Consider the following 72,089-nt stretch of genomic DNA (forward strand, 5'->3'; position numbering starts at 1 on the left):
AGATGAGTACGGTGCGGTAGAACAAAACAGAGGAGCTGACGGGTTTTTTTTTTGTTTTGTAACAGAACCGGTCTTGATGAGTGAACCGCTGATGGTTTTTTTTTTTTGTGAAGGAACCGGGGAAGCCAAGGTGAACCGCTGTGAAGGAACCAGTCTTGATGAGCGAACCGGCTGGTAGTTCTTTGACTGGTTTATTTTGGAAGTGGGCTTTATTATAACATGGACTCAATACTATTTAGGCTGGACCGACACTGACTTGACTCAACATTACTTGAACTGGACTTAAATAAATAACTAGAGAAATAAAAAATAAAAACTGGACGACACAAGAAATGTGGACTAGTAGTCAAGCCAAAGTGATGCTGGCTCATTGGTGTCCCCACCACTTGCCTTCGGATCTAATCCTCCAAACAGAACCCTTTTTGATCCAAAAATTCGGAGTGGATCCTTCTCCCCGTGGTAATCGGTCTTTCCACATATTTTGCAAGTTGAACTGAAAGGGAGGGAGGAGGAGGAGGCTCTACACATGTCTCACCTTGTGGGGGCACTGTAGAAGAATCTCTAGCATGTCTATCTACAAGGGTTGGCTGTGAAACTCTCCCGGATCTCTTAGCAGCGGCTCGCTTGGGTCCCATTTTCACCAAATGCTTCCTTAGGTCTTGATCCAATGGCTTGGGGAAGCAATCGTCTACTGTTTGGAGATGATTGGAAGAGATTGGAGAGTGAAAAATAGGATTTTAGGAAGAGGACAAGATGAAACAGTGCCCTAGAATAGCTCACGGGTCCCCTTTTAAAAGTGGGGTCCCGTCGTTGGGTCGACCCCAGTTTTTGTTAGGGTCGACTCAACGTGGGGTCGACCCCATTCTGGCTCAGGTCGGCCCCAGTTCAGCCCAATTTTTTTTTTTTTAGGTCTTCCTTTCTTCCAATCCTTGCCAAATCTTTGTGGGACATTGATATGTGAGTAAGGAATCCATAAATAAATAATTTTACTCATGTTTCATGGAATTTTCAAAATAAGAGAGAAGTATCATAGGGCAACTTGTTCCTTCCATTTTCTTTCAATCAAACGGATCACATATGCCTAATTCCCTCCTAAGCATGCAAAATCTATCTTCACTTAAAGGTTTTGTGAATATGTCAGCTAATTGTTTCTCGGTACATACATGCTCAATACATATGTTCCCATTTTGTACATGATGATACCTTATTTCAATGTGTTTGGCTTTAAAGTGCTGAACTGAATTTTTGGTAAAGTTAATAGTACTAGTGTTATCACATTTTATAAGAATGTTGTCTAATTTAATTCCATAGTCCTCTAGTTGTTGCTTGGGCCATAGTACTTGAGCACAGCAACTCCCGGCAGCTATATACTCTGCCTCAGCCGTTGACAATGCTACAGAATTCTACTTTTTGCTAAACCATGATACTAAGTTATTTTCTAAGAACTGACATGTTCCACTAGTGCTCTTCCTATCTAATTTGCATTCAACAAAATCTGCATCAGAATATGCAAGCAAATCAATACAGGAGTCTCTAGAGTACCATAATCCTATTTTTGTGGTTCCTCTCAAATATCTAAGGATTCTTTTGACAGCACTTAAATGTGATTCCTTAGGATTTGATTGGTATCAATACATATTCCCACACTAAATACTATGTCTGGCCTACTGGCAATTAGGTAAAACAAATATCCAATTAATCCTCTATAGAGCTTCATATCTATACTTTTCCCTTTCTCATCTTTGTCTAGTTTACTAGTGGGGTTCATAGGAGTGCCTATCCCCTTGTGATTTTCATTCCCAAACTTCTTTAGTATTTTCTTTGTGTACTTAGTTTGATGAATAAAGATGCCTTCCTTAGTTTGCTTGATTTGTAATCCAAGAAAGAAATTTAGTTCTCCCATCATACTCATCTCGAATTCTCCTTGCATTAATTTAGCAAACTCTTTGCAAAGATTGTCATTAGTGGCACCAAAGATTATGTCATCTACATGTCACGGCTCCTCAAATCAGGGCTGGACCGGACGCGGATCAAGGTATAAACCAAATCAGGTCGCTGGACGGGTTCGAGGTCTGACGATGCTCTCTAGAGATTTGGGCAACTTGGAGACCAAATCTGGGCCCTAGGATCACCTAGGAAAACGTGTGCAAGATGTAGGAGGAATACCCAAGAGCATAGGGCCATGGGCACATGCTCCAAGGCGTGTATTGTTGAGAATACATGCTGGTTCATCATTAGGAGGAAAGCTGTTGCAATGAGACTGATTCAGCATTGTGGGCTTATCTCGAAGCATGGACTGAATCCGGAAAATTGGGATAAATGAAAATGTGTGCCACTGATGGAGGAACGTGGCATAAGTCTCCAGAAGGCAAGGGACACATTTTAACACATTTTTATAACTAAAAACGTGTATGGTTAGAAGATGTGGCTGTAACGCTGTTTCCACGCGCTTTCACTTTGAGGGGCATTTTGGAAACTCTACAAAAATCTGTTTAGAGTGAAAAAGATACCATCTAGAAGGGTTTTTCGTCCCAAATCCAACGAATCCAGTTTCATGGTAATCCGAGTTCGTTTGGGGCACGAACTTGACTATTTTATCTGATTGCGCAGAATCCTGCGGAAATCGGGGTTTTCCTATCTTATCTAGAATTCATCCTTATCTTGTGCATGGGAAGTTGAGTTCGTGAGAGACTTGTAACTGGAGGTTGCTCCTCTATAAGAGGACCCTCAAAGGGGAGGAATTGGTATCCGGTAGAGCTGGAGAGGCTAGGAGAGCTTATTGTAATCAGTTGAGTGGTTATTCAATAAAGTTCTCTCCCCTATATTTCTCCTTCTCCTTCGTGGTATTTTCTGGTGTTGTGTTTCGCTGCATTATTGTTGTTAGGCGTGACCTAAGGCATAGAGACTAGGTACCCACGCTAGGAAGGCTGATCGGTTATCTTCGATAGACCGAGCCGCACGTTGTTGGGATTCGCTTTGAAATCCCTTCGTACGTGACATACATATATCTGTACTACTAGCAAATTTTTGTCTTTTCTTTTGAGAAAAAGTATTTTATCTATATTTTCTTTACTGAAATCATTATTTAGTAGAAATTTGCTTAATCGGTCATACCAAGCCCTAGGTGCTTGTTTCAATCCATATAATGCCTTATGTAATCTAAATACATGATTTGGTGATTCATGATTCTCAAAACCAGGATGTTGCTCTATGTATACTTCTTCCTCTATATAACCATTTAAGAAGGCACTTCTTACATCCATTTGATACAATTTGAAATCCATGAAGCATGCAAAAGCTAGAAGTAATCTAATAGCTTCTAATCTGGCTACGGGAGCAAATGTTTCCTCAAAATCTATCCCTTCTTCTTGATTGTATCTCTTAGCTACAAGTCTAGCTTTATTTCTTATAACTACCCCATTTTCATCTAATTTATTTCTAAAGACCCATTTTGTTCCAATTACAGAATTATGCTTTGGTCTCTTAGTTAATGTCCATACATTGCTTCTTTTGAATTGATTTAATTCTTCTTGCATAGCATTTATCCAATTTATGTCTTTTTCAGCTTCTTCATAATTCTTAGGTTCTATTTGTGAAACAAAAACAAGATAGTCATTTATATTTCTAAGAGAGGTTCGAGTTCTTACCCCTTGAGATGGATCACCAATGATTAAGTCTTTAGGATGCCCATGTGCGTACCTCCATCTCTTTTGCAAGTCTTGAGATTATGATGGTACTTGATCATCTTCCTTTCCTTGATTTGGTACGTCATTAAGATTCAATTTTTCGAACTCAAAAATTCCTGCATCATCATCAGAATTATTTTCTCTCCGAGGAGACTCACTATCAGACTTATCAAAAATGATATGAATTGACTCTTCAACTACAAGAGTTCTTTTGTTGAATACTCTGTATGCCCTGCTAGATGTAGAGTATCCTAAAAAGATACCTTCATCTGACTTGGCATCAAATTTACTTAGATCCTCCTTGCCATTGTTTAAAATGAAACAGCTACATCCAAATATTCTAAGATATTTAGCAGTTGGCTTCCTATTCTTCCAAAGTTCATAAGGAGTTTTCTTGGTTATAAGTTGTATCAAAACACGATTTAAAATATGGCAAGCAGTACTTACAGCTTCAGCCCAAAAGTACTTTGGAAGATTTGACTCACACAACATCATGCATGCCATCTCTGTCATGATCCTATTTTTTCTTTCAACAATTCCATTTTGTTGAGGCGTTCTAGGTGCTGAAAATTGATGGGAGATACCATTTTCATTACAAAATTCTTCAAAGTGTTGATTTTCAAATTCAGTTCCATGATCACTTCGAATTGCAATTAAGGTGAGCTTCTTTTCAGTTATGATATTTTTATAATAATTCAAGAATGCTGAAAATGCTTCATTCTTATGTGCAAAAAATGAGACCCATGTATATCTTGAGAAATCATCTACTATGACTAGTCCATACTTTTTTCCTCCTAGACTTGCAGTTCTAGTAGGCCCAAATAGATCCATGTGTATGAGTTCAAAGGGCCTAGTGGTTGATACTATATTCTTTGATTTGAAGGATGATTTTGTTTGCTTCCCAATGAGCATGGTCCACAGATTTTGCCTTCTTCAAAGATTAATTTTGGCACATTTTTTATCAGATCCTTCTTGACTAGTTTTGATATTAAGTCCATACTAGCATGTCCTAGTCTACGATGCCAAAGCCAACTTATTTCATTTTTCCTTTCTTCATTAGTAATTAAGCATAATCCATTTTTCTTGCCTAAATCATGAAAATCTACCATATAAATATTTCCATGCCTATGTCCCATAAGTACAATGCTATTATCTTTTGAATTTGTAATTACGCTTTCTGAAGCTTCAAATGTGACTTTAAGACCTTTATCACAAAATTGACTTATGCTAAGCAAGTTATGTTTTAGACCATTAACTAATAAAATATTTTCTATAAATGTGGATGGAGTAATATAGATTTTACCCTTTCCAATGATAAGTTCTTTTCCATTGTCTCCATAGGTTACCACTCCACCCTCCTTAGATTCTAAGGTGACAAATTATTCTATGTCACCTGTCATGTGTCTTGAACAGCCGAGAAAACTATCTAGATACCATCGTTTATCCCTCTTATTAGCTGTAAGACACTTCTGCAATCAAAGTCAAGAATGTGCTTTAGGTACCCAAACCATGTTGTGTCCTTTAAGGTTAGTACTTGATGTTCCTTTTGGAGCCCAAATTTTCTTGGACTTTAGCTTACTCTTATCACTCAACTTGTTATAGCTAGGCTTTCTAAAATTACATTCATATGCTTTATGTCCTACTTTATTGCAGCAATGACAAGTTATATTTTCAGTTTTGGCTTTCACGAATATGTTCTTTAAGTATTTTTGCTTCCTATTTATTTTATATACCAAACCAGCCTTATCATATACAGCTTTTTGACTATCAAGAATCATATTTAATTTAGTTGAACTAAGTGTAAACTTGTCCACTAAGGATTTGTATTTTTCTGCATCTTCTTTTAGCTTGACATTTTCAGCAATTAGATTTTTGGTTTCATTTGTGAACCTCCTACTTAATGTTTTATAGTCATTAGATAGTTTCAGCTTATCGTTGATAAGAGATTGATTTTCATCTTTTAGAACTTTATTTTTATTGATTAGCTTCTTTTGTTCTTCCATTAGTTCTAAAAATGTATCATGTAACTGTTCTATTGAAAAATCATATTCAAGTTTAGAATCTACCTCATCGTCATTGGCCATGTAGCAGATTTAGGCCGTCTCTTGTTGATCTTCCTCTTCCAAACTTGACTCATCACTTTCACTCCATTCAGCCATGAGGTTCCTCTTTTTAAGTTTTCTTGTCATCCATTTCAATTCCGGGCAATCTATCTTGAAGTGCCCGGGCTTGTTACACTCATAGCATATTGACACTTCGTTTTCCTTTTCTTTTTTCTTTTTCCCTTTTTCCGGCTTGAGCTACCTCTTACGAAAGGTTTTCTTTTATGGAATTTCTTTTTACCTTTTATGAATTTTTTGAATTTTCTTGCAAGCATTGCCATTCCTTCTTCATCATATTCCTCCTCATCATTGGACTCCTCTGATTCAGTTTCCTGCTTTGTAGTTGTAGACTTCAAGGCATTGGTCTTCCTTTTCTTAACCTCCTATTCTGAGTTTTGTTTCATGGTCAGCTCATAGGTCATGAGTGATCCTAGAAATTCTTCCAATTGCAGTGTATTGAGATTCTTTGCTTCTTGAATTGCAGTTATCTTGGCCTTCCAAACTCTTGGTAGAGACCTGAGAATTTTTCGCACTAGTTCAGAGTTAGCATAAGATTTTTCTAAACTCTTTAGTCCATTTATGATTTCAGTGAATCGAGTGAACATTTCAGTTATGAACTCGGTGGATTCTATTTTAAATAATTCATACTTATGTACTAATATATTTATTTTTGACTCTTTGACTTGATTAGTTCCTTCATGTGTGACCTCTAGTTTATCCTAAATTTCTTTTGCGGAGATGCATGTGGATATTTTATTAAATTCACTTACATCTAGTGAGCAGTAAAGTACATTAATTGCTTTAGCATTTAATTGTGCAAGTCTTCTATCACTCTCATTCCAATCTATTTCAGGCTTAGTTATGATGTTCCACAAGTCATAATCTAGTGCTTGAATGAATATCCTCATCCTAGCTTTTCAATAAGTATAATTAGTGCCATTAAACAAGGGTGGTCTATTTGTGGATTGTCCCTCGCTAATAGAACATCCTACTTGGGTTGTCATGATCTTTGACTCTTGATCGTAAAATCAACAAATACTATGAGAGCACCTTGCTCTGATACCACTTGTTGCCCAAGGTGACAAGCCAAGAGGGGGGGGGGGGGTGAATTGGTTTTTCTTGATTTTCGATTCCTTAATTATGTTAATTGAAGAGTGAGTGATTTAGTTAATATAGATTAAGTGCAAGTAGTGAAGTTATAACAATACACAATACAAACAACAAGAAGTATAGTGGTTCGGTGCTCTCCTATGCACCTACGTCCACTCTCCAAGCGACCCCTTGGAAATTTACTATAATTCCGCGGATTACAGTTGGATTATTTTTCGAGCTCACAATCCAAAAATCTTTACACTTTGGTTTTTCCGGGATCACCAAAAACCTATGTTGGTTTTACGGGCTTAACAACAAACCTTCACCGTTGGTTTTACGGGTTCACCAACAAATCTACACCGTTGGTTCTACGGGCTCACCAACAAACCTTACAAAATTATTAAGAAGAAGAAGGTTGAAACTCCTAAATGAGCAGATATAACAATTATAAACTATAGAGAAGAGTTAGAATATAGTTATCGCTTTGATAAGGCTCTTCTCTTCTTTGTCGAGGAATGTTTCACTCTTAAAAGGTTGCTGGAGCTCTTAATGTCTCTTTTGATCTGCTCAACCACTTTCTTTTGACTCTTGAATGAAGCACCTCAATGAAGAATACTAGGGTTTTATCTTTCTTGAGTAAGCTTTGATTTCTATGCAAAGGATGACTTGTTCTGATGAATAGTGTTATTATAAATACTTTTTCACATGTTTAGGTTACTCCCCATTAGTTAGATTTGAAAAACTATTCGTTACTAGCCGTTGGGAGGTCAAAAAGTACTTCTGCAGAACTAGCCGTTATGCTTCTGCCCGTCCTGGGGTCGACCCAAACTTTTCTGAGGTCGACTCAAACCACTGTTCATCATACTTGGAGTCGACCCAACTTTCACTGGAGTCAACTCCTGCTACAGCGGGGTCGGCCCTCTCAGGGATTCCAGAGACACAGTGGGGTCGACTCAACTCTTTTTGGGATCAACTCAAGCTACAGTGGGGTCGACTCTAGTTCCATTGGGGTCGACCCTCTCAGGGATTCCAGAGACAGTTTTGAACGACATAGCCTTGGGGTCGACTCATGTTCAATTGGGGTCGCGACTTCATGGGGGTCGACTCAAGCATTCCTGGGGTCGGCTCCATCTGGGGTCGGCTCAAGGAAAGTTGGGGTTGGCTCTCTCAATAAATTTCAGAGACTTGTTTTCTTGAGGTTTGAAGCTGGGGTCGACTCAAGGTTCTTTGGGGTCATCTCCGCTCCTGGGGTCGACTCAAGTCTACTTGGAGTCGACTCCACTACTGTTCATCCATGCCATTTTTGCAGAGGTGTGCCTGATGGTTCCATGATGTGCCAGGATCGACTCTACCTATGTTTGGGTCGACTCATTCCACACTTTGCTGCATCTTAAGGTTAGACTCATCAATCAATGAAATATATTTCAAGCAATTTTGAATGTATGCCATGGTAGTGCTACATACTCTTAACAATAAAAATTACTATTTTGCCCTTAAGAGTACATTTCACTTAAAACTTTGCTGAATTAGAATTTAGAATTCTCTATCCCTTTTCTATTACAAATTTTATCTCATTATTAATCATTGAAAGATATCTTGATCTTATTCTTCTAATGTATCGAGAGTGTCAAGCTTAGTAGTGATGTATCACGTTAACTTTGTAGTACTAATTAGATATTTTCTCAATGGTTGTGTTAATCATCAAAATAACACTATCATCCTCAAGAGCATACTTCTAACAATCTTCCACTTGCACTAAATTCAATCAGACATGTATTTATGTCCCATTTTTTCGATGGACTTCTAACTCAGCTGCTTAGTAAATGGGTCTGCCATGTTATCAGTGGAGTCTACTCTCTGCACCTTTACATATTTCTTTTCGAGGTAGTTGCAAATTAGATGAAATCGTCGCTCTATGTGCTTGGACTTCTGGTGAGACCTCGGCTCCTTAGCCAGTGCTATGGCGTCGTTGTTGTCGCAGAAAAGGGTTATGGCATCTGATGACATGACTCCTAGCTCTTCGACAAACTTCTTGTACTAGAACGCTTCATTCGCAGCATCCGATGCAGTAATGTACTCTGCTTCCATGGAAGATTCAAAATCAATAGGTACTCCTATGGGCCTCTCTTGTAAATTAGAAAAAGATGAGCATGGTAAATTCTTTAATTCAAAGCTATATAGAGGAATGATTGGATCTTTACTTTATCTTACAGCAAGTAGACCTGATATAATGCATAGTGTTTGTATGTGTGCAAGATATCAAGGAAATCCTAAAGAATCACACTTAATTGCTGTTAAAAGGATATTAAGATACTTAAAAGGAACACAACACTTAGACTTATGGTATTCTAAGACATCTACAATTGACTTAATTGGATATTCAGATGCTGATTTTGCTGGTTGTGGAGTAGATAGAAAAAGTACAAGTAGAACTTGTCAATTTCTTGGAACAAACTTAATTTCTTGGTTTAGCAAGAAACAAAATTTCGTAGCATTATCTACAGCTGAGGCTGAATATATTGCTGCAGGAAGTTGCTGTGCTCAAATTCTGTGGATTAAGCAACAACTCGAGGACTATGGCATAAAACAAAATAAAATTTCTATAAGGTGTGACAACACTAGTGCCATAAATCTTACAAAAAATTCCATGCAACACTCAAGGTCTAAACATATAGAAATCAGACATCATTTCATAAGAGATCATGCTCAAAATGGGGATATAAAATTGGAATTTATAAATACTGATAAACAAATTGCAGATATATTCACTAAACCTCTTAATGAAGAAGTATTTTGTAAATTTAGAGGTGAATTATGCATTTGTGATCCATTTTGATGACTGATTATGAATGATAAATTGTGCATTTTGATTGACTATTAATAGTTGAATTTTAGTTGATTTGATCTGTGGTTAACTCTTATTCAAAAAGATTTTGTCTCTTGAACACTCTGAGGAGACAACTCATGTAAATGAGGAGCCAACTCATGTAGTAAGGGACGACTCTTAAGTTAAAAAAATCAACCCGTAACTTACAAGAGACGACTCTTAAGTTAAAAGAGTCGACTCCTAATCTATAGGAGATGACTCATGAGTTGAATAAGTCGACTAAAGTGAAAACTATTCGAAACGGATTCTAAAAGACTTTTTCTCTCTCTCTCTAAAACATTGAATCTGAAACGTTTCATACCCCTTAGAGCGCCGTTATTGTCTTCAAACTCTTCTTCAAACAAAAACCTTCAAAAATCCTAGAAAATCTTTCCGAGGTTCTGATTGATCTTCTAATGGTGAGGGTAAAGCAAGTGACATTCGGGCCTAAGAGGAAGAATGCCACTTCACACACAGAGAGAAGAATGAAGACTAGGGCAGAAAAGGAGATGAATCCACAAAGGCAAGCAATGTCACCGCCTCAACCTGTCACAGCCCCTCTGTCACCTTCGTCCTCGGTCTCGAAACAAGGACCTCTCTTCATAAGAAATGTATCCACAGGAAGGAGAGTGGATTTCGAGTTCTTGGAAAAGGAAAACTTCCCACTAGGGCAGAAGCTAAAGGATATGGGTTGGGAATACTTATGCTCCCTGAATGTGTTCAAGCTACCCAGACCTGGTACGAGAGTTCTACAACAATGCTAGATATGGAGGACAGATCTCGTCTAAGGTAAAAAATGTACCTATTCTGATTACTAAAGAGATTCTTAGAGATACCCTTCGGATTCCAAATGATGGAGAAAACAGAAATCACCTAGAGAATAGGAATGAAGGGATAAGTACCATTCTGAATAGAGAAATCACAGGAGATTGGACTGAGATCAGTGCCAATCAGCTGAATATAGAGATGCATCTACTGCATCACATGATCAACAAAATGTTCTTCCTGAAGACAAGAAAATTTGATCATGTTTCAGAACGGGATATACTAGTAATGCATCATATTTTACAATGACTCCCACTGAACCTACCCTGCCTGATGCTTAGATACATGGAAGCTCAAGGACAAAGAAAAGGAGCTTCACTTCCTTATGGTATGGTCTTAACTCAAGTCTTATGTTACTTCAATGTAAATCTAGAAAGGGAGACCAAGAAGAAACTACTGTCTTCTAATGTTTACAATGACAAATCATTGAAGAGGATGGAATTTGTCAAAACGGAGGGAAAATAGACTCATAAAGGGAAGAAAATTCAAGATGAAAGTGGTTAAGACACTCCTACACCACACAAAGGTAAAAGAATTCCTACACAAGCACCTCCAATAGAATCTCCAGTCAGTCAGCCTCCACCTATTCAAAGGCCATCAGATCCTCCACTCAGACTTGAGAAATGGCAGTTAAAAGCAATTGGGGACAACATCATTACAGCACTGCTTAATTCTGGAGTCAGTTTTAGCAAAGTCCATCATCTCACTAACATGACTCAAGAAGTGAAAGCTGAATTGCAAGGTTTAAGGCAACTTGCAGCTAATCAGCAAAGAAGAATGGTAGCAATTGAAGAGCAACTTAAGATTCAAAGAAATTCTGTTCAAGGCTCTATTCAAGAATTGAAAGAAGAACACACTCAGCTCAATTGCTCCATCACTGCACTGAACAGTAAAATTGACAAGGTGATGGAAGAGCCGAAGGAAGATCAGTCTGGACCTTCATCTTCAAAACCTTTAACCTAGACTGACCTTAGACTGAACCTAACCTGAGCTTAGACTGAAACCCATATTTTCAAAATATAATCTTGTACTAAGCTGAGTTTCATGTTCATTTGGTACACTTGTATGTTGACTGATACCAATTGATACACATTGTAATTTTCTGATTTATCAAATGTACTTCATTTACCCAATGCAATGAATGATTATCTCTCTTGAAGTATATGTCTTTATTGGTTTACATGCTGCTCTGATACATATTGCATCTGATACATATCAAAATTTTTAATTAAACCTTAATGTTGGTATCAGATATTCTTTTTAGCTTCCTTTCTTTTGTTGATGACAAAAAGAGGGAGAAATATAAAAATAATTCTAATCTAAGAAATGCAAAATATGAAAAGAATTCTAATCTAAAAAATGAGAAATATGAAAAGAATTCAGAATACCAATCTCAACATTAAAGATAATATATAGGGGGAGATTTAAATTATGATGGTATACTATGATACTGCACTATCAAAAAATTAAGAAAAGATGAAGAACAAGAACTCTGCATAATTCAAATGTTTGTAGTTGATAGGGGAAGACTTTTCTCGTTATTTTGTTGAATTTATGCATATATCTCTGAATGTCATATTTGCTCTGAACTTTATTATAAAATTCTGATAATTGCTGTGAAATTTATTGCAAAATTCTTTTTAACTCAATGGTTTTGTCATCATCAAAAAGGGAAAAGATTGTCAACCCTAAAGGATGAATTTTGATGATTACAAAACACTTGAGATGATGTTGTGTACTAATGATATTGGCTTAATTGTGAAGTTTTATAAGTCAAGAAAAATCAGAAGAATTGAAGCACTGCAAAATCTTAAGTTCTTCGCAAATATCTCATTGGACATGTTCTAAAAGGAAATGATCTTAATCTAGTCCATGGAGATCAGAGATGAAATCTAAAGTTTTCTGTTTGAAAGAATTGAGTCAACCCCTAGGCAAAAAAGGACAAGTTTAAGTTGATTCTGATATGTTTTATTCAAGGGACACAGTCAATGAGTCGACCCCCGCAAAACATGAGTCGACCCTTGTATAGTTCAAAGTAAACAGAAAGCTTTCACCGCCTGAGACAAAGTCTGAAGAGTCGACCCTTGTTCAAAATGAGTCGACCCCCAAAATTGAAGAGTCGACCCCTGCTCAGTCTCAGCGCCGGCCGAAAAACCAAAGCATGAGCCGACCCTTGTGTTTAAAGAGGCGACTCCTGATGAAGATGAGCTGACCCTTAAGGATAACGAGTTGACCCTTTGCAAATATCACAGCATAAGCCTTCTCGACATTTTCAAATGCCGATCCAGAATGAACATGAGTCGACCCCGAAGTTACATGAATCGACCCTTGTACTGCTGGGACCACAACGAGAAGCTTTGAATGACTTTTGTCTTCTTCTGTAACAGAAAAAGATTCTCATCAGAACGGGAAGAAAGAATTTCAAATCCCACTGAAGAATTTGTCTATAAATACGAGGGAACCTCGGAATGGAAACAACAAGAAAAGAAAAAGATTCTATAGAAAACAAAAAGATTTTCACTGAGAAAAAGAGAAGAAAAGCTTAACAGTTCATCATTCTCACTGGTATTGAATCTAAAACTTTCTCTTGTAAGAAAATCAGTCGAAGCTTCTCATTGCAACGTGAAGAGCTGCTGTTCGGATATTGGAACATCCTTCCACAGCCAACTTCTTCATCGGCTTCAGCTTTTATTTTCATTAATTCACTCTTTATATTCTGAAGCTTTAAGTTTACAGGTTACAGCATTCTTTTAGTTGAATTAATTGTTGCTGTAACAGTTTCATTGATTTGAAACTTGTAAAGGCTCTTCCAAACCTCGATCGGAAGTTATTGAATCAGAAACATTCAGCAAGGTTTAGAGTTTTTGGTTGGTTTATCTGAAAATCGATTGGGTTGTTTGTGAGCCCGGAAAAACAAACGGTGTAAAGTTTTTGGTTGGTTTATCTGAAAACCAACTGGGTTGTTTGTGATCCCGGAAAACAAAAGATTTTCGGTTGGTTGCCTGAGAAAACCGACTGGGTTTTGATTGTGAGCCCGAAAAACAATCAGGCTGTAATCTGCTGAGTTATAGTGAAATCTCAAGCTAGGCTTAAGGAGTGGACGTAGGTGCTGGGAGTCACCGAACCACTATAAACCTTAGTGTTTGTGATTGTGGTTCTTCTCTTCCTTTCCTCTGCATTTTTCTAACTGCTTTCCTAACTTTATTCACTATTGTATTTGTGCAATCTTATTTCCGCTGCTGAATCTATAAGATAACAGTAACCCATACTCTCTATACGTTTTATTTTTAATTATTTTCTAAAGAGACCCAATTCACCCTCCCCTCTTGGGCTGCACCTCTGGGCAACAAGTAGGTTTTGGGGTATGAAATGACCCTCAGGAAGCCGGAGCGTGGTGTTGTGAGGCGCGTGTTGCACCACAGGCTCCTCATGACTCATACTGGTTGTCTTTTCTTTCGTTAGATATTGATCTAGCTGGGGCAGCGAATCCTTCCTTTAGTGCCAATCTGTTGCCGCCGAATCTGAACTGAGGTCGGAATACAGCTTGATCGACTCTGAGGTCAGCTGAAGGCAAGTCGGCAGCCTGGTTAAGATGTCAGGCGTTGAGCTCCTTTGGGAATGGCCTGAAAAAAGTCTATTTGCCTGAAAGTTTCTGGCGGGGAACACTTCGATGTCTAAGTTGGAAACGGAAGGTAGCAGCAGGAAAGAGAGAGATTGCAACAAAGTGTAGGCTCTGTGAGTAATATAGCATGCATACCTGAGGTCTTTCTGATTGTCCCTTTATATAGGGGAGTCAGATTTGTCGACATCTAGGCTGACGTGGCATGCAATGATGCTAAATTTGAAAGTGAATCCTAGGTTCTTCGGTGTTAAGCATGCTGATTTTTTTTTTTTTTTTTTTTAAAAAAACCATGGCTGAACCTGATCGGGTTGCCTACGTACCCCTTCATAAGGGGGATCAAGCCATACGTAGTTCTTTTTAAGTTTTAAAATGCAGCGGAAAAATCGAATCAAACAATTTAATTCATGCATGCTTACAAGATCAAATCTAGAAATCAGCACCTTAAGAACACATAGGATTATGCCGGAATCGTTTAAACAATTATGCTAAAACTTTTATGCATGATTAACTATCAGATCTGAAATTTAAGAACTCTATTCCGATTAATCTCCGAATATCCATTGAATGGATTCTGGAGATATCTCCGTGAGGAGCCCCAAAAGAGGGTAAAACCTCGGGGAATCAGACCTAGATCTTGACACCATAATAAAAGATTAATGTAGGATTAATACCTTTTATGATGGAAGAAACTTGTGGATCTGATCCTCGACTTCGCAGCCACGCACACGAATGGCCTCTACGAGAAGTCCACGCGAAGTTCCTGAAGAGATCCAATCCTGCGGAAGTGCTAGCTTGCGCAGAATTTCTTGAAAGCTGAAATCTGCCCATCGGGATTCAATCAACTCTTGATCAATCGTCTTGAAGCAGATGGAGATGAGGTTTGTAAGAGAAGTAGAGGACTCAGATCTGATCTTGAATCTTCTAGATATTCACCCTGAAAACCCTATCTAAAATGGAGAAGAAGAGGAAGAGGAGGCGGGTGAGGAAGAAGGCTGCAATGGATGTGTTTTTGGTGCCCATGTTTGACCCCTTTTAATGGCCTCCGAATTTTCATTCAAAATTCGAAATTTATTTTCAGAAAACCTCTTTTAGTTGGCACATGCAAAGGAATAGGAACAACCCAAATCAGATCTCAACCAAATCTGATTTAAATTCAAATTTTAAACACATGTGCAAGAGGGAAGGAATTTGAAATCCATGCGGCAAGGTAAAACACTTCATAATTTCGAAATCATCTCTTGAAATTCGAATTTAATCCATTCAAAAACTCATACGCCACCTTGGCTGATGGTTTGAGTGATTAAAATCATTTAACACATTGCTTAATGTTTGAATTTAAATTCAAATAACAAACAATGTCGCCATGTGTCAAGCAATGGGTCCATGTGCCATGCAATAATTTTGGTTTATTTAAAATTCATGAAATCCAATTCCATGTCACCAATAATTGCCACATCATCTGAGCCTAATCCTCTTGGGTTGCACCTAATCAAATTTGGTCAAACCCAAATTAAAACAAAGCAATTTGGTTGAACCCAATCTAATCAGGTCAGACCCTGATTGAGCTCAAATTGAATCCAATTCAATTTTGGCTCATGCAAACTCAATCAAATTGAATTAATTACTTTGTGTTGGACCTAATCCAATTAGGTCAATCTCCAATTAAGAACAAATTAATTTAAAATTAATTTGATCAGCTTAAGTCCTTTTTGGTTCTAACCTAATCCAATCAGGTCAAAATCCTGATTGAGCCCAAACTTGAATCCAATTCAATTTGGCTCATCCTTAGCACAATTACTCAATCAAATTGAGTTTATTAGTAATTTAATTACTAATTAATCCTTCAATAATTACTTTAATTATTTTATAAGATAATTTGCCAATCAAATTGACCAAATTATCCCTGAATGATTCTTAATCATTCATCAGCTTTCTTGATCAATCAGGAATCTTCTATGCGTGTGACCTCATAGGTTCGAACCTAAGCCGGTAGTATAGGAACAATTTCCTACACTAATTGATGTGACCATCTAGCAATGGTACCCAACGTCCGGATAGGCCGAATATATGCGAAGCAAATATTCTGGAACCCTGAACTATGGTTACTGTATAATTCAATCCCTTTGACTCCTAATGCCAGGATGACTTAGAGCTCACTGTCAACCCTATAATTAGTACATCCATTATATGATTAACTTTAGATATCCCGTGACTCCTCACTGGGATTACCCTGGCCAAGGTTTTGCTAAATTAATCACAAGACATTATCTCCTGTTTTCAGGAGGGGTCAATTCCATCTTGACTCACAACTGACTACGCAAGTACTTGACTGCACCCAGTGACCTTCCGTCACTGAATTAGAAATTCAGATAGTCCGGTACCAAAGTACAGTGAGTTGCTTCTAGTCACAGGTTGCGGTCTCAGGTCAGAGGGCCAAACTTATACCCATATCCACTCGGAACATCTCTCGACAGTAGAGCATTCCGGAATTGGTCACGTTCAGTGAAATGTACTCCTACACTTCACCTGTGTGGCATACCAGTGTCTCCACACTCCTTGGTTAAGAGGACAACCAACGTATATGTCACATAACGACCTAATCTCGATAATGCTGTCGTCCTAGTAACAACATATCATTTGGTCGCGAACAAGTTTAAGGACTCAAAGATAAATCCTCCTTTATCATAACATAAGTCCTAAGGACTTCATCATATAAGAGTTCATTTGAAGATGAAATGATGAATAATGCCAAATAACACTTTATTAATTTGTCAATTCATTTACAAAATTCAATCATCAATATGCTGACGATTGACATTTAGGATACAAATCCCAACAACTCCCACTTAGCCTAATGCCAATCGGCACAGTATCTAATACCCATCTTCGACTTGTGTTCGTCGAACTCTTTGATGCCGAGGACTTTGGTAAATGGGTCAGCCAGATTTTCTTTTGTGTCGATCTTCTGAAGATCAATATCACCTCGTTCGACGATCTCTCGAACCAAGTGGTAGCGACGTAGAATATGTTTGGTCCGCTGATGTGCTTTGGGTTCTCTTGCTTGAGCTATGGCTCCAGTATTGTCACAAAATACAGGTACTGGACCATCAATTGAGGGTGTCACTCCAAGCTCGGTGATGAACTTTCGCAACCATACAGCTTCCTTGGCGGCATCAGATGCTGCGATATATTCTGCTTCACATGTAGAATCTGCCACTGTATGCTGCTTGGAACTCTTCCAGCAGATGGCCCCACCCTTAAGAGTGAAGATATATCCCGACACGCTCTTGCTATCATCTTGATCTGACTGAAAACTTGAATCGGTATATCCTTCAAGTTTTAAGTCAGAATCACCGTAGACAAGCCACTGATCTTTAGTATTTCTCAAATACTTAAGGATGGTTTTGACAACCTTCCAGTGGTTGCTACCTGGATCAGACTGGTATCTACTCACTACTCCTAGTGAGTATGCCACGTCTGGTCTAGTACATGTCATGGCATACATTATAGATCCCACTGCCGAAGCATATGGAATTCTATCCATACTCTCTCTTTCTTGAGAGGTTGTCGGACAATCCCTTTTAGAGAGGTTAATTCCATGGCCCATTGGAAGATAGCCTTTCTTGGAATTAATCATACTGAACCTTTTCAGTATAGTATCAATGTATGTGGATTGGGATAATCCAAGCAATCTTCTAGATCTATCTCTATAGATCTTCATCCCTAGGATGTAAGATGCTTCTCCCAAATCCTTCATGGCAAATTGAGATGATAGCCAAACCTTTATTCCTTGTAATGCAGGAATGTCATTCCCGATTAAAAGAATGTCATCCACATACAAAACAAGAAATATAATAACTGAACCATTTGCCCATTTATAAATGCAAGGTTCCTCTTCATTCTTAATGAAGCCATATGATTTGATCACCTTATCAAATCGTATGTTCCAACTCCGTGAAGCTTGCTTTAATCCATAAATGGATTTTTGAAGCTTGCACACCTTAGACTCATCTGCAGATATAAAACCTTCAGGTTGCATCATATACACCTCTTCTTCTAAATCTCCATTTAGAAAAGCAGTTTTAACATCCATCTGCCAGATCTCATAATCTAAGTGTGCTGCTATCGCAAGCATAATCCGAATGGATTTGAGCATTGCCACAGGAGAAAACGTCTCGTCATAGTCAATACCATAACGTTGACGATATCCCTTGGCAACCAGACGGGCTTTATAGGTCTCTACTTTTCCGTCTGCGCCCCGTTTCCTTTTGAATATCCACTTACACCCTATGGGTTTAATTCCTTCGGGTGGGTCAACTAATGTCCAAACATCATTGACCTTCATGGATTCCATTTCGGATTGCATGGCTCCAAGCCATTTATCAGAGTCATACCTCTGCATTGCATCCATATATGTGATCGGATCCTCATCGTTTTCATCAAGTTCGATAGGATCCCCATCCCGGACCAAGAAACCGTAGTATCTGTCCGGCTGACGTGGTACTCTACCCGATCGCCTTAATGGTACATCTAATATGGGTTCTGGATCTGATCTAATCAAATCCGACTCAACTGGTTCAGTAGATGGTGTCGGATCTTCTACATGTTGAACTTCTCTAAGCTCAACATTAGAGCTATTTGTTCCTTCACCAAGGAATTCCTTTTCTAAGAAAATTGCTCTATTGCTTACGAACAACTTTTGTTCTTCAGCAAAGTAGAAGTAATATCCTTTAGTTTCTTTAGGGTAACCAACAAAGAAACATTTGTCAGACTTGGGTTCAAGTTTGTCTGTCTTCAAACGTTTGACGTACGCCGGACACCCCCAAATCCTAAGGTGAGAGAGCATCGGCTTACGTCCAGTCCACATCTCATGTGGTGTTTTATTTACAGACTTACTTGGAACCTTATTTAGAATATAGCAGGCTGACTCAAGAGCATATCCCCAAAAGGATATGGGCAGATTAGCAAACCCCATCATGGATCGAACCATGTCTAACAGAGTTCGATTTCTCCTTTCTGACACACCATTATATTGTGGTGTACCAGGAGGAGTCTATTGAGAGAGAATCCCATTTTCTCCTAGATATGTCAAAAATTCACTGGAGAGGTATTCACCTCCTCGATCTGATCGAAGAGTTTTAATACACTTTCCAGTTTGTTTTTCTACTTCATTACGATATAATTTGAACATTTCAAATGATTCAGATTTATGTCTCATTAAATAGACATAACCATACCTAGAAAGGTCGTCTGTAAACGTAATGAAATATGAATACCCACCTCTAGCATCTGTGCTCATTGGCCCACATACATCAGAATGTACAAGGGTCAATAAATCACTGGCTCGTTCACCTTTTCCGGTAAAAGGTGATTTGGTCATTTTACCAAGAAGACATGATTCACAGGTTGTCAATGATTCACAATCATTAAAATCAAGGATTCCCTCTTTACTTAACCTGTTCATCCTGTTCTTGTTAATATGACCTAGCCTATGATGCCAAAGGTAGACATCCGTGACATTATCTATTCTAGGGCGCTTATTGGATTTATACATTACATGAACAGGCTGTGACAAAATGTAAATGCCATTACTCAGAATTCCATTCATTACAACAACACCATTCCAAATGACATTGCAATAATCCTTTTTTATTGATATTTCATAACCATTTTTGGCCAAAAGGCCTACAGAAATGATATTCAATAGAAAACTTGGACAATAGTGACAATCACTAAGAACATTTACATGAGAGCTGAATTTAAGTTTAAGAATTCCTAAAGCTAGAACTGGAACTGGTCTTCCATCTCCAACATTCAGGAACCTTTCTCCTTCTTCAAATCTCTTACTGACTTGTAGCCCCTGCAACAAATTGCAAATATTAAAAGGACTACCGGTATCCAATACCCAGGTCGAATTATCACAAATAGAAAAATTGCAAGGTGTTATCATATAAGTACCTTGATTGGCAACTGATTGCCCATTTTTCTTAGGCCGGTTCGGATCGAGGGATGCAATGTAAAGAGGACAGTTCCTCTTCCAATGTCCTTGCTTCTTGCAGAAGAAGCACTCCGCCTTTCTCTGATCAGCCTTTTTATTCTTTTTCTGACTAGGCTGAGCATGGTGCACCTGTTTCTTTTGGATTTTATTTTTTTTTTTTTCTTTCTTAAAGGAGCGACCCTTGGATGAACCTCCCACTAAGTTCACCGTCTTCTTAAGAAGTTGGTGATCATTCTCAAACGTTTGTAGTAACCCCAACAATTGGTGATAATTCACTACAGGTTTCGTCATACGAAAATGAGTGAGAAAAGGACGGTATGATCCAGGCAATGAGTTTAGTATGGCATCCTTCCCCAATTGATCATGAAGGGGAAAGCCAAGAGAGCTTAGACGCTCGATCAACTCAATCATGTACAGTACATGATCAGTTATCGAGGTCCCATCTTTCATTCGGGCGCTGAAGATGGCACAACTAGTTTTGTGCCTCTCAACGTCGTCAGGAACGCCGAATGATTCATTCAACACTTGAATGATATCTTCCGGCTGCGTATTCTCAAAACGCCTACTAAACTCATCACTCATTGCTGCCAACATGATGCATCGAACAGTGATCCGGTCACTGAGCCACTTCTGATAAGTGTCTCTGGCCGATCTTGATGCATTAGCAGCGGGCTGCTCAGGTGCTTGATCCGTTATCACATAAAGGATCCTCTCATGCTCTAGTACTATTTTCAGTTTCCTATGCCAATTATTGAAATTTGGACCAGTCAACTTGTCATTGTCCAACAATGAGCGAAGTGACAAATTAGTGGCCATTTCTGCATAAAAAGAAAATTTGGCTATTAGTATATGAATTGACTAAACTCAATAGACTTGGACTTTAGTCTAAAGGTATTCCCACTATTTTATACAAATTGGTAGCCTCTACCTCTAATTCGAAAAATTACTCCTAATTCTTTAGTGGGCACTAGAACCCAATAGATCACATATAGGCCCGAGTGTGGCTCGGCCAACCCATATGCACCTATTGGTAGGTTCTTAACCAATTGCTTCACCAAGCAACTTCTAGTGATGATTTTGCCCTAGGTTTTCCGGCAGGCGTGTGGCGCCTCCACCGAATACCCTAGTCAGGTCCAACCATTAAATGATAGGGTTAAGTCTAATCAACTAATAGACGACCAAGCCCGAGTGTGGCTCGGCTCACCTGATCGCCTATTGAAGGTACACTTAACTCATCATATATTGAATGACAATTCCAATGCTTGATAAGTACCAGGCGTGTCGCGCCTCCAATAATTATCAAAACATTGGACCCATTATCACCCAACTTAATGGGAGGCTATGACCTAGTTATCTCCATAACCATTTCATTTTAAGGACCTAATAATTTTAGAGGATTTCATAATTAGGATAGATGAGAAGATCCGGTTAGTCTAATTTCTCCCACTGACTTCACCAAATCAGATTAGACTCAAACCGGTTAAGGAGACACCTAAATCAGTCAAACTGATTTTCCTTATAGGCATGGGCTAACTCGAATCATTAAGTGATCCAATCAAAATGTGATTGACCATGTCGGCCAGGTAAGTGAGATCGGTGGAAGGGATATGCCATTAACTCGGCAAAGACGAATCAGTGCGAGTAGCTCCCAATTAAAAACCACCGGTCAAAACTGCCAAACTTACCTTAGACACCGACTGGTTAATCAATTTCGATTTGATTACTCAAATAACTCGGGCTACACCTCTGAGCCTAAATCAAGTTCCATCTTGGTCTAATCAAAGACATGGACTTGATCCATCTACAACTATTGTAAATTGATCTAGAATTTTCTTGACCTAATCTAGTTACTACTTAATTAGATTTGATCAATTAATTCTATTTCTCCATGTATGATTCTAACCTTAGGTCTAACCCAATCCTAAGAATTTGATTCAAGCTAACCCATATGCCCAAAGAATTATGCAATGTCAATTAATTGAGTTACAATTCTATTTCATAACACTTAATTCTCAATTAAGTTTAGACTTATGAAAGTTTTGATCATTGCATATTTCTTTTTAATTACATATTAATTACAATCTTTCAGTTCTTAAAACATATTTTCAGATCTGAGTTTTTGTAATTAATCACATGTAATCAGATTTAATTCATGTTTAAGTCATTATGTTTTATGTTCATGCATCACATATACATAACAACATGAATTAATACAAACAACATACATCTTATGTATTTTTTTTTTCACTTTTATTTTCAGATCTGATTTGTTCATTAAAATCAGAGATCATATGAATCATAAACTTTATTTAGATCTAATCTAAACAATATTATGATTTCAAATTTATTCATGTTACTAATCCTAACACAAACATGCATCATATGCATCCAAAATTTCAGATCTACTTAATCATGCATAATCAGCAATTAAATCAATCATAAAAAGCACTTTAGATCTAATCTAAACATGTTAATGATTTCAGATTTAATTGCAAGAATTAAAACATAAAAGTTTAAACATAAACCTGGCTCTGATACCACTGAAAGTGAATCCTAGGTTCTTCGGTGTTAAGCATGCTGATTTTTTTTTTTTTTTTTTTTAAAAAAACCATGGCTGAACCTGATCGGGTTGCCTACGTACCCCTTCATAAGGGGGATCAAGCCATACGTAGTTCTTTTTAAGTTTTAAAATGCAGCGGAAAAATCGAATCAAACAATTTAATTCATGCATGCTTACAAGATCAAATCTAGAAATCAGCACCTTAAGAACACATAGGATTATGCCGGAATCGTTTAAACAATTATGCTAAAACTTTTATGCATGATTAACTATCAGATCTGAAATTTAAGAACTCTATTCCGATTAATCTCCGAATATCCATTGAATGGATTCTGGAGATATCTCCGTGAGGAGCCCCAAAAGAGGGTAAAACCTCGGGGAATCAGACCTAGATCTTGACACCATAATAAAAGATTAATGTAGGATTAATACCTTTTATGATGGAAGAAACTTGTGGATCTGATCCTCGACTTCGCAGCCACGCACACGAATGGCCTCTACGAGAAGTCCACGCGAAGTTCCTGAAGAGATCCAATCCTGCGGAAGTGCTAGCTTGCGCAGAATTTCTTGAAAGCTGAAATCTGCCCATCGGGATTCAATCAACTCTTGATCAATCGTCTTGAAGCAGATGGAGATGAGGTTTGTAAGAGAAGTAGAGGACTCAGATCTGATCTTGAATCTTCTAGATATTCACCCTGAAAACCCTATCTAAAATGGAGAAGAAGAGGAAGAGGAGGCGGGTGAGGAAGAAGGCTGCAATGGATGTGTTTTTGGTGCCCATGTTTGACCCCTTTTAATGGCCTCCGAATTTTCATTCAAAATTCGAAATTTATTTTCAGAAAACCTCTTTTAGTTGGCACATGCAAAGGAATAGGAACAACCCAAATCAGATCTCAACCAAATCTGATTTAAATTCAAATTTTAAACACATGTGCAAGAGGGAAGGAATTTGAAATCCATGCGGCAAGGTAAAACACTTCATAATTTCGAAATCATCTCTTGAAATTCGAATTTAATCCATTCAAAAACTCATACGCCACCTTGGCTGATGGTTTGAGTGATTAAAATCATTTAACACATTGCTTAATGTTTGAATTTAAATTCAAATAACAAACAATGTCGCCATGTGTCAAGCAATGGGTCCATGTGCCATGCAATAATTTTGGTTTATTTAAAATTCATGAAATCCAATTCCATGTCACCAATAATTGCCACATCATCTGAGCCTAATCCTCTTGGGTTGCACCTAATCAAATTTGGTCAAACCCAAATTAAAACAAAGCAATTTGGTTGAACCCAATCTAATCAGGTCAGACCCTGATTGAGCTCAAATTGAATCCAATTCAATTTTGGCTCATGCAAACTCAATCAAATTGAATTAATTACTTTGTGTTGGACCTAATCCAATTAGGTCAATCTCCAATTAAGAACAAATTAATTTAAAATTAATTTGATCAGCTTAAGTCCTTTTTGGTTCTAACCTAATCCAATCAGGTCAAAATCCTGATTGAGCCCAAACTTGAATCCAATTCAATTTGGCTCATCCTTAGCACAATTACTCAATCAAATTGAGTTTATTAGTAATTTAATTACTAATTAATCCTTCAATAATTACTTTAATTATTTTATAAGATAATTTGCCAATCAAATTGACCAAATTATCCCTGAATGATTCTTAATCATTCATCAGCTTTCTTGATCAATCAGGAATCTTCTATGCGTGTGACCTCATAGGTTCGAACCTAAGCCGGTAGTATAGGAACAATTTCCTACACTAATTGATGTGACCATCTAGCAATGGTACCCAACGTCCGGATAGGCCGAATATATGCGAAGCAAATATTCTGGAACCCTGAACTATGGTTACTGTATAATTCAATCCCTTTGACTCCTAATGCCAGGATGACTTAGAGCTCACTGTCAACCCTATAATTAGTACATCCATTATATGATTAACTTTAGATATCCCGTGACTCCTCACTGGGATTACCCTGGCCAAGGTTTTGCTAAATTAATCACAAGACATTATCTCCTGTTTTCAGGAGGGGTCAATTCCATCTTGACTCACAACTGACTACGCAAGTACTTGACTGCACCCAGTGACCTTCCGTCACTGAATTAGAAATTCAGATAGTCCGGTACCAAAGTACAGTGAGTTGCTTCTAGTCACAGGTTGCGGTCTCAGGTCAGAGGGCCAAACTTATACCCATATCCACTCGGAACATCTCTCGACAGTAGAGCATTCCGGAATTGGTCACGTTCAGTGAAATGTACTCCTACACTTCACCTGTGTGGCATACCAGTGTCTCCACACTCCTTGGTTAAGAGGACAACCAACGTATATGTCACATAACGACCTAATCTCGATAATGCTGTCGTCCTAGTAACAACATATCATTTGGTCGCGAACAAGTTTAAGGACTCAAAGATAAATCCTCCTTTATCATAACATAAGTCCTAAGGACTTCATCATATAAGAGTTCATTTGAAGATGAAATGATGAATAATGCCAAATAACACTTTATTAATTTGTCAATTCATTTACAAAATTCAATCATCAATATGCTGACGATTGACATTTAGGATACAAATCCCAACAAAATTATGGCTGGTAGTACGGCCACGCATGGGAGCCAGTCCGTGTGGCTGGCAGGCAATGCTGGTTGGGTGCAGGCCATGGTGCTTCCATGACTGCAGGCTACCAGAGCTGTCGATTTTTAGGATTGTCAATCATTGTCGACATATATTAAATATTCTCCTCAATTGGTGGCTCCTTGGCTAGTGGTTCTTTGATCGATTTGATTGGGGCCGAAGTCGCTCGCCTCGGTTTGTGTCTGAGGTCAAAGGCTTCTGTCTGCCCCGAGATCGAGGTGTCCAATATTTTTTCAATCAATATGTATCCAAATTTAATACTCAGACGAAAGTTTAAATTAGGTTCCAATGGTGTCCGGGCTCAATGATCCCATTAGCACACTATTTATAAGTGTCCATTATCTACACAATGACTTGGCTTATTTAGGGGTGTAAATAAGCCAACCATGACCAACCTAATTCTTGCTCAATCTTGATGCACACTCAAATCAATTAATCTAAAGCCAAAAGTGTGTTGTTCATGAACAATTAAAGATCCAGTCAAATCTTAAAATCTTTTTAAGACTTTTATTTATATAATTTAGACTAATAATCTTTGATTGTATTTTGATAATATAATTAGAATTCATTCCATTCTATATAATATACATTAAATATATATTGAATGAAAAAATATTTTTTATAAATGGATAACAATGAAATAATATAAATTATTTTTATATATAGCAAGGTAAATAGCTTAAGCGTTAGATACATCTTTAGTTATTTAGGCTTGTTTTATTTATGGTATTGGTAAGTCTTTCTTCTTCAAAAAAATTATGAGCAAGCTAAACATACCCCTGGCTCAGTCCACTTGCTAATCAAGGGAGTCCGAGTTTGTGCCAAATTTTAAGCTTCACTCAACGAACTCACGTACAACTTAGGCCCTGTTTGGGAGAGCTGTTAGTAGTAGAGCTTTTGGAAGTAGAGCTGTTGAAAGTAGAGCTGTTTGAAGCAGAGCGTTTATAAAAAGCTGTTTGCTGTTTGGTAACTAAATTTTTAAAGTGCTGTGGCACTTTAACATGTGTTTGATAAACAAACTGAGAAAGTACTTTTGTGTGACAAAATGACCACAAAGAAAATTACTAGTATTATATAATAGAGCATAATAAAATATAATATGTATTAATACATAAATATATGATATAGTATAATATTAATGTAATGTAATATAATATTATTATAATATAGTACTATAACATTATGAATTATAGAATAATAATTTAATATAATATTAAATTATTTAACATAACATATCAATGTATTATGATATTATATTATATTATATTATATTTATAGTATAATACAATAATAAATATATAAAATATTATAATTATTAGTGTAAATTAATTTTTTATCATTCTAATGACCATTTATCTCTCTAACAAATAGAGAGAAAGGAAGAAGAAGATTGAGAGGAAAAGGGAGAAAGGAAGAGGCGGAATAAGGATTTTGGAGGGAAAAAGTGTGATTTAAATGAGGATATTTTGGTCCAAAAAATAGCTTCCCGACAAAGCTGAAAATAGCATTTTCGGAAAGCTCCTAATTGGAGCTTCTTCCCAAAAGTTATTTTCAGCTTCCCGCAAAAGCTGAAACAGCTTTCCAAAAATTTTACTAAATACCATTTTTTTATCTAAAAGTACTTTTGGAGGGTCAGAAAGTGTTTTTTGGTTCTCCAAAAGCTCTTCCAAATAAGGCCTTAGTGATATGACAGCCTTGGACATAGTTTTTATCAAGTGCCTTCTAAAATTTGGAAGGGACAATCTAGAGCATGCTTCAAGTTCCTATTTTGAAATTGTCACCAGAGAAGCGTCCGTATGAAATAAAATATTCATAAAAATTAAAAGAATTGCTGAGATTTCAATGACCCATTGGAAAAATCAAGGAGCTACCTATCCTCTAAAAAAAACATTTATATATACAGTTGTCGCTCTTTATCTTTTCCCTCTCCATCTACTCTTCTCCATTCCCTTTCTTCCTCGGCCATGGCGACTGCATCCTCTCTTTCTGCGGCGCGGGTCGGCATTGTCTCCTCTCGTTTTGCTTCCCATGTAGGTCTAAAAATCCCCTCCTCACTCCTGAACCAACACACGGAGGCAAAGGATTAGAATAGAATTAAAAGCACTGCGTTTTCTTACAGGGCAACTTCAGCAACGGTGTCTCCATTAATCACCAGAGCTCATCAATTGCTTCTCAAGCCATAGCTTCATCTCTATGTTGTCTCCGAGGCGGACTCTCCCAACGTTTCTGCAGCCTATCCGTTCAAAAATTCCCTTCGGTTGGGGGTATCAACAAGGCCGAAGCAGTTTGGCATCGCAGAATGGTTTGTGCGGCGGCCACTGACCCTGCAGAAAAAGAGGTTAGTAGCTGATAGTCTCCTAGTTTATGAGAACTCTGTCTTCTGCTTATTTATATGTTTCAAAATTCCAAGTGCCTGCACATGCATCGTAATCTAAATTTTTAATCATTCTATATCAATGTTGGTGTGCTGGTTTATTTGATTTCTTTTTTTTATGTGGTGCATGTTTGTTGATGCTTCTTAGGGTCTTCTTGGTTGCAAGAAAATCTACGAAAAAGAAAATGGAAAATAAGATTTTTCTTTTTTAATTTTGATGGAAAAAAATATTCAGAAGATTCAGAACTAGACTCTTCATTAGTCAATTTTTTGTTGAGATAAACAGATGGAAGCTGGACTTCTTGAAGGAAAATAAGTTTCCAAGCAATTTTCCTGGCAACCAAACAGACCTTTAGCTAACTCTTTTCCAGGGGCTCTTAAAATTAACTTCACCTAGGTTTTCAAAAAAATGCGATAAAACCTTGCACATATCCAATTATGCCCATATTTCTCTAACTATAACATGTAGGCCCTAGACAAGATAAGGCTTATCAACATTACCATGTGATTCACCTCGGAACCGAGCACCAGTGAGAACTCACCATGAAGCCTTCAACCAACCAATCAAGGCCCGCCATGTGGTCGACCCCAGAGGCGTATGGAGAGTCCTTCAAATTTCAAATTCTTTCCTAGCTAGTGATAGCTTGGCCATGATTGCAAACGATTTTCATAACTGTATGACGAACATGCAAAATGCATAAAGCAAGATGCACGGGCAAAATGCATAAAGCAAGATGCACGGGCAAAATGCATGCGCGTGATCTTGAGGACATACGATTGGTTGCCAAAATCGGCCGATCCACACGTCCAAATTCCTCGGCGATGGGCACCGACCCTCGTCTATATAAACCATTTCTAGAGGACCTTTTAGGTAAGTGCTTCGAGCACTTTTACGCCCCTGTGTTGCCACTCTCCGCTCTTACAACACCTTTGTTGTTCCCTGAGTCTCTTTTAGGCATCGGAGGGGTCCCCCATTGTACACTCTCTAGCAAGAGGACTTCTTTGTCGTTGTTGTTTCAGGTCGGATTTAGTGTCAAAGTAAAAATCTGTGCATCATCTCCATCAGCATCACCTTGAAATGGACCCACATCGAAGTTGCCACCACCCGAGCACAACGGTCACTGCACCACCACCTTGGAGACACATCATCTTCAACTAACCTTTACGGTCCAAGCAACTAGCGATTCGAGCACTCTAGTAGCCCAGCTAGCTCGGCCCCTTGGTCAGACCAATTTCCAGCAGCAACAGATTGGCGCTAGAGGAAAGGTTGAACCTTCAACCTTGTAAAAAATGAGGACATATCCTATTTTATTTCTTTGCCGGATCTAAGCACCTTCGGCAACGATCTCACCAATTGGACGTGTCCTACTATGACCACTGGCGAAAGCACTTTCAAGCATAATAGGTTAGGCAAGCCATTTTATGGCCTCGAGGAGCTAACATCTCCATCCTTAAGTCTATGCGATTACTACAGGTTGGGCGAGCTATCTAATAGCCCCAAGTAGGCAATACCTCCATCCTATAAGTCCATACGGCTACCATAGGTCAGACAAGCCATCCAATGACCCCGACCTACAAGCCTACGTGGTTAGAAAGTTCTTTGGGGAGCTTTCATGGGGCCAACACCTTCATTCATTAGACGAGTCATGTAACGGCAGTGACCTAGAAGCCTACATGGCGAGAAAATTCTTTCAGTACCGATACCCGGCATAGATGACATACCGACACTCGGTACGCCAAAAAAGCTCCGTACCATACTGCATTGGCACTATACTAATGTGGAACCGGTACAGAGTCCGATACCGAGACGGCGAACCTTTCTTATGTCTTTAAACGTAATGATAAGGAAATTGTGTTTGAATCCATCACACACCCTTGAAAGCAAGAATGGTCAAAAGAAAGAAATCTAATAAAAAGTGGAGATTTCAAGCCCCTTGCATGTGCTCAATAAGAAGAAATCTAGCCATGTGACCAAAAGACAAGGGATTATTATGCCCTAGTGGTTATTGAGGTATAAGAGCGAGTAGCTAATAATGAAACTAATCTACCTTCAGAGGTGAGTTAGGTACTATTTGTATTCCATGGGATCTCACTAGATGAACTTCCTAATAAACTCCCACCTCTAAGAGATATACAATGTACCTATTTAACCCGATTTACTATGTTACAAAAAAAATAAATATAGTCGAGCATGCTGAATTGTAGCAAGTTGATGAGCTTCTGTGGAATAGCTTCATCAAGGAGTGGTTAAGCCCATGTGCTGTACCCATGTTGCTCACACCTGAGAAAGATGGTAGTTGGAGGATGTAGATTGATAGTCGAATCATTAATAAAATCATGATCAAATATAAGTTTCCTATATCTACGCTTGATGATATGTTAGATTTCATTGCAGGACCTATGTATTTCGCTAAGATTGACCACTGAAATAGGTACCATCATATATAAATTCAGCTTGCTTACAAATGGAAAACAATATTAAAATTAAGGACTGTTCGTATCAACAATTAGTGATGCCTGTTGGGCTGATCATTGCACCAAGAACTTTCATAAACCTTTATTTCTTTTTTCCCCTTCTCTTTCCCCCACTCCACTTCTCTGTTGCAGAGTTATGCAGGTTTTCAGTTGTCAACCTCATTTTTTAAATTCACAGCAGCATCAATTTGTGTCAATTTCCTAAATGTTTCTTTAGATTCTTGCCAACAGGAACAATAGATTTTATATTCAGTTAATTGGTGCAATTTTTTTCTATTCTTTAGGGTGTTGAGCTGCAAGCAAAAGTAACGAAGAAGTGCTTCTTTGATGTGGAAATTGGTGGAGAGCCTGTCGGTAGGATTTTAATGGGCCTCTATGGAGAGGTGGTTCCCAGGACTGTTGAAAATTTTCGTGCTTTGTGCACTGGTAAGCCTTTTACTTGACCACTTGCCTCAGAGTAATCAGTCATGTTGACGTGGATTCATAAAAAAATCCTACTTTATGATTACATGTTTAGTTGCTTGGTCATGTGCAGGAGAAAAAGGCTTTGGTTATAAGGGATGTTCCTTTCATCGTATTATCAAGGATTTCATGATCCAGGGTGGGGACTTCGATCATGGAAATGTGAGATTTTATTCTCTTGTAGGATTTCTGTAATATTTTATTGTTATTTTGAGGATACCTTATCCATTAGTCTATCATTACAATAAAAAAGATCATTACATTTACAGGATTTCCTTCCTTTTATTTTTCTGATAATGGGTTAAAGGTCAAGGTTATATTATCAATTACATAATCAGGTCTGCTGAATTGGTGATGACTTAAACCCTTCAGCTTATAATAATCATTTTGAACAAGAAAATAAGGAAAACTGTTATATTTCTAAACACTGTAAGTTATCTTGTTTCTAATTGACCACGACTTTTGCTGGCCAGTGATTGTCCAATGGGCTGCCTGCAACTAGTTTGTTTGCTGGCTGACTATGCATGATAACCTTGTTACCATCAAGGCATAACCGAGCTACTCAGCATGGCCTTTGAAACCATTTTTGCCATTTATCAGTTACATTTTAAGAATATATTTCACCAATCCGCTTTCACTTTCTGAATAATCAGAAAAGCTTACTATATATGTGGTCTGAAAACTATAGATGGAGAATAAGAATGCACCAACTACCAAGTGTTTCTCAAGTGTATTTCTTTTGATGTTAAGTCTAGTGTTGTACGATAAATTGATAATATCATCTGTACTGTTTTTTTCTCTTCTAACGTCTTTTCACAGTACAACCATATTTTCTGCAATATACTGAAAATGAGTAGGTCATCATGACTAAGCCTGATAACCTTGTAACGATGAACACATAACTCAACTATCCGGGACTGCCTTCCCATTTTTTACCATTTATTGGTTATATTATAAGAATATCTTTGACTAGTCCACTTTCACTTGCTAGAGAATTAGAAAAGGCTTATTAGATATCTATCTCGAAATAGATGGAGATTAAGACCGCACCAAGTGTTTCTCAATGTAACTTCTTTTGATGATAAATCCGGTGTAGTACAATCCATATAATATCATCTGCAAACATCTTTCTCTGTTTTTTTAACCTTTTTTTTCTAATGTTTCACAATACAGCCATGTTTTTTTTCCTGCAATTTACTTAAAATCAGTGGGTAGTCATTGCCATATTAAAGAGTTCTCTTTGCATTGGCTGTAGGGAACTGGAGGAAGGAGTATTTATGGTCCTCGGTTTGACGATGAAAGTTTCACTTGTAAGTGCATTATCTTCAAATTCTGCAGCCTGTCTAAAATTATCTGCTGAATTAAAAGCTTTTTTGTTGCATTTGATGCGCTTTGACTTTTGAATTGATTTTTACACTGTAGAGCTGCGGTCCTTACATGCTCTTAGAAACAATGATGTCTCACACACTTGGATAATTTGGACACTTAATGACACTTGTAGACTGGTTAAAGCATCAATGATGATGTTTTTTCTTTGTTTTTCTTTTTCTTTTTCTTTTCTTTCTTTTTTTTTTTTACAGTAGGAGCAGCTAAATGCCACCCACGACCCTATAACCACCCTACCTCTCGAGGATCGATGCTATCTGGAATTGTTCTCCACTCCCTTGCCCCCTTGGGCAAGGGTTGATGCCATTTGAGCAAATGATCAGCGGTAGCATGAATCATGATGTCATCACAACTACATGTTTACTTTTGGCACTTCTAAATAAAAGCTTTTGATTCTAACTCAAGAGCTTGAGAATGTAATGAAGTGGAGCTTGGTCAGGCCTGGGACTGATCAAGCTTGGCTTGAAATAGATTTCAAGCTTGAAGTACGAAATCAAGATTGGCATGTTCATTATTCATTGTAGCCTAATTTCAAATTAAACCAAAAACACAAGCATATTTCGGTTAGCGTGATAACCTTAAATTGAGCCGAGGTCAACATGAGCTTGTATGAAGCTTGAACCAAGCTCTATTCAATCTGGATCCAAGCTCAGCTTGAGTTTCAGTTAAAGCCTGGTTTTAGCTTGGCTTGATGTTTAACCTGATTCTAACAATATAGATAGTTTTCTAATCAAAGCCATAACCAGAAACTAAATATTTAGTCGAGTGCTGTAGGAAAGAAACGGGAGGGCTGTACTCAGGTGGTGTCAGTGTCTGTTGTAAGAATTGGTGAGAGAAGAGAGGGTTGAAGGGGAGGGAGGTGAGAGAAGAGAGGGTTGAAGGGGAGGGAGGTGAGAGAAGAGAGGATGAGTGAAAGGGTCAACGGGATTGAAAGCAGGCTGATAGGGTTCCTCAGTGCCCCAAAACTTACAAAAACATGTGCACACAAAATTTTGGGCCTCAGAACTGAATTCAATCTCAGTTCTATTAACTTTGAATCAAGCTTACATTTGAGCTGAACTCAAGCTGCTTAAATCAACTGACAACCCTGATAACAACATCGAAGGTTCCAACTGATTTTTCATTATATATGCGTCCAAACACATTTATGCACTTCTATAATATACACCTGAACATTTACTGCTTATGTCACTTTTCTGAGTAATGTCAGTCTGAAGTTTGAACTTCATGGAGAAATGTTTGATACCTTTTCTCCTCAGACTTTCTTTTCGTTTATCCTTGTGAGATTTACAACTTTTGCTTTTGATGGTCATCTTTTATATGCACATCTTCCTTGTTGTACCTACAAACATATCCCCAAGTTCTCATTCATATGAATAGTGGACTGAACATTTCATACTTTGTAAGAATTCTCAGATGTGCTCTTTGTTGTGGACAATTAAATGTTATTCCTGCAACTTTCTTCAGCAGCTTTAGATAACTTTATCTTTTTCCATTTACAACTCAGCTATAATTTGCCAGTAGTATAAAATGAAAAGTTCATGTTTCTCTAGTCCTTTCTGTTGTGTGTCATCTTCCAGTTAGGACCATTATATTTCTAGAGTCTCATTCAGATGACTGTTATATTCTTTTTGATTGTTTTTCACTTTAATTTGGAGAGCCTTTGCTTTTATTGGTTCCTTCAACACCTTTGGGCATTCTTTTTCTGCAGTAAAGCACATAGGCCCTGGAGTTTTGAGCATGGCAAATGCAGGACCAGATACAAATGGCAGCCAGTTTTTTATATGCACGGTGAAGGTAAGCTATTTCGAAATTGGTAGGCAATGCATGTCATTTCTTTGTTGGTGCCTGCTCGTATAGCCCTTGATAAAATGAAGCGGACCTTGTGCATCAAACTAATTGTAGATGCTGTTTGGATGCCTGACCTGTTGTGCATGCGATATCTTTCCACATGGATGGGAATTGTCTATGAAGAGAGTTAGTCTAGAAAAGGAGAAATTGGGGGCATTGTGGGTGGTTGCTGATACCTTCCCAATCCCAAAAATTTGGATAATGGATTTTGCCAAAACCATGTTTTCTTACGTTCCAAATGTATAGGGGCAATGGGATCCACAATCCCCCTCAGATTCCTAAAATCATAGGGCTTGTTTGGATATTTCTGCAGGAATAGCCTATAGGTAATGGGCCTCTTGGCTCGCCCGGCCTGCATCTTCTATGGGCCCATGCAAGTCCCAGCTTAAATCCCAGCTTGTAGGCCTATTGGTCCGCTGGAGGAAAAAAAAAGAGTCATGGTCTTTTTTCTCTTTCCACAGGATTCGGGCTGGAGGGGTGTCGAGTTGATACAGGCCATGCTCACATAGGCTGCCCAATCCATGAATCTAGCAGGAAGTTCAGTCCACTCCTGCCTGATTACTCAAACAGGCTCTTAATGTTCTTTCCATTCAAGTGGCATTCCCATTAGGACATATGATATCATATGGTAGTAGGATCTTGCATCCGAATAGGCTACTAAGAAATTAGGGCATAACAATAGCCCAAATAATTCTTTTTTTCCTATTAATTTCAACACAATTGAACTTCATGGACTTCTACATCATTAACATAGAAAATTAGTATAGGTAATGAAGGATGTTGGATCCCTTATTACTATCATCGGTGGTGTTGCTGCCGCTGCTGCTGTTACTACAACTTTTATGAATTTACTTTTATTAATTTTATATTGTTTGCTTTGCTTATTTACCTAAAAATAAAAAAAAAACTTTACCCAAAAATAAAAACAAAAACTTTTCATAGATGAGCATTCTTTGCTAATGTACTTTACTGTTACTGGATGCATGTATACTAGACACCATGGCTGGATAAACGTCATGTCGTGTTTGGACATGTCTTGGAAAGAATGGATGTCGTGCGGGAGCTTGAATCTCAGGAAATTAGCAGATCAGATGTTCCGCGGCTACCGTGCAGGATCATAAACTGTGGTGAGCTGCCCATGGATACCGGATTGTTTAGAATTGCCAATAAGCTGGAATTTTAGGCCTGTCTTCGTTTGGCAATTTGTATTTTCAGGTGCCATGACTTCCTCGAATGGAAGCTAATCTCTCGTCCTCGAACTCAAAGATAATGAGCTGAAAATTCTACCAGGATCTAAAGTTTACTTGCACAGAATAGACTGCAGTAGCAGCGGGTGTTTGACTACAATTTAATCCCTACCTTTGGCATCATGAATCTTTATTTGTCCTGCCATAAACTATTCTTTTGTTGAACATCATATGACAGTTATTTTCTTTCTTCTTTGGCCAAATGACTGTTTTCACAATGAAAAATGAGGGGTAAATTTTTTAGAGAATTTAATCTCAGTTTGTGAAGTAATGGAGTATTATGATATTAATGTTACTAGGTGATCATGGGGCATATGTCTTTTGCACATTCTATTGAAACTAGTTAATTATGCTAATTATGAAGGAAAGATTTTTGATTAAACTGGAAATTGATAATCCTTTAAACTAGAAATCAATATCCATTCTGGCAGTAAATAAAGTACATGTGAATGCAAATTTGTGGTTGGTAAGTCTTTCAAGTAAATACCCTTTGATATGCTCTATATCCCAAGATGGCAATAAATCCAAGTTAGAATGCCTAAGGTATTTATTATGGTTTATGAATGTCTGAATTTGACAGTCAGCGAGATAGGTGTCTGCATTATGTTTATGATTAGGTTTTAGGCCTCTCGCAGGCAAACAAATTGATTACATCATGAACATTGTGTAGGGGACCGGCTTTCACGTTATGGCAGGGCCATTCAATAATCTATAATGTATCGTGACAATGTGGTAAAATGTTTGTGAATGATTCATGAGCTGAACAGTAGACAGAATATTTTTTCCGTCTAAGGAAACATAGAATTCGGGGAACTTAGTTAAATTAGAGATTGAATAAAAATTTGGCATCATGTGTTCATAGCTCTGGGATCAAGAGGCCACTGGATCGTACCTGGTTGGGCCTTGCAAATTAAATTTTTGATTTTCTAATATTTTCGGCGAAAACATTTTAACATGTAAATAAATGTTTTTAAATAAAATAGAACTTGTATTGATGTTTTTTTATTTTTCTTTTACATGTTTGGTGAAAAACTTTTAACATGCAAATAGATCGTTCTAAAATAAAATAAAATGATTATGTTAGTGGTGGCGATGCATAACCGTTTAATCCGTTTAATTTGTTTCTACTTGCTATAGATCGAGCTATATTACATGTTTAATAAAATATCTGGTTCAAATCTTTGATCTATTTAATAAACTAGTTGGATTTAGATTGGCAGATTTTTGATCTATCTTACTATTTCTGGATTATATAGTTATGAAAAATGAATGTTTACGCTTGTGGTTTTCTTTTTGATGCTAGCTATCTGTGAGGCTCTTTATTATATTTTATGCTGCAAAGTAATTGTACTTCTTACACATTTTTTAGCAAGATATTTCTTTTTTTTTCTCAATTTTTAGATGCTTCTATTGGTTAAACATTTTAACAAATAAATATGTCCTTTCAAAGTAAAATAGAACAATTGCTATTCTGAAATATGAAAGTTTGTGTATGTGGTTTTGTTGCTTGAGACTAGCTATATACGGCTATATCTAGGTGTTTAGAGGTGGGAGAATGGAGACTACAAATGGCCACAATGGCAGTTAGGCATCATGCTAGTTTGAGATGATAACACAAACCAGTATGGACTGGCACAAATTAGTAGATACAATGCAGGGCCACGTACTCCTTGTGTAATGCCATACTTGTCTGGCCCAATATGCGTCATACATTGTAGAACCATATTGATGATACTTCAATATATGACAATAGGTTTGTTTCTAGTTGTAAAAATATGCTCAGTTGTTTATGGAGCTTCTTAATTGTGTGCTCCATAACTAATAAAGTTTCGATATGAAAAATGCTTAAACTGTGATCATGATTCAAGATAATAATGTCTATCCAATTAATTCAATTATGGGCCAAAGGCTTCATGAGGGATGTCTTTGATTATTTAAAGAAGATGGTTTTAATATGTTAAAAAAGAATATGAGGGGGAAAAAAGAAAGGAAAAAACAAGAAGTTGTTTCAATAGAACTGGACTGGAATCAAGAAGGTATACCTCCTTCGAAACCCTATTTATCCTCTAGTTAATCTCATTAAGCACAATTTCACAAAAGAAAGTTTGACATAGATGTATTGAAGTTTGCAATCATACTTAGTAACCCCCATAACCAAAACTTCCCAAAAGAAAGTTTGACAAGATGAAGAACAATTTCACAAAAGAAAGTTAGAATTTCACAAAAGAAAGTTAGAATAAGGCTAAAGCTCCATGATCAATATTTTTTTTTCACAGTAAGGCTAAAAGCCTACTTTATTTTAAAACCACCATATCATTCCTTTGAATGTTATGACATCCATAATTTCTTTTGAAGCACATTGTATGACATTCTTCTTGTTTAATCAATGTAAGGTCAAGTCCATACACAAAATAGTAAAATCAAAGATCTCATTTTGGTTGTCTTTGATTTCATATAAATATATGACTAAGTGTCTACTTTATGTGAGGAGGCACCTAATCTGTGTTAATGAAATGGAAGACTCTTTATGAAACAGAATCATGGTCTTATTTGAATAAAAAGATTAAAATTTTATTTTAAATGAAATATGTTAATTTCTAACATTGAAGCATGATTGAAGGCATTCTATGTTAAGAGGGATTTAACCTCTATGATCAGAGTCCAAGACTCCTCAAAAAAAAAAAAAAAGGATGAACATCCTATTTGAGATTATGAGATCGGAATCTCATTTGAATGGAAGTCTATTGACCTCTTATTGAAATATGACCAGAAAGCCTCCATTATATTAGAGGGATTTAACCTCTACTAGTGAAGTCTAGGGTTCCTTTTAGGGCTCGTTTGGTTCACGGGAAGTATTTTTTATCCTAGAAATATGATTCCTGGGAAGTAGATTTCTGGGAAGAGGATGCCTGGGAAAGTACTTTTAGCATGTTCGGTTGACAATGGGAAAGTGATAGATTTCCAGAGCGCTTATGTTTGGTTGACCATCCACTTTTCTGGAAAAGTTATGTGTAATTCCTATTATACCCTTAATAAAATTTAGGTTTTTAATGCCTCTTTAATGCTAAAGGGCTTTTTTAGAAAAAAAATAAAAATGCGATACTCTAGCCCCTTGACAAGTAGCTTTGCCACCATCAAATTTGGATCTAGCACGAGTTATGATTGGTAATTACAACAAAATTGCCTACATGAATACTCATATGCTGGATGAAGCATCTTCACACTTCACACTTCATCCAGCACAGTTGCTATGATGAGGGGAAGCGTGTGGCAGAGACTTTGATGTTCGATTATCACAGGCAGCATGGCATAGGTGAAATACTGTTTTTTACTAACTGGAACTTAATTTTCTAAGCTTTTGTGTCTGAGTTAATGGCTTCTGCTCAGTGTTATGTTTATTGTGAGTCCTAATGCTTCTCGAAAATTTCTATCTTTTGATGGATCTTCTGTAACAGAAATTCGAATTGCTAGAATTTTTAATACATATGGACCACGGATGAACATTGATGATGGTCGTGTAGTGAGTAACTTCATAGCCCAAGCACTCCGGTAATACTTCCAAGGGCCCTTATTTTATTTTATTTTTCTATGAGAATTTTAAGGACTTTTGTCTGCATTCCAACTTTCTAATTGACTCCCATCTCATCACTTTTTGTTTATCTCGTTGTAATCTTTCATACTTTCTCTGATGTCATGCAGAGGTGAACACTTAACAGTTCAAGCACCAGGAACACAAACTCGAAGTGATATTAATAACTCGTTGCCTACATGAATACTCATATGCTGGATGACCTACCCAAATCATGATGATAGTGACCAATAATAATTCATGAAGAGAAGGATATTAATAACCATTGTTATCTATTAAAGTAACCATCCAAATTCATACAAGTAAGCACCTAGCAACATACGAAACAAGAAACAACATACAGAAAGTGCAAAACATAAACTTGTAGTTGATCCAAAAGTAGTGTTTGCATCCATTGTTATCAATAAGGCCTACACCAAAAAGCTACCCAATACATAATATCCCAAAAAGATACACAAACCCTACCCAACTTAGCTGCATCCCACTTTGAAACTCTGAGCAAAGAGTTAAAACATATGCCCTTCTATAGTCATCTGGAAGACTGAAACAGTAATCAGTCTCCAGTAGGTCCATTGCAATTTTTCTGCCCACCTTAAGAATCTCAGATTGAGAAAGACCCTGCACCTTCATCATCTCAGAGACCACTGTCATTCTTCTATCTGCAGTCTCAGACTCATGCTTAAAACATTGAGTCAATTTCTCAATATGATCTCCAGCAGCTGCCATCATGCTTACTACCTTAGTCATCTCAGATGTAAGATCTCTCACAACCTCAAGGGCCTCATGCCTAGCTTTCTTAGTTCTGGTTGGCCTACTTGGACATGCAACTTCAGTATTAGTAGCTGTCTGGAGAGTATTCATATTGACATTCTGACCAACAAAATTGCTATCTGCTTCTTGGCTCTCATTGATAGCTGGTGATGTGTACGGATACTGTTGCTCCTCCATCTCTATTTCTTCAACAGCATTTGCAGGTGCTCCAGCTCCCATTCCGGTAGCACGATCCCTTCCAAAGATATTAGTCAAGTCCTCAAAGTGAGGAAAAGGCTTGTTCCTCATACCTTGAGCATTTGGGTGACTCTGCATTAAAAAAAACGAAAAAAAAGTAACACAACATGTATGAAAGGTATTCATAGAAAAAATAAACAAATTTATAATGCCAATTTACCTTAACCCATTCCTTGAAGGTATCCTCCTCACAGGTCACACACTTGTTGATGTCATCTCACCCAAATCCACTGCAGTTAGGTCCCAACATCTCTGCAATAGCATTATATTGTTTCTTCAAGAGCTTGACCCGAGACTCGATATGTGATGTTACTTTCAGTCCACACACAGGAAGCTTCTCTTCTATTAGTCTCTCCAATTGCTGCAAATACCCACTCCTAAAAGTCCCATTATCGCCCCTCCAACCTCCTCGGGTAACCAACTCAACCAATGCCTCAACAAGCTTTGTATCCTCCACAAAACCCCATTTCTGTTGCACTTTGTTCTCTTGTTTCCTGTTGATGCTTCTCCAGCTATTGAGGTGCTCATAACTACATTCACAATCTCATATATTATAAATATACATTCAAAATCTACAATGTATAATAGTTATACATTCACAACCTCACGACATGATCTTACATTTGCATTATCTAAATGAATGGATACAAGGGAACTATTAAGTAAGAATTTGACATAACACAAGATTATAACATAGCAAGGAAAATATTAAACAAGGATTACAGCATAACACATAATGTTCATACAAATGTTAAGAGCCCCGAATATTAAACACAACAAAGATCACAATTTTTTCTCAAATTCTATTATGCTGCCACTCTTCAAACATTTGGGCAGCAAGATTAGCCCTGAATGCATTCCAAGATGCAGATGACTCAATATACTCAACATATGCACCCTGCTCCTGTGGAAAATTGCCATGAGAGCACTCCTCCTCATTGTACAAAGCCTCAATAGGATCTACAGACATCTCTTTTCTAATGTAGTTGTGCAGCAAACAACATACAGAAATGATCCTACACATTATCTTAATAGGGTACCAAGTATTGCTCCTAAGGATTGCCCATCGCATCTTTAATAGGCCAAAACATCTCTCAATTACATTCCTAGCTTTTGAGTGCCTCATGTTATAGAGCTCCTCTGGTGTAGTGGGTTGATGACCATGTCTCCACTCATTGAGGTGATATCTTTGACCTCTAAATGGAGTTAAGAAACCTTCAGAATTTGTGTACCCAGCATCGCACAGGTAGTAATAGCCTACTCATTCAAAAACATACAAAAAAAGTGAAATCAGAAAAAATTAGCTATCCTACTCATGTAAGTAAAAAATAGCTGCAAATTAGACTTAAAATTACCTTGCGGAACTTTTAATCATTTCTACGAGAAATGGCATCCCTAAGGACTCTATTATCATGTGCTGACCTCTCCCATCCAGGTAGCACGTAAATAAACTGCATATCTTGTGAGCAAACGCTAAGTACATTTGTAGAAATCTCATTCTTTCTCGATCGATATCTAGGTTTGTCCTTCTCCGAGACCCGCACTCTAATATGGGTACCATCCAATGCACCTAGACAATTCTACAATGCAAGTATGAATATAATAATCAGTACTTTTAACAATTTAATAGGCCAAAATATTGCCTTTAAAAATGTGAAATGTAATATTAACTCACCGAAAACTACATCCATTTCTCATCTGTTGATCTTTCTGTAACAGGCTCAGGATTCTTTAACAAGTGTCTATGTAGCCTCAAGATAGCATTCAAGACAACATTAAAATGCCTACTTACTGTCTCACCCGATCTACGAAAGTACAATTGCATAACTCTATTTTTTGAGTGATGGCCTAGGGTGTGAAGAAATATTGCAACCATCTCTTCCACTTGAACATTTCTATTCCCCTCCAATTTGCTAATCGATTTAAGCATTTCACAAAGCTTCCAAAATGCCCTCCTATCCATTCTAAGTTGATCAATACAAATTTGATCACTCTCCATTATCATAAGCCTAAGATTAGCTATTCTATTCATCACCCTCTCATCAAGTGTTCTATCAGAAACATACACCATTTCCCTAGGAATTCTAACATTTACTCGTGCTAAGGTTTCAAGAATCTTGGCCATCATTGACATTATCATCAACATCATCTCTGTGTATATTACCAAAATGGTACTTGCCATCTTCTTCTTTTAGAAACAAATAAACGAGCCATAACTGCCATAAGCAAGCAAAAAGTATTACAACAAATAATTAAATCATCTATAAATATGTTGGTTCTGATCGATCAAAATAAAGGAATGCATAGACTAAAAAAGTTTCCTTTATGCTAAAGGAAGGGCCCATGATACTGATTAAATAACTGAGATTGTTTACAATGTCAAGCAAGAGCAGAATAGGAAAAGGTAATCCCATGGCACTTTCTGGTCAAGGTAAAGGAAAGAATTTGTTCAGAAAGGGACCTCTCTATAATAAAAAGAATTTGTTCCATCCTACCATCCCCTTCAAGTGAGTACCCAAGCGGCAACTGCAACATCACAGCACAGCAGCCATTCAATCTCCAAACTCCCTCCTTTTCTCTCTCTACCAGCCAAGAGGGGAGAAGAGACCGAGAGGAGAAAATTAAAAGAATCTCCACCCTCCAAGAAGTCAATCTCCAATCCCCCTATCTTTCTTCCTGATGGCCCAGCTGGATCAGGAGTAAGGTGAGGGAAGGAAAACCAAGACCAGAACCAAAAAAGAGAAGGGATGAAAGATAAGAGTGGCTTCAGACGTGTATCAAGCCAACCAAAGGACTCCTCTCTCTCTCTCCACCCAAAACAGAACTACTGTCCCCAACTTCCTAAGGACTCTATTAAGGCCAGGAAACTCTCCACGTCCCTTCCATCAAGAGGGAAGACTCGTAGCCAGCTCCTATTCCCTTTTTATATGGGGCCTTTGCTTCCTTTTGGTCATGGTTAGACAAAAAACAGGGCAAGAAACTCTCCCGGTCTTTGCTTCTTCAAGTTGGGCTGAGCTTGGGCGAAAATGTAAACTGATGTTCATGTCGGGCTAGGTCTGAGCATTGACAATGAGCCTAACTTCTTTTGTAGAGCCCAGCACGGCCTATTGTTTGATTAGTTCTACACCATACGTATTATCTTAAAAGAATATGAGAAGTCTTTTTCACTTTGATTTCTCTTCCATCTTACTTCTCAAAAAGAAAAAGAAAAAGAGTGAGACACCCCACTCACCACCCTTCCTGTTGGGTTTCCCAGTGCCCTAGGGCGCAGCGGAAGATACGGGATTATAAAATTTTCTTATAAAACCCATTATATGAAATCCTAATAAGCTAAGATCACCTTAAAAGTATAACCAAATAATGTAGAAAATATAATCTTGGTATAGAAGAATACCTATCACGCTATATCCAATATGTCTGAAGATGTATAGCCAATTTTAGAACGTGACTACTTTTTGGCCCAGACCCATTCCACGAGCCTATCACTAAATTTCAGGCTAGGATGGGCGAGCTAGGTGGGCCACGTGGTCTATAGTCGTCTCTCTTGTAGAGGATATCATAATAACCATCTAAGGCAGTTGTTTATTTCTTCGTTGGCTATTCTCCCTATTATCCGATAACAAGAAGTCCTCTTTTTATTTCTTCACATGAGTAGTTACTCCCATCGATCCTTGAGTAATTTCTTCTTTTTTTTAACTGTAATAAGCCATAAGAAACTGCTTCGAATACTTCATTTGGGATCAGATCAAAACTAGAGCCATTAGATTATAAGTACTGAATTTACAATTTTTTAGACCATAAGTTTCTCCCACAAGATTATAAGCAGGACCTCTAAACTATCGGATTTTAAGTGTGCTTTTCCTAGCGTTTAGATTATAAGATTCATCCATTCATTATGGTGAATATAATACAATCCACTAGATTGTAAGCAAAGTCTTTTGTAATTATAGTCCTTTGATGATAAGTTCCATACAATACATAGACCAGGTAAATAAACTCTGTCCATTCATTGATCCACAAGGCTTCTAGAACCACTATCATAAGCAGCTAAAATTCTTTGATACTTACTTGAGCCAACTAATTAAAGTAAACTATTACTTACTGAGTTATCATGCCCACCATTTTTGCTTGTCACTTTTTAGGTGAGGGACTTAAAATTAGAATGATATTATATTTTAGGAGTGTGAGTAGGGGCAAGGCCGGAGTTGTGGTACAGACTAGACTTAGATTTATTAGTTTATTTGTTAAATTTAATTAAATATTATGTGTAAATATGTTAAGTACTTGAATTTTAGAGTTGTAAATATTTTATTTTAGGATTTTATCAAATTTGTAAAATATCTATGAACATATCAGATATTTTATCTTGGAAATTAGATATTCAGTGCTTGTGTATGAATTACATTGTCACCAAATTTATGTTTAATTCACTACCTGATTGAAAGCCTTGCATACTTATAGAGAATCCCTATGAGGATGCATCGGTTACCATGTCTTCTAATCCTATATTAGGTTGGGGGCACGAATTAAATGGACCAAAATAATTAATCTAGTCAATTGATCTATTTGCAAGGCTTTTAGAGCCGTCAAATAATAAGTGGCTTTAATCAAATGAACCAAACAACTTAATCTAGTTCATTGACTGATCCCAAGGCCTTTGGAGCCATTGGACCATAAATGGTTTTAATGAAATGGAGCAAACAACTTAATGTAGTACATTGATTGAGCCACAAAGCTTTTAGAGCCATTGGATCGAAAGTGGATTTAACTATTATAAGTTTTTTTTTTAGATATGAAAAGTATCATGCTTTTACTATTTAAACATACTTAATCGGATTATGCTCATGTATAATATTTCTTTTAAAAAAATCATTTTTAGGAGGCATGGGCTGATTTTGTTTAATATCAATTGATCACACCACCATATATACATTTACAATGATATGGGACCATCCAAATTACAATCAAATTTGCCCTAGCATGATGATTGGAAATAATAGGTTCTCTTAATACCAAAACCAATTTTTTCTTTTCAAAGTTATAGATTCATGCCATTTTATTGTAAACTCGTGGCATTTCAGCTTGATACAGTTTCAAATTCTTGCGGTCTATATTGAAGAGCACCACCAAATCTTTCAACATTATGACTATTGAAAGAATGTCTATTATTGGACCTTCCAGGTACTTGAAAAGGATGTATGATACGAGTTTTTTAAAAAATAGCTTCTGCCTACCATGAAAATAATTAGTGGCAATACGAATATCTTGATGGCCTTTAGAAGGAGGTTCTATAGGACCTATAATTTTAGTACCATACATTTCAAGCGGCCAAGATGCCACTATTGGATGTAGGGGATTTTAGTGTTGGTAAATGAAATCATCATGAATTTGGCATGGCTGACTTTCTTGATATGTTCCATACAATCTTAAACCATAGTTGACTAAAAATATCCCAAACTTCATCTTGAGATGCATCTTAGACTAGATTGATGAGCTCCACATATGTCAAAGTGAACTTTTTACATAGCTTTGTTGCTTCTACAGGAGATAGGCATTGAAGCCACATTTTGATAAAATGAACAATGCTATAAAGTCTTGATCACAAAAGGGAACATCAAGGTTCTTTCCTTGAGTTGTAATTTTTCTGGCTTATTTTTTGATAATTATTGAACTTGAAATAGTCTACAGAAGATTCTCTCTAATCTTCTTCAACTTCAATGATTAGGGTGTATGGACTTCCTTAGTTCCTCAACCTTCACTGATTCTAGGATGGCTGGAGATATTATCCTTCTATTTCTTATAGTGACCTAAATCTGTGAAAGGACCTATTTATCAAGGCATCGAATTAAGAATTATTTGCATATTCGAGTATCAGATGATACATGGAGTTATTTCGGGATACCAATATCTAGTAAAAGATTAAGTTTTGTGGATTGCAATGGCTTGGAGCAGAAATTTTTTAGGAGGTTAGAAGGGTGAAAATGGAAAACTTTTTCTATGATGGATCGGATTACATTAATTAAGTTCGTTCTCTATGCTCTTTCTATCTATTTGATGTCCCATTGCATTATTCTTAAGAGTGTGCTTCTAAGGTTGGAAGATATAATCAGAAATTTTTGTAGTGGGGTTCATCAGATTCATTTAGAAGAGTACATCTATTGCCTTGGAATTATATTTACCAACCTATCCGGATGGGGGAACTACGAACTACTTCTTTGGTTGTTCGGAGCGAAGCTCTAATGGCCAAACATGTGGTGAGATTTATGCTAATGCAAGAGGGCTTATGGGTTTCTCTTATGTGATTATAGAGTTTAGTCGTCCACATCCCCTCCTGTGTGTCCATGTACTAGTTCACCTGTATGGAGGAAGCTATGCTCGTTTACACCTTTGATATTATCTAATTTTAGATGAATTGTGGATAATGGGACATCTATTGATATGATTCAGGATCCATAGACTTCAGACATTCTTATTGCATTTTGGCTTGTGCTAGTGCATACTAGCTCTTTGCAGAATCTCAAAGTTAAGGATCTTTTCCAGCAAGTGAGAATAGTTGGGACTTATCGGTAATTTAACCGCATTTCCCACAGGCACTGATTGACAGAATTTGTTCTATTCCTATTATGGGTGAAGATAGTGAGAATAAATTGGGATGGAGAGCTTCACATGATTTGTCGATTAGAGCAACAGACTTATATCAACTTTTTAAAGCTGAAGCTTTTTCATCTAGAAGTATTGGTTGAATTTGGAGGATTGGGGTTCATCTTGGGGCTACTTGTTTATGTGGAAGATCGCTTGAAATTGGCTTCTATGTTAAGGTACTTTACATATTCATGGTTTTCATATTTTACATTATTGAGACTTATGTCCTAATATGGAGGAGTCTATAGCTTATGTTATTTTACACTACAAGATACCAACCCAAGTACGGCAACAAGCCCCTATTCTTGGTTCAACTGTTGTTCCAAATTTGATACCTTTCTAGTTAGAGCTAAAAGAGAGGTTGTTATGATGGTTTATATAGCTTATATATAATATTTGGCTAGCTAGAAATGATTGGTAATGTTTGAAGTCCGAGACAGATCCTAATAAAAACAATTAGCTAGGATAAGGAGTATATTAAAGCAACTACCCCAAAGAGATCCTTGACGGTTAGGAAAAATTGTGGCTATCTTTTTGCAAACTCTGCAATCCTATAGATGAATTACTTCTTGTGGGAGTCATCAACACTTGGCTTTCTCAAGGTTAACTATATGGTAGTGTAAGATTGTTTTGTACTACAGTTCTTATGGTGGAATTATGTGTTGCTTGGGAAGGCATAGTTTATGTAACTAAAATTTTGAGGGTGTCTCATATTATCTTGGAAAGGAACTTTTTGATTGTTATTAGGTGGCTTTCTGGTTCAACATCTATAGAAACTAACAGTCATCCTTTGAGACAAGATTTTTGGAGAATGGGATCATCCTTTCAATCTTATGAAGTATGATGCGATCCGATAGAATTCGATCCGTATCTCAAGATTCTTGACTCTTCTTGATTTCTGGGAGGATGGTTTTGACCTGCTTGCAGGTGCGATTTTCGAAGATCCGCCTGTCAGATCGATCTCAATTTTGGATATGTGTAGGCCTCTGTGTTAGCTTTTCAACGGTAGGTCATGGGTCTAGAGGGGATGTCGGTATCTCGAGAGATATCAGCCTCTGACTGATGACTGTGCAGGAGAGGACGGGCTGATAATCCGACGAAATGGAGTTGTTGGTAGAGGCTGGTAGGGATCAAGGAGAAGAGGAAGAAGAGGGAGAAGGTGGCTGGCCTCTCGGGATAGAGGTGGTGCAGCCGGATGAAGGAGGGGGCGGTGGCCTTGGACAACGGCCTAGGGAGAGGAAGAAGGCGTCGCAAGAAGAGAGGAGAGAAGGAAGGAGAGTTAGGGCAAAAGCATTTCAATTAATTCTTCCATGCTGAAATAGGTGCTCACCACATCTATTTATAGATGGCTACCTAACCCCTTAACTTGACTTGATCTAATTGAATTCAAGAAATAACTAAACCTAAAGAGACTCTAATAAAGACCAAATCGGCTAGCCCGAGCAAGGCTATGCTGAAATAAAATTAACATCAAGGACTCAAAAGTAAAAATAACCAAATAATTCAGTCCGAGGCGGTCTAGTGGATCCAACCGCATCACTCCACCATGCTTCCCTTAACCTTGTCCTCAAGGTCGGAAGTCAGGAAAACGATCAAGTATCTCAGTCTCAAACTCCCATGTGGCCTGCTCTGCTGCTCTCCCCAGCCACTCCACTAGTATCTGGATTTTCAGTCGTCCCTCTACTCGTATTCTACACTTCGGCAGCACTCGAACCGGCTCCACTACCTCGTCCTCCGGTGGCTCATGTATGATTGAGCCGACAGATATCTTGGGTCCAAGCCGGGCCCTCAGAAGCGACACGTGGAATATCGGATGAACTCTCGATGTAGTCGGCAAGTCCAAGCGCTACGCCACGGGTCCAATGCGCTCCAAGATCTGAAAGGGCCTGTAGAAGCGATGAGAGAGCTTCTGGTTCACCATAGGCTGCAGTGTCAACTGTCGATAAGGCTGCGCCTTGACGTATACCTAGTCGCCCACCTCGTATACTGGATCTCTGTACTTCCGATCATGCAGCTGCTTCATCCTGCTCTGCACAGTCGTTATGTGGAACTTTAACCGCCGCCAGGTAGCATCGCAGTCTAAGAGCTCAAAATCTGCCTCTGTCCGGTCCGCATGTGACAGTGGATCATACACTCGCAACATCGGTGGTACTCGTCCATACACTGCCTCAAAGGGTGTCATCCCTATGGCTGAGTGAAAAGCGGTGTTGTACGAATACTCGGCCCAAGATAAATAAGAAAGCCACTCTCGGGGCCGATCACCAATCATACAGCGCAAGTACTGCTCGATGCAGCGGTTTATCACCTAACGCAGAGGCGGAAGGAGACTGCACAGGGCTTTCTTTGTCGTGGCAGACTTGGGGGTCGACTCGTGATAAACTGGGGTCGACTCGAGGCAGGTCGGGGTCGACCCAGGCTGGGGTCGACTCTCTCTGAGAATCCAGAGAATAGGTTCTTTTGTTGTTTAGTTGGAGTCGACTCAAGGATCCTTGGGGTCGACTCGAGCAGGGTTGGAGTCAACTCGAGTGCTGAAGGGGTCGACTCGCTGGGCGTATCAAGCAACAGACTCTCGGTTGTTCCAGACGGGTCGACCTGAGAAGCTCGGGAGGTCGACTTAGGTCGACTTTAGAGTCGATTCGAGGAAGCTGGAGTCGACTCGAGGCGACATGGAGTCGACTCGAGGTCGGGAGGAGTCGACTCTTACAGAATTTTCTGAAAAATGCTGGCGGCCTGATTTCGTGGAACTTGATCTGGGCGTGAAATCTGGAGGAAAGATGATGGGATTTGGATTGTGGGAGGCGTGGGAGAAAGGCTAGAGAGTGGTGGGATGATTTCAAAGGATTTAAACAAGAAGAAACTTGAATTAAAAAGGAGATAAGGAAGAGATGGTTGTGGAAGTCTCACCCAAACCAAATCAACTCGGCGGCAGGAGAAGGGGAGTCTCACCCCTTTTCTTCAGCCTGTTGGCGTCGCACCAAGGAAGAAGAGTCTCTCTTCACAAAACAAGGGTCTATTTTGAATGTATTCAAATGTTTTCTGAATTTTATTCTTCAAACCTTCCCTTTATATAGAGAGGGAGGCTGGGAAAAGATAAGGACTACAATTCCGAATTTAGTTGGACTCTAAACCAGATAAGGACTCTTTTTAAACCTTCAATCTTCTGATTGATCTCCTAAACAACTTACCAAATGGGCTTATCTACATGTGGAAGCCTTTATTGGTGTGAGAAGGAGAAGGATTTCAGCCACAAGTAATTTGGAATCTTCCTTGCGCATGAAATCAATTCCTCTCCCTTGGGACTCGACCCACTTGACATGTGGTTATTCCTAATTAACCAATGACCCACTTGACACCTTGAACTCAATCTAATTAGGCATCAAAGACACTAAACCATTGTGAATTAATTCACTTATTATAAGGACTCAACAACTGGGGACTCAATTTCCTTTGACCCAATGTTCATGGACTAAGGCGTGAGGAGGATGCTCCTGCATCAATTCCCTCCGGTTGGGAAAAGATTCGACTCCGTTGAGTTTCGTGACTGGTATAGCTCGTAGAGATCCGGGTTCAGTCGCTGGACTTCCTCCGTCTTCAACCACGAACAATTTGAAATCGGTCCGCCTTTCCATTTAACCAGAAATTTCTGATATCCTCCACGACGTGTGGACACAATTTGATCATCCAAAATGTCTTCAATGATGTCTTTAGGGACTGATCGACATGGCAGTGATTGTGGTACGGTTGGAGGATCTTCATCTTCAGCATAGTGTCCTTCGTAAAGCTGCAGGTCTTCAACATTGAAAATTGGGCTAACCTGCAAGTCTTCAGGCAAATCAGCACATATGCGTTAGGTCCCATTCGTTTCAGTACCTTGAAGGGACCGGCGTGACGAGGATGAAGCTTCTGAAAATTTCTGCGAGGGAAGCGTTCAGCACTCAATCGTATCATCACAAGGTCTCCTTCTTTGAATTCTAGGGGATGTCGCTTCAAGTCTGCTTGTTGCTTGTAAATCTCGGTGTTGGTGACCAAACGACGTCGAACTTCTGCATGGATATCTTGTATATGCTTGGCAAAGTCTTCGCCACCGTCACTGATTCTTGTGTTGATGGAGAGTGGTACAAGATCAATAGGTCGCCGTGGCTTCATCCCAAGAACAATCTCGAAAGGTGACAATCCTATGGTCCGATTGATACTGTTGTTATAAGCAAACTCGGTATGGGGTAAAATCAGATCCCATGACTTCACATGATCCCGGACCAAGCATCGAAGAAGGTTCCCAAGACTGCGGTTGACCACCTCGGTCTGCCCATCGATTTAGGGATGATAGGCGCTTGTGAAGTGATTGATTATAACCCTATTTGATTTTGATGAGCACAAAGCCATTGAATATATTTTTTGTTATACTAATGAATTCAATCCAGTATATCAGGCAAAATTTGTAAGAATCCTCTTTTGAGTGCATGTGGAAAATAACTTAAGTCAAAGGCTGAAACTCGAGTCAACTTCGGAGGATTTCGAGTCGACTCCAAGTGTTTCAGATGTTCTGGCACAGGCTCGAGTCGACTCCGGCACACTGCGAGTCGACTCCGACTGAGAATAGACAGCAGGACAGAAAGATGAATCTCAGACCCAGTCACCGAGTCGACTCCTGAAGAATTCGAGTCGACTCCGATGCTTGCCGAGTCGACCCCCGATAGTTCCGAGTCGACTCCAAGGAGTAACAGATAGAAAGACAGAGAAGTTGTTTTTTGGACTTTGAGAGCCGAGTCGACTCCAGAAGAACTCGAGTCGACTCCAACGGTTGGCGAGTCGACTCCTAAAAAAGCAAGAGTCGACTCTCAGAGGAATGCAAGACTAAAAGTCAGAGAGCCAACTTCGGTATCTAAGAGCCGAGTCGACTCCAGCAAAGTCCGAGTCGACTCCGAGGCAGTTCAACTCCAACGACAGAAGAGCAGTTTTTCGGTCTCTGAGAGCCGAGTCGACTCCAGCAAAGTCCGAGTCGACTCCGAGGCAGTTCAACTCCAAAGACAGAAGACCAGTTTTTCATGCTCTGAGAGCCGAGTCGACTCCAAGAGAATCCGAGTCGACTCGAGGAAGTAAACTCGAAAGAAAGACCTTTGGATTCCTGAAAACGAGTCGTCTCCAGAAGGCAGAGTCATTTCCGGATATTGGCGAGTCGACTCCAAGTTTGGCCGAGTCGACTCCAGAACAGGACAGCACCTTATTTCAAATTCTGAACAGTGGGCGAGTCGTCTCCAGTAAAGCATGAGTCGACTCCAGCAACAGGCGAGTCGACTCCAGATCGAGCGAGTCGACTCCGATCCTAACGGACACTGTGTCAGGAGTTGCAGATTGTGCAGAACGGCTCTAACAGTGTGTCTAACGGCTAGTTTTCGAAGGGGATTGCTTAAATAGCCAGAGTGAACAGTAATAGAAAAAAAGAGAGAGACTCCACTTAAAGCAAAAGAAATTTTCACCTACCAAAGTCACTCAAGAGTAAATACAAGAGAAAGATGGAAGAAGTGCATTGAAGTCCATCCTCCAAACGTCTTCCTCGCATTCGAGGCTCTCCTTCTGACAGCAAATCTTCAGCACACTCAAGAGGAGTTGCAGAGTTCGAGAAGCCCCTTACTTCACATCCAAAAATCTGTTTGAGGGCTTCTAACTCTTCTTTATTCATATTGATTATATTTGCTTTTCAAGAAGCTATCCTTGTACTCCTTTCAAACTGCTTTTCTTACTTGATTCAATCAGGGGATTGAATCAAGGGTGTTAAGGTTGGTTGGTGAGCCGAGGGTAAAACCAGCGTGTAAGGGTTCGATTGTGATCCCGTAAAAATAATCGGGTGGTTCTAGTCGGTAAGCCTGTGAAAACCGACCGAGTTTGTTGTGATCTCGTAAAACAACAAGTTAGGTTGTGAGCTTTAAAACAACCGGCTGTAATCCGAGGGATTATAGTGAACTCCCAAGTGAAGCTTGGGGAGTGGACGTAGGAGCAAGGGTTAGCTCCGAACCACTATAAAATCTCTTGTGTTTGTGACTGTTTCATTGTCTCTTCCATTCCCTTCATTCACTGCATATAGTAAACTAATTAATCCACTTGCAATAAGGTTTAATTAGTTACTCATTAAGTTTTTACTTGCAATAATTACTTAAAACCCAATTCACCCTCCCCCCCTCTTGGGTTGTCTTTTTGGGCAACAAGTGGTATCAGAGCCGGAACTCTTCTATCAAAAGAGTAAAAGATCAAAATGACAACCCCATTTGGATCTTCTCATATTGAGGGGCAATCCACCCATAGACCTCCATTCTTCAACGGAACCGACTACTCCTATTGGAAGGCTAGGATGAGGATATTTATCCAAGCTCAAGACTATGAGATTTGGAGCACCATAGTTAATGGACCATACATCCCATCAATTTTTGTAGAGAGTGTTACTATACCCAAACTTGAAAAAGATTGGGATGACAATGATATTAGGAAGGCACAACTAAATGCCAAAGCAATGAATGTGCTTTATTGTGCCTTAGACCGTAATGAATTCAATAGAGTCTCTACTTGCAATTCTACAAAAGAGATATGGGATAGACTTGAAGTGACCCACGAGGGCACGAATCAAGTAAAAGAATCTAAAATAAACATACTAGTTCATAAATATGAACTATTTAAGATGGAATCTAATGAAACTATCACTTGCATGTTTACTAGATTTACTGATATTGTCAATGGCCTAAAAAGCTTTGGCAAAAATTATACTAACAGTGACCTTGTCAGGAAAATTCTTCGATGTTTGCCAAGGTCATGGGAGGCCAAGGTAACGGCAATCCAAGAAGCCAAGGACTTGAACAAGCTTCCACTTGAGGAGCTTCTTGGATCACTGATGACACACGAGCTCACAATGAAACAACACAGCGAAGAAGAATCCTCTCATAAGAAAAAGGTAATAAGCCCTCAAATCTACTTCTTCTAACAAGGATTTATCTTGCAGTAGCAGCAGCGAAGAAGAAGATAATGAGAGAGATGATGATGAGGCTCTTCTCGTGCGAAAGTTCAGAAAATTTGTCAACCGGATAAAGTCCTTTCATCAGAGGAGAGGTCCCTCAAGTTCCTACAACAAGGATAAAGGTAAGAAAAGAAAAAATGAAGGAATCGGATGCTATGAATGCAAGAAGCCGGGACATTTCAGAGTTGACTGTCCCTTGCTTAAGAAGGGCAGCAAATATAAAAAAAAGAAAGTCCTCGTCTCCACTTTGTCGGACTTCGATTCATCATCATCATCATCGGATGAGGAACCAGAGGAAAAGGCCAACTTCTGCTTCATGGCGAATGAAAATGAGGTAACATCTGAAACGCATTTAGATTTTACCTTTGATGAATTGTATGATGCGTTTAATGAATTAATGGATGAATATAAGACAATAAATCTTAAGAATAAAGAGCTAAAACTAACCAATCAATCTCACTTCCATAAATACGATAAATTAATTAAGGACAAGGATTTTATCATTAAAGAAAATTTAGAACTTAAAACAAGCAACCAAATGTTAATTCAAAAAACTAATACCTTAATTAAAGATAACGAAAAACTAACCAAGGAAATTTCAGAACTTAAAAACGATAAACAAACTATAAGAGATAATCTCACAAAAGACTTAAACATACTAAAAGCAGAAAAACAAAAGCTAACAAAAGAACTTGAAAGATACAAACCTTTTGTTGAAAAGTTTACATATAGTTCTGAAAAATTGGAAATGATACTTAATAATCAACGAGCTGTGTTTAATAGAGCTAGTTTAGGGTATAAACCTAAGAATAAGCAAAAGCTCCTTAGTACTTTTTTTGTGAAAGCAGGGAAAAGTAAAATTAAGAATATAACCTGTTTTTGCTGTGGAAAAGTAGGACATAAAGCTAATGTGTGTGACCATAGAAAAGTAGGAGCTAAAAGAAAAATTAAAAAGATTTGGATTCCAAAAGGAACCAACTTTACTAACCTTGAAGGACCCAAGAAAACTTGGGTACCTAAAATTGTATGATTTCCTTGTGTAGGAGTGTCTTGCAGCCAAAGTTGACAAAAACTGTTGGTACTTGGATAGTGGCTGTTCAAGACACATGACGGATGACAAGGAGCAATTCTTCACCCTAGAGCCTAAAAAGGAAGGTGGAGACAATAACCAAGGTCACATCGTTGGTATAAGTAAAGTACAAATCACCTCCTCAACATTTGTTGATAATGTACGATTTGTAGATGGTCTCAAGCATAACTTACTTAGCATAAGTCAATTATGTGATAGGAGTTTTGATGTTCTGTTTAAGCCAACCCTATGCATCATAACCAACTCAATTGACAATAGCTTAGTATTTAAAGGAATAAGATGTGGAAATATGTACGTAGTAGATCTTGAAGATCTTGCCAAAAATAACCCTTGCTTAGTAGCTAGTGATACTAAGGTTAATGATACAAGTTGGTTATGGCACTGTAAGTTAGGTCATGCAAGTATGGATACAATATCAAAACTAGTTAAAAGAGATTATATAATAGGTTTGCCAAAACTAAAATTTGAGAAAAATAAAATTTGTGAAGCATGTCAATATGGCAAACAATCTAGGAGCTCTTTTAAATCCATAAACTGTGTTACTACTACTAGACCCCTTGAACTACTACACATGGATCTATTTGGACCAACTAGAACTACAAGTCTTAGTGGAAACAAGTATGGCCTTGTCATTGTAGATGATTTTTCTAGATACACATGGGTCATGTTCTTAGCTTATAAAGATGAAGCATTTTCAGTATTTAAGAAATTTCATAAGGAAGTTACTAATTCAAGAAATGCTTCAGTTATAGCTATTAGGAGTGATCATGGAACGGATTTGAAAATTATCTATTTGACGAATTTTGTAGTAAAAAGGGGATAACTCATAATTTCTCTGCACCTAGGATACCACAACAAAATGGAGTTGTAGAAAGAAAGAATAGAACTCTAGAGAAAATGGCTAGAACCATGTTGTGTGAAAGTAACCTCCCTAAGTACTTTTGGGGAGAAACCATTAATACATCATGTCATATATTAAATAGAGTTTTATTGAGATCCATTATAAAGAAAATACCTTATGAACTTTGGAGAAATAGAAAGCCCAAAGTAAACTATTTTCATATTTTTGGATGTAGGTGTTTCATTCATAATAATGGCAAAGATAACTTAGGTAAATTTGACTCTAAATCTGATAAAGGTATCTTTTTGGGATATTCTACATCAAGTAAAGCTTATAGAGGCTTTAACAAAAGAACCCTTGTTATTGAAGAGTCTATACATGTTGTTTTTGATGATACTAATGATATCTCTTCTAGCAAGAAAGTAGCTCTTGATGATGATGCAGAAATTCTTGAAGAAAAGATTGATGAGATAACATTACAAGAAGATGAACCAAAGCAAATTGGAGAAGCATCAACAAGCCAAGAGGTAATTGTTGATCATGGGCTGACTAAGGCTTGGAGGTATGCTCATGGTCATCCTAAGGAATTAATTTTAGATGATCCCTCTCAACCTGTTAGAACTAGAGCATCTCTTAGGAACTTAAATAATCATCTAGCATTTGTCTCACACTTTGAACCTAAAAACATAGAAGAAGCTGAAAATGATGTAAATTGGATAAATGCAATGCAAGAAGAGCTAAACCAATTCACTAGAAACAAGGTATGGAACCTAGTTGAACGACCCACTGAATACTCAATAATAGGAACTAAATGAATATATAAAAATAAACTTGATGAAAATAGAAACGTGATTAGGAATAAGGCTAGACTAGTAGCAAAGGGCTATAATCAAGAAGAAGGTATAGACTTTGATGAAACTTTTGCTCCTGTAGCTAGACTTGAAGCAATTAGATTGTTACTAGCATTTGCATGCTCTAAAGATTTCAAATTATTTCAAATGGATGTAAAAAGTGCCTTTTTGAATGGGTATATTAATGAGGAGGTGTATGTAGAACAACCTTCTGGTTTTGAAAATCATCAATATCCCAATCATGTTTATAAACTAAACAAAGCACTTTATGGTTTGAAACAAGCTCCTAGAGCATGGTATGAAAGACTTAGCAAATTTCTGTTAAACCATGAATTCTCTAGAGGGAACGTTGATACAATACTGTTTTTAAAGAAAAAAACAAAGATATGTTAGTAGTTCAGATTTATGTAGATGATATTATTTTCGGTGCTACTAACAATCGCCTCTGCGAAGAATTTGCTGGCCTAATGCAGAGTGAATTTGAAATGAGCATGATGGAAGAGCTGAACTATTTCCTTGGGCTCCAAATCAAACAATCTAAAGAAGGCATCTTCATCTGTCAAGCAAAATACATCAAGGAGATGCTTAAGAAGTTTTATATAGAAGGAAACAAGTCAATCAGCACACCATGAGTTCATCATGCAAACTAGACAAAGATGAATCAGATAAATCAGTAGATCAAAAGATGTATAGAGGTATGATAGGATCTTTATTATATCTTACTGCAAGTAGACCTGATATCATGTTTAGTGTATGCATGTGTACTAGATATCAATCTAATCCTAAGGATTCACACTTAATTGCTGTTAAGAGAATCTTTAAATACCTAATAGGAACAAAAACCATAGGTTTATGGTACTCTAAAGATTCGAGCATAAACTTAATAGGGTACACTGATTCAGACTTTGCTGGTTGCAAACTTGATAGAAAGAGCACCAGCGGGTTATGTCAATTCTTAGGAGAAAACTTAATCTCTTGGTTTAGCAAGAAACAAAACTCGGTTGCACTATCTACGGCTGAAGCCGAATATGTTGCTGCCGGAAGTTGTTGTGCTCAAATCTTATGGATTAAACAACAACTTGAAGATTATGGCATTAAACAAGATAAAATTCTCATTAACTGTGATAATACAAGTGCCATTAATCTAACTAAAAATCCAATTTAGCATTCAAGAACTAAACACATTGAGATAAGACATCACTTCATAAGAGATCATGTACTGAATGGTGATGTGACACTTCAATTTGTTTGTACTGATGATCAACTTGCTGATATCTTCACAAAACCTTTGAGTGAAGATCGATTTTGCATACTTAGAAGAGGGTTAGGAGTGATTGATCCATTCTAGTGATACTCTCCTCTAGTTCATTGATTTTGAGGATTAGTTTATGTTGGACATAGGATTTCTTATCTATGATCATCAAATCAGTTCTTAAATTCTAGATAAGTCCATAACTCTCTCTTTTGGCATGAAAATAACAAGATTTTTGGTTGTGTGCCAGAGTTCGAGTCGACTCGGATACATTTTGGAGTCGACTCATGGAGGAGTCGACTCGCGCATATTTGGGAGTCGACTCGGGGTCGAGTCGACTCGCGACTTACCGGAGTCGACTCGAGGTCGGGAATCCGACTTTTAACCCTAAGCGGAATGTTTTTCTTTTTACTTCTATTTTCAGCCGCCACTGTTCAAAAACCCTAGAGCCGTCTCCGACCTCGTCTCCGACCCACTTTAGGTCATCTCCGTCGAGGTTTCTCCCTATTTTCCGTGTTCTTCCCCGTTTTTAGGTCAAAAATGCCTAGGAAGGTCACTGTCCCAAGCGAAAGAGACCCTTCTCCGCGAGTGGGGCCGAGCGACGGTCCAAGGCTCGGAACGAACCGACGAGGCCACCACCTCTGGTTCCTCCCCCGCCTAGGCCGGTTCCCTCGCGCTCATGCGCCGGGAAGGTTGTCTCTACCGGGAGGCAGTCAACTTTGACTTCCTCTCCCGGGAAGGGTTCAACCTAGGGCATCATCTTAGGACCCAGGGTTTAGAGTTTTTCTGCACACTTGACCTCCCTACCTATCCAGGGTTAGTTAGGGAATTCTATGGTACTGTCGCACGGGTTAGCGGGGGTATCCAGGGAACTGTTATGGGTGTCCCTATTTTCATCTCGGAGGACTTCATTGCTCGAGTCCTCCATTTCTCGAGTGAGGGGATTGTTCCCACACACCCCTCTGATAGGACAGAGGCCCTTACGGCCATCTCATGGAGTCCACCTCTGTCCCCCATAGAGGAGGTGTTCGCAAATCAGCTTTCGGCTGAAATGCGGCTTCTCCTTAGTGTCATCTCTAGGACTCTCTTCCCAGAGACTGGTAGGTTTGACTTCATTTCAGAGAGAGACCTAGCCTTGATGTTCTACCTCCTCCAAGACACTCTCATCAACTTTTCTAAACTCATCTACAAATACCTTTGTGAACCCCTAGACAAACCTAGGTTGAGTCTCCCTTACGGTATGCTATTCACTCTCATTTTTAGGAAGTTAGAGGTCCCTATCCCTGAGGGGGAACCCTCTCGCTCACTGCGTTTTACAGATCGCATGGGTGAGGGGACCTTTCATCAGATGGGATTCCACAAGGTCGGGGGAGTCTGGGTTCGGAAACCATCCACTTCCACACCATCTGACCCTACCACTCATCACTCCCCTAGCCCTGACCATGACTAGGAGCACTATACAGATCTTCCCACCTATCCTTCTACCTCTGGTCCTACACATACTGAGCCCTCCACCTTTACTGCCCCACCTTCTCAGCAGCAGCCCCTGGAAGTTAGAATATCTTCTGAGCAGCTTCGGGAGTTGCGGCAGGAGATAGTGAGGGAGCTGAGGGATGACCTGCTGAGGGAGCTCCGAGGTCCTCAGACTGCTCCCTCCACCGAGCTAGTTCCTTCCTTGGCAGCAGTGGCCGAGATGACTGCGCACCTGAGGGAAGAGATATCCAATGTGCGCAGCCTGGTCCAAGCTCAATACTGGAACATGAGTGACGTCAAGGACGATACGAAGAAGATGCGAGACGGCATCCGACAGGAGCTAGGCAGCCAGAGCCAGGGTGCGGAGCTACTAGCACATGCATTGATCTCCCAGTTGGACACCCTTCAGAAGAGTGTGACCGAGCTTACCACGATCCAGTCTAGGGCCACCTCGGAGATCATAGTTCAGCTAGAGAATTTTCAAGAGGCGCTCAGCTTGGTCTTGCAACACACGAGACTAGGTTCAGGAGCCTCATCCTCAAAGAAATCCTAGTGTAGCTTTGTTTTCTATCTTATGATGTATTTGTTTCTATACTTGTATTTTTTTTTACAATTGTACTCAAATTAGCATCAATACAATGAGTAGACATTTTCTTACAAAACTGTGCAATACTTTTCTATGTTCTGCGCTTCTTTTTCCTATAATGACAAAAAGGAGGAGAAAATATGATGAATTGAATATAAAGGGAATCACAAAAAAAAGGAAAATTCTTAAAGCAAAATGTAATTTATTCTAAGTGGATTCGATACCTCGAGGCTCATTATCTCTCTGTTGGGGCTCCTCAAGGAGTAATCTCCAGAATCTATTCAAAGAATATTCAGAGATTAGTTGAATCATACTCAAGAACAAATTGTCAGATTTTTCCTCTAAAAGTAAGAATTTAAGCAAAAAAAAAAGATTCAAGATATTAAAAGAAAATTCAAAAATTTACACAAAATTGAATGCATATGTTGAGGGGAAGAATCTGAAATCTTAAGAAAGCGAAATCATTAACTACATATAAGCCAAACAATTGATTGCATGATATGAAGGCTTATATAATTCCAAATGAAAGGAGGAGCTTTAATTTCAGGATTTACTGATTCATACCTTTCAATTCTGGATAGATTAAAATAACCAGACATGTGAATTCATTTCAAAACTTTTACTGAATGATTGAGGAATTCCCTTCAAAAATATTTAATGTTTTGTCATCATCAAAAAGGGGGAGATTGTGGAGTGATTGATTATAACCCTATTTGATTTTGATGAGCACAAAGCCATTGAGTATATTTTTTGTTATACTAATGAATTCAATCCAGTATATCAGGCAAAATTTGTAAGAATCCTCTTTTGAGTGCATGTGGAAAACAACTTAAGTCAAAGGCTGAAACTCGAGTCAACTCCGGAGGATTTCGAGTCGACTCCAAGTGTTTCAGATATTCTGGCACAGGCTCGAGTCGACTCCGGCACACTGCGAGTCGACTCCGACTGAGAACAGACAGCAGGACAGAAAGATGAATCTCAGACCTAGTCACCGAGTCGACTCCTGAAGAATTCGAGTCGACTCCGATGCTTGCCGAGTCGACCCCCGATAGTTCCGAGTCGACTCCAAGGAGTAACAGACAGAAAGACAGAGAAGTTGTTTTTTGGACTCTGAGAGCCGAGTCGACTCTAGAAGAACTCGAGTCGACTCCAACAGTTGGCGAGTCGACTCCTAAAAAAGCAAGAGTCGACTCTTAGAGGAATGCAAGACTAAAAGTCAGAGAGCCAACTTCGGTGTCTGAGAGCCGAGTCGACTCCAGCAAAGTCCGAGTCGACTCCGAGGCAGTTCAACTCCAACGACAGAAGAGCAGTTTTTCGGTCACTGAGAGCCGAGTCGACTCCAGCAAAGTCCGAGTCGACTCCGAGGCAGTTCAACTCCAAAGACAGAAGACTAGTTTTTCAGGCTCTGAGAGCCGAGTCGACTTCAAGAGAATCTGAGTCGATTCGAGGAAGTAAATCCGAAAGAAAGACCTTTGGATTCCTGAAAACGAGTCGTCTCCAGAAGGCAGAGTCATTTTCGGATATTGGCGAGTCGACTTCAGAACGGGACAGCACCTTATTTCAAATTCTGAACAGTGGGCGAGTAGTCTCCAGTAAAGCATGAGTAGACTCCAGCAACAGGCGAGTCGACTCCAGATCGAGCGAGTCGACTTCGAACCCAACGATCACTATGTCAGGAGTTGCAGATTGTGCAGAACGGCTCTAAAAGTGTGTCTAACGGTTAGTTTTCGATGGGGATTGCTTAAATAGCAAGAGTGAACAGTAATAGAAAAAAAGAGAGAGACTCCATTCGAAGCAAAAGGAACTTCCACCTACCAAAGTCACTCAAGAGTAAATACAAGAGAAAGAAGGAAGAAGTGGATTGAAGTCCATCCTCCAAACGTCTTCCTCGCATTCGAGGCTCTCCTTCTGACAGCAAATCTTCAGCACACTCAAGAGGAGTTGCAGAGTTCGAGAAGCCCCTTACTTCACATTCAAAAATCTGTTTGAGGGCTTCTAACTCTTCTTTATTCATATTGTTTATATTTGCTTTTCAAGAAGCTATCCTTGTACTCCTTTCAAACTGCTTTTCTTACTTGATTCAATCAAGGGATTGAATCAAGGGTGTTAAGGTTGGTTGGTGAGCCGAGAGTAAAACCAGCATGTAAGGGTTCGATTGTGATCCCGGAAAAACAATCGGGTGGTTCTAGTCGGTGAGCCTGTGAAAACCGACCGAGTTCATTGTGATCTCGTAAAACAACAAGTTGGGTTGTGAGCTTGTAAAACAACCGGCTGTAATCCAAGGGATTATAGTGAACTCCCAAGTGAAGCTTGGGGAGTGGACGTAGGAGCAAGGGTTAGCTCCGAACTACTATAAAATCTCTTATGTTTGTGACTGTTTCATTGTCTCTTCCATTCCCTTCATTCACTGCATATAGTAAACTAATTAATCCACTTGCAATAAGGTTTAATTAGTTACTCATTAAGTTTTTACTTGCAATAATTACTTAAAACCCAATTCACCCCTCCCTCTTGGGTTGTCTTTTTGGGCAACAGCGCTGGAGAAGGAAATACGGGTGCCAAGCTTCGCCCAAAGTGTCTTCCAAAAATAGCTAACGAACTTGACATCACGATCAGATACAATAGTCTTCCGAAGTCCATGTAGACGAACCACTTCTTTTAAGAACAAATCAGCAACTCGAGATGCATCATAAGTCTTCAGGGCATAAAGTGCGACAACTTTGAAAACCTGTCAACAATGACAAAAATAGAATCATGTCCTCGTATCGTCTTGGGCAACCCAAGCATGAAGTCCATGCTAAGGTCCTCCCATGGTGATCTCGACAGTGGAAGTGGAGAATAGAGGCCGGCGTTAGTCTTGGATCCCTTGGTAAGCTGACAAGTGCGACACTGCTTGATGACTCGACTAACATCCCTCCATAATGTTGGCCAATAAAATCGGTCCTCCACCATGCTGATAGTCTTATCACGGCCAAAATGTCCTGCAAGACCTCCACCATGAACCTCTCTAATGATGTGATATTGAAGTGAAGACTCTGGGACACATAGGCGAGTGCCCCGAAAGAGAAAACCATCGTGCACAGAAAATTCTGGGTGCTGCCGTCTATCTTCTGCTGAGATTTCTGCAAAAATAGACTGAAATTGTGTATCTGTAGAATAAGGTTTTTAGATCTTCAAACCCTATTACCTCAGCTTCCAATAGAGTTAGGATACGTGACTTCCGGCTGAGAGCATCAGCGATACGGTTTTCTGCACCCGGTCTATGTTTCAGCATGAACGGAAACTGCTGCAGCACCTCAACCCATCGGGCATGCCGTGCACTTAACTTCTTTTGGGAGTTGATGTACTTTAGTGAGTTATAGTCGGTGTACATGACGAACTTCCGGTGTAGGAGATAGTGCCTCCAATGCTTAAGAGTTTGAACCACAGCGTAGAACTCGACGTCATACGTGGAGTATCGGCGCTTTGCGTCATTGAGCTTCTCGCTATAGAAGGCGATGGGATGACCTTTTTGACTTAGAACTCCACCAATTCTGATGTGGGATGCGTCACAAGCAACCTCAAATACCTGCTCAAAGTTTGGAAGTCGAAGAATTGGAGCTTGAGCTAGCAGTACCTTGATTTTGTTGGAAATTGTATCCTAAATGTCAATCGTCAGCATGTTGATGATTGAATTTTGTAAATGAATTGATAAATTAATAAAGTGTTATTTGGCATTATTCATCATTTCATTGTACATCTTCAAATGAACTTTTATATGATGAAGTTCTTAGGACTTGTTTTATGATAATGGAGGATTTATCTTCAAGTCCTTAAAACTGTTCGCGATCAAATGATATGTTGTTACTAGGACGACAGCATTATCGAGATTAGGTCGTTGTGTGACATATATGTTGGTTGTCCTCTTAACCAAGGAGTGTGAAGACACTGATATGTCACACAGGTGAAGTGTAGGAGTACATTTCACTGAATGTGACCAATTTTGGAACTCTCTACTGTCAAAAGATGTTCCGAGTGGATATGGGTATAAGTTTGGCCCTCTGACCTGATATCGCAACCTGTGACTAGCAAGCAACTCACTGTACTTTGGTACCGAACTACCTGAATTTCTAATTCAGTGACGGAAGGTCACTAGGAAGATCAGATCTTCACCTTGCGCGGGTAGATGATCACCGCAAATCTGAATTCGTGGTTTTTGGAAGAGGGTTCGCTTGAAGCCGTTCAAACGTCCGGCCTCTACGGGTATCCACACGAAGCAGGATCCGATCCAAGCTTTCTATCTCACCGGGGTGCTAGCTTCCTTGCAGAGATAACTTTTGATGGCTGATCTCCTCTCTTTCTTTCAACTCATGAATGTACTTGAGAGGAGGAAGAAGAAGGAAGAAGAAGAGGAAGAAGCAAGGCCCCTGCAGCCTACTTTCTTTTCCCTGCGTTGGAAGGAGGAAAGGAGGAAGAGGAGGGCGCCATGGCTTCTTTTTCCCTTCTTCTTACTGGCGGCTGAACCAAGGGAGGGAGAGGGTGGCCACGTGATGGAGAGGAGGGGGATTCCTATATACATTAGGTCAGCCCCCAAGAGTCCTCCTTTTATAACATCTAGGGCTCCTACAAGTTAGGAGCCCTTGATGTATTACCAAGAGGGGCGCCGGCCCTTCTTGTTGCCGCACCAAGAGATCCAAGGAGGAGGGGCGTGAGCCCCTCCCTCTCATGTTGCCCTAATCCTCATCTAATGAGGATTGGGAGGCCCTAATGTGGTTTAGCCTTAATCCAATTAGGCTTAGCCCAAGGGTGAACCAATTTGGATCCAATCTAGGCTAGTCCTAATCCAATTAGGACTTGAATGAACCATGACTCAATTGAACTCTTCAATCCTAATCCAATTAGGAGTCATGTTGATTCATTAGATTAATAATTAATTTAGACTTAAGGAATCTTAATCCAATTAGGATGTATTTAATTTTAGTCCTAATCCAATTAGGACTCTATTTGAATCCGAAGTCCTAATCCAATTAGGATTTCTAGGAATCCTACTCCAAGTAGGAATCCAATTTTAATTCAAAATTCCTAATCTCATTAGGATTGTAGGAATCCTATTCCAAGTAGGAATCCCAGTCCTACTCCAACTAGGATTCCCAGTCCTAATCCAATTAGGACTCTAGGTATCCTACTCGAAGTAGGACTCTTGTTTCAAGTCCAATTAATTAATTCCCTTTGTTCCTTCTTCAACTTCTTATCAATCAAATTGATTACTTGTGATTTCTAATCACGATTTCAACCATCGGATCGGTCAATACTTCTAGTGTGTGTGACCCCATAGGTTCTATTCTGACTGGTAGTGAGATATATTGTGATCTCTATCTCAATATCATTGAAAACTCCTTTCAATGGGTTGGAACGATTCCAACTCAACTCATTAGGGTTTATCGATCATCAAGATAATCCCTATGAGTCCCACCATCCACCAGTGACACCTAGCAGCATGTAGTGGCTACCCAGCAGAATGGAATGATGAACCTCTAGGTGCAGTTAACGTGTGATACAGTCCTACTATCGTGGATCCCTACAGGGCGGAGGTCATGGACAACTCGTCAAACCCCATCGTCTGTCATATGTCAAGATTTATTCGACTTGAGTTCGCTAATGGAAAACTCTTTTTCCACTTTATATTACTGCCCTGGCCAAGGTCTTAGAACTCAGTCTAACAAATCACATAGGATCACTCCTCTTCTATCAAGGTCGATAGATTCCTTATAGGTGCATACCCTACTCCTACAGTGAACTTACTGCAGCCAATCTACACTGCATGGACCCATATGGCTAGAGACCATGTATGTGTGCAGTCAAACTACAATAACCTCACTGTGAGTAGCCGAAGCACCGCAGGTCAAAGTGTCACGGCTCCTCGAATCGGGGCTGGACCGGACGCGGATCAAGGTATAAACCAGATCAGGTCGCTGGACGGGTTCGAGGTCTGACGGTGCTCTCTAGAGATTTGGGCAACTTGGAGACCAAATCTGGGCCCTAGGATCACCTAGGGAAACGTGTGCAAGATGTAGGTGGAATACCCAAGAGCATGGGGCCGTGGGCACGTGCTCCAAGGCGTGTATTGTTGAGAATACATGCTGGTTCATCATTAGGAGGAAAGCTGCTGCAACGAGACTGATTCAGCGTTGTGGGCTTATCTCGAAGCATGGACTGAATCCGGGAAATTGGAATGCATGGAAATGTGTGCCACTGATGGAGGAACGTGGCATAAGTCTCCAGAAGGCAAGGAACACGTTTTAACATGTTTTTATAACTGAAAACGTGTATGGTTAGAAGACGTGGCTGAAACGCTGTTTCCACGCGCTTTCACTTTGAGGGGCATTTTGGAAACTCTACAGAAGTCCGTTCAAAGTGGAAAAGGTGCCATCTGGAAGGATTCTTCGTCCTGAATCCAACGAATCTAGTTTCATGGTAATCGGAGTTCGTTTGAGGCACGAACTTGGCTATTTTATCTGATTGCGCAGAATCCTGCGGGAATCGGGGTTTTCCTATCTTATCTAGAATTCATCCTTATCTTGTGCATGGGAAGTTGAGTTCGTGAGGGACTTGTAACTGGAGGTTGTTCCTCTATAAGAGGACCCTCAAAGGGGAGGGATTGGTATCCGGTAGAGCTGGAGAGGCCAAGAGAGCTTATTGTAATTAGTTGAGTGGTTATTCAATAAAGTTCTCTTCCCCTACATTTCTTCTTCTCCTTCGTGGTGTTTTGTGGTGTTGTGTTTCGCTGCATTATTATTGTTAGGCGTGACCTAAGTCATAGAGACTAGGTACCCACGCCAGGAAGGCTGATCGGTTATCTTTGATAGACTGAGCCGCACGTTGTTGGGATTCTTGCTTTGTAATCCCTTCGTTCGTGTCACTTGGTATCAGAGCCATACCAGAAATGAAGGAGACGACCTCTACGGTAACTTCCATGGTGGGAATGGCGGACGCATCATCCTCGACCATGGATCCCAATCCAGCCTCAGGAGGAGGCACGGCGATGGGTGGAGCGCATCCAGTTGATGAATCTCTGTATGGGTTACGTATTGCATCTCCGGTTATCTCCGCCGACAATCGATTACGGAGGTGCGAGGCCCAAATAGCTGAGGTTGAAGGACGGATGGAGGACCTTGAGGGTAGGGACGCAACCCTCCGAGGTGAGATCGCCGCTCAGCTGAACCAGATTTCCTTCGATATGGAGCGGCGCTATAAGGAAGTGCTGCGGCGTAACGAGGAGTTAGAGATCATGGTGAAGGCTCTCCAAAATCAGGTGGTTGGCCTTTTAAAGGAGAGTACCACCACAGGCGTATCCTCTTCTCCATTGACAATGGAGGTCGCAAGAGAGGCTACGCGCCCCCTGCACAAGCTTGATGTTCCCAAGCCACAGGAGTTCTGCGGACGACGGTCCGCGAAGGAGGTGGATAACTTTCTTTTCGCCGTGGAGCAATACTTGCAGGTTACCGGCGTGAGGGAGGAAGCCATGAAGGTGAGCACGGCGGCCATGTTCTTGAGGGATGTGGCGATGCTTTGGTGGCGACGTCGGGCCGACGATGTGAAGCGAGGGGCTGTTCCAATCACCACTTGGGTACAGTTCCAAACTGAACTTCGAAAGCAATTCTTCCCCGCGTTCGCTAAGGATGATGCTCGAGCACGACTACGGCGGCTCACGCAAAAGGGCGATGTGCGTGAGTATGTGCGAGAGTTCAGCGAATTGTTGTTGGAGGTACCAGACCTTAGCAACGAGGACTCTCTCTTCACTTTTCTTGACGGGCTCAAACCGTGGGCAAAGATGGAGTTGCAGCGAAGAGGAGTCCAGAGTTTGAACGAGGCGATAGCTCAAGCGGAGGCTCTCATCGAGTTCAAGACTCAACCCACAGCTCCCAAAGCCCAAGCATCGAAACAGGGCAAAGGTGGGGGAGCGAAATCAGGTCACAAAGGAGGTACAAAGGGCTCGAATCCGAGCTCCTCGAGTGGAGGGGCTTCCCAAGCGAAGGGCAAAGGGGTGGCGCAAGGTACCAGCACCATCTCGTGCTATATTTGCAATGGACCGCACAAGGTGAAGGACTGTCCATTGAGGGGCAAGATAGCATCTATGGCGGTGGAGGAGAAGCAAGAGACCGACCAAAGGATGGGCTCACTCAGTCTCAATGCCCTGAAGGCCAAGGGGCCACGAGGTCTGCTCTATGCACCTATCTGCATTGGTGGTCACATCTTCCAGGCACTCATTGATACGGGTGCCACTGACTTCTTCGTGGATCTAGCTACGGCAAAGAGGTTAAATCTGAAGATTGAACATGATGAACACACGTTCAAGGCGGTCAATTCCGCAGAAGTGGCTACCAGCGGAACGTCGAAGGATGTTGAGATCCAATTCGGCGCATGGACCGGACGGGTGACAGCGGTGGTCGCCCCGATCGACGACTACGAGGTGGTCATCGGCATGTCTTTGCTTACCCAGCTACAAGCCATGATAAAGCCGGATTCAGATGTGGTGGTGGTCCTGAATCCGAGTGGAGCTTGCGTAGTTCCAGGGAAGCGAGTTAAAGGGACTCCGCAGCGAGTCCTATCGGCGATTCAACTTGCTAAGGGGCTGAGAAGGGGACTTCCAACATATATTGCGTCCCTTCAGGAGGAAGAACTATTGGAAGGAGAGGAGATTCCAGTGCCCATCGAGGGTGTTCTCACTGAATTCGGGGATGTGATGCCCCCCGAGTTATCCAAGCAATTGCCGCCAGAAAGAGAAATCGATCATCGGATTGATTTGGTGCATGGAGCACGTCCACCAGCTCAAGCACCATATAGGATGGCCCCACCTGAACTCCAGGAGCTGAGGAGGCAGCTAACGGAATTGGTGGACAGCGGGTTCATTCGACCTTCGAAGAGTCCGTATGGAGCACCGGTACTTTTTCAGAAGAAGCACGATGGTTCGTTGAGACTCTGCATCGACTACAGGGCCCTCAACAAGCTCACGGTGAAGAACAAGTACCCCATCCCTCGGATTGATGATTTGTTCGATCAACTTGGCAAGGCACGATGGATTTCCAAGTTGGATCTTCGCAGCGGGTACTATCAGGTTCGCGTGGCGGAGGAGGACATTGAGAAGACTGCATGTGTGACAAGGTACGGGAGCTTCGAGTACCTTGTCATGCCTTTCGGCCTCACCAACGCACCAGCAACTTTCTGTGCTTTGATGCAGCGTGTACTCCACGACTTCATCGATAAATTCGTGGTAGTATACTTGGATGACATTGTTGTATACAGCCGGACATTGAATGAGCATGTGGCACACCTGAGGCAAGTCTTCTCTACCCTACGGCAGCACCAACTCTTTGTGAAGAAGGAGAAGTGTGTGTTTGCGCAACAGAGGGTGCCGTTCCTCGGGCACATCATTGGGGATGGAAGGCTCATGATGGATCCCTCAAAAATTTCAGCCATAGCCGAGTGGGAGGTACCTACACGTGTTACACACTTACGCTCTTTTCTTGGCTTGGCAAATTACTATAGGAGGTTCATCATCGGATATTCGAAGTTATGCGCCCCACTGACGGATTTGTTAAAGAAGGATCGACCATGGCGGTGGTCAAACCAATGTCAGGAGGCATTTGATCGTCTCAAGCAGGCGGTCACGGCGGAGCCGGTCCTCGTGCTACCGGACTTTTCTATTTCTTTTGAAGTCCACACCGACGCATCAGATTTTGCCATTGGAGGGGTGCTCATGCAGGAAGGGCACCCAGTGGCCTACGAGAGTCGGAAGTTGAACGACACCGAGCGCAGGTATACGGTTCATGAAAAGGAAATGACTGCAATTGTGCACTGTCTTCGAACCTGGCGTCATTACCTCCTCGGATCTAAGTTTGTGGTGCGCATGGATAACGTGGCCACAAGCTACTTTCAGACCCAACCAAAACTCACCCCCAAGCAGGCAAGATGGCAGCAGTTTCTGGCTGAATTTGATTTCGACATCGAGTACAAGCCGGGCCGAACAAATTCAGTCCCTGATGCTTTGAGTAGAAAGGCACAGCTGGCTGCAGTCTCTTCCTTTTCCGGACCAGCAAGTAACCTAATGGAGAGGGTCAAGACCGAGATGGAGAAGGATCAATGGGCCACTTCCATGGGTGAACTCATCAAAGACGGCAAGGCGCGCCGTTTCTGGACCGAAGGAGGGCTGATTTTGACACGAGGGCGACGTGTCTATGTGCCTTCAGGTGGAGGGCTGAGGCGCGAGGTGTTGCGAGAACACCATGATTCTATGTGGGCGGGACACCAGGGGGTGCATCGGACCCAAGCTCTCATAGAACATAACTACTATTGGCCGAAGATGCGGGATGACATCGAGGAGTATGTTCGCACTTGTCTACTATGCCAACAAGACAAGGTTGAACATCGACGGCCTGCGGGGTTGTTGGAGCCATTACCTATACCAGAGCGTCCGTGGGAGAGTGTCTCCATGGACTTCATCATAGGACTACCTCTGGCGGATGGGAACAGCTCTATCATGGTAGTGGTGGATCGCTTCTCGAAGTACGGAGTCTTCATTGCAGCACCTACTACTTGCCATGCAGAGGACGTGGCGCGGTTGTTCTTTACATATGTGGTGAAATATTGGGGAATACCGCGGAGTATCGTTTCTGATCGCGATGCTCGCTTCACGGGGAGGTTCTGGACGGAGTTATTTCGGATGCTCGGAACGGAGTTGAAGATGTCCACGGCCTTCCACCCTCAGACCGATGGCCAAACAGAGCGAACCAATGCATTATTGGAGATGTATTTGAGGCACTATGTGAGTGCCAACCAGCGGGATTGGGTGCGACTCTTGGACCAAGCCCAATTCAGCTACAACTTACAGCGATCGGAGTCGACAGGTAAATCACCATTCGAGGTGATTACAGGGCTGCAACCAGACACTCTGGGAAGTATCGCAGCAGACTACATGGGACGTAGTCCGACCGCCTACAGGTTCGTGAGGGATATGAAGGAGGATACAGATTTGGTTCAGGTCTCCTTGTGGAAGGCGACCAAACGAATGAAGAAGTGGGCTGACATAAAGCGGCGGGCAGCTGAATTTCAGGTTGGTGATCGGGTATTGGTGAAGCTTTATCATCACATGAAATTGAAGTCGGGCTACCACAAAGCACTTGTGAGGAGGTATGAAGGTCCCTTCATCATCACACATCGAATTGGAGAGACAGCATACCGATTGTCGCTGCCTTCCAAGCTGAAAGTGCACCCGGTGTTCCACGTGTCCTTGTTGAAACCATTCAAAGAGGACACAACTGACCCTTCTCGGGCTCGAAGCGGGCGAGCTCCAGTGGCCGTACGAGTTCATTACACCAAGAAGGTTTCTGAAATCAAGGCGGACAGGAAAAAGGGTAACCGTGTGCAATACTTAGTCCGATGGAAAGGACTATCAGATTCAGAAGCAAGCTGGGAATATGGTGACGAACTATGGCAGTTCGAAGACATCATCAACGAGTACCGCCTAGCCTCGTCAGGGGCGACTTCGGCTTAGGTGGGGGAGGGTGTCACGGCTCCTCGAATCGGGGCTGGACCGGACGCGGATCAAGGTATAAACCAGATCAGGTCGCTGGACGGGTTCGAGGTCTGACGGTGCTCTCTAGAGATTTGGGCAACTTGGAGACCAAATCTGGGCCCTAGGATCACCTAGGGAAACGTGTGCAAGATGTAGGTGGAATACCCAAGAGCATGGGGCCGTGGGCACGTGCTCCAAGGCGTGTATTGTTGAGAATACATGCTGGTTCATCATTAGGAGGAAAGCTGCTGCAACGAGACTGATTCAGCGTTGTGGGCTTATCTCGAAGCATGGACTGAATCCGGGAAATTGGGATGCATGGAAATGTGTGCCACTGATGGAGGAACGTGGCATAAGTCTCCAGAAGGCAAGGGACACGTTTTAACACGTTTTTATAACTGAAAACGTGTATGGTTAGAAGACGTGGCTGAAACGCTGTTTCCACGCACTTTCACTTTGAGGGGCATTTTGGGAACTCTACAGAAGTCCGTTCAAAGTGGAAAAGGTGCCATCTGGAAGGATTCTTCGTCCTGAATCCAACGAATCTAGTTTCATGGTAATCGGAGTTCGTTTGAGGCACGAACTTGGCTGTTTTATCTGATTGCGCAGAATCCTGCGGGAATCGGGGTTTTCCTATCTTATCTAGAATTCATCCTTATCTTGTGCATGGGAAGTTGAGTTCGTGAGGAACTTGTAACTGGAGGTTGTTCCTCTATAAGAGGACCCTCAAAGGGGAGGGATTGGTATCCGGTAGAGCTGGAGAGGCCAAGAGAGCTTATTGTAATCAGTTGAGTGGTTATTCAATAAAGTTCTCTTCCCCTACATTTCTTCTTCTCCTTCGTGGTGTTTTCTGGTGTTGTGTTTCGCTGCATTATTGTTGTTAGGCGTGACCTAAGTCATAGAGACTAGGTACCCACGCTAGGAAGGCTGATCGGTTATCTTTGATAGACTGAGCCGCACGTTGTTGGGATTCTTGCTTTGTAATCCCTTCGTTCGTGTCAAAAG

General features: G+C 39.9%; 2 protein-coding genes and 1 long non-coding RNA gene across 6 annotated transcripts; 2 read left to right on the plus strand and 1 right to left on the minus strand.

Moving 5' to 3' along the window:
• Positions 1-27,289: 27,289 nt before the first annotated feature.
• On the plus strand, positions 27,290-35,465 carry LOC103697249 (peptidyl-prolyl cis-trans isomerase A1). Of its 4 annotated transcripts, none has more exons than XM_008779071.3 (8): positions 27,290-27,433; positions 27,523-27,741; positions 30,537-30,678; positions 30,770-30,876; positions 31,970-32,024; positions 33,812-33,897; positions 34,946-35,078; positions 35,167-35,465. In XM_008779071.3, the coding sequence occupies exons 1-8, from the start codon at positions 27,368-27,370 to the stop codon at positions 35,193-35,195; spliced, it is 837 nt and encodes a 278-aa protein (XP_008777293.1). In that variant the 5' UTR covers positions 27,290-27,367; the 3' UTR covers positions 35,196-35,465. The 4 variants fall into 4 exon arrangements, with proteins under 4 accessions (XP_008777293.1, XP_026656974.1, XP_008777294.1 ...); XM_008779072.3 differs by having other exon boundaries at positions 27,291-27,433; positions 30,788-30,876; XM_026801173.2 differs by having other exon boundaries at positions 34,946-35,465.
• A 2,976-nt stretch (positions 35,466-38,441) lies between these two features.
• On the plus strand, positions 38,442-38,961 carry LOC120104786. The gene is made up of 3 exons (XR_005507147.1): positions 38,442-38,511; positions 38,654-38,747; positions 38,898-38,961. It is a non-coding gene; the product is annotated as an uncharacterized LOC120104786 (long non-coding RNA).
• A 249-nt stretch (positions 38,962-39,210) lies between these two features.
• LOC120104783 lies at positions 39,211-40,040 on the minus strand. The gene is made up of 2 exons (XM_039116542.1): positions 39,956-40,040; positions 39,211-39,867 (listed from the first exon to the last, which is right to left on the minus strand). The coding sequence occupies exon 2, from the start codon at positions 39,844-39,846 to the stop codon at positions 39,211-39,213; it is 636 nt and encodes a 211-aa protein (XP_038972470.1). The 5' UTR covers positions 39,847-39,867; positions 39,956-40,040.
• Positions 40,041-72,089: the final 32,049 nt, after the last annotated feature.

This window comes from Phoenix dactylifera, unplaced genomic scaffold, assembly GCF_009389715.1.
Source record: "Phoenix dactylifera cultivar Barhee BC4 unplaced genomic scaffold, palm_55x_up_171113_PBpolish2nd_filt_p 000101F, whole genome shotgun sequence".
In the NCBI taxonomy this organism is placed as follows: domain Eukaryota; kingdom Viridiplantae; phylum Streptophyta; class Magnoliopsida; order Arecales; family Arecaceae; genus Phoenix; species Phoenix dactylifera.

Coding starts and splice junctions, on each gene's coding strand:
- LOC103697249 (XM_026801173.2), top strand. CDS start 27,368: ATGGCGACTGCATCCTCTCTTTCTGCGGCGCGGGTCGGCATTGTCTCC. Junction 27,742..30,536: donor CTGACCCTGCAGAAAAAGAG/GTTAGTAGCTGA, acceptor TCTATTCTTTAG/GGTGTTGAGCTGCAAGCAAA. Junction 33,898..34,945: donor TTTTTATATGCACGGTGAAG/GTAAGCTATTTC, acceptor CATGTATACTAG/ACACCATGGCTGGATAAACG.
- LOC120104783 (XM_039116542.1), bottom strand. CDS start 39,846: ATGAGGAACAAGCCTTTTCCTCACTTTGAGGACTTGACTAATATCTTT.